General features: G+C 39.1%; 3 protein-coding genes and 1 pseudogene across 3 annotated transcripts; 3 read left to right on the forward strand and 1 right to left on the reverse strand.

Annotated features, from left to right (window-relative positions):
* Positions 1-9,889: 9,889 nt before the first annotated feature.
* On the reverse strand, positions 9,890-10,849 carry LOC100731534 (olfactory receptor 5A2). Its single transcript, XM_013146416.2, has one exon. The coding sequence runs from the start codon at positions 10,847-10,849 to the stop codon at positions 9,890-9,892; it is 960 nt and encodes a 319-aa protein (XP_013001870.2).
* A 17,487-nt stretch (positions 10,850-28,336) lies between these two features.
* Positions 28,337-30,346, forward strand: LOC100719108 (olfactory receptor 5A1). The gene is made up of 2 exons (XM_023562650.2): positions 28,337-29,269; positions 30,314-30,346. Exons 1-2 carry the CDS (start codon positions 28,337-28,339, stop codon positions 30,344-30,346), a joined length of 966 nt encoding a protein of 321 aa, XP_023418418.2.
* A 25,049-nt stretch (positions 30,347-55,395) lies between these two features.
* On the forward strand, positions 55,396-56,241 carry LOC100718834 (olfactory receptor 4D6). The gene has a single exon (XM_003464270.2). The coding sequence runs from the start codon at positions 55,396-55,398 to the stop codon at positions 56,239-56,241; it is 846 nt and encodes a 281-aa protein (XP_003464318.2).
* Positions 56,242-62,815: 6,574 nt separating this feature from the next.
* LOC100718563 (olfactory receptor 4D9-like) lies at positions 62,816-63,495 on the forward strand (annotated as a pseudogene).
* The last annotated feature ends 8,594 nt before the right edge of the window (positions 63,496-72,089 follow it).

The raw sequence follows: 72,089 nt of genomic DNA on the forward strand, positions 1-72,089 counted from the left end.
AAATGTGTAATTGCTATTGTAAAAAAGAGAGAAAAAGAAAGTTCTCTAAAGTATATAACTGCATGTATGTGTAGGATTGATAATCATATTATTAAGTTTCTGTTGGATCATTGAACAGAACTGTTTGCAGTCTCACTGTTTGAATGTCTACTTTGTATGCTTTAATTTTTTAACTTGAACAACTATTTCTAAGAAGACCATATGTACTTTATCAACTAGTGATTTCTTACTGTTTATTTTTTTTTTGGAATCATGTATTATGTCTACCCTTTTTAATGTTTTGCTTTAAATAAAAAACAAAAACAAAAACAAAAACAACACCAAAAAAAAAAAAAGAAGCAATTAACCGTGCAAGCTGTAAACGACTTCTCTTCATATAGGGGAGAGACCAGCTCTAGAAATTAGTCTCCTGCTCAAGCCCCAAGATCTCCCTGGCGGATTTCTCCCTTTGGGGAAATATTGATATCAAGGATCTTTTCTTTTACCCTGGAAGCATTGTGGGCCGACATGGTGATCTCTTCCAAGCCAGTTGTCAATGACATGAGCTGTGTCATAGGAAAGATTATGACAGACCTCTGTCCAGGAATAGACACTGGAAAGGAGGCAGCCCTCACATTCGGAGCCAGTTTTTGACTCTCTATCTATTGTGAACTAATTATTTTTTCATTTTATTTGTTTTTTTTCACTTTTAAATGACACTCCATGGATAGGTGACATTCAGAAACACATCACAGAGATTTGTATAAGAAACAAAAACTTAACAAGTCCCCTCTTCTGTGCTCTCACTTAGCAAAAGATTTAGTATACTCCTCAGAGAGAAAATGATTATGGATACTCAGCAACAACAACAAAAAATAAATATATGAGTCACTAATGTCTTGTAAATTATCAGTGTAGTAAATATCAATTACATAGAACATTAAAAGTTGAGTCATTTAATCAACCCATATTTTCCTTACATAGCACCTGTTTGATTATCTTCAATTTAAAATTAATTTAATACCTAATTTCAAATTATATTACTTTTGGAAGTTTTTTGCACATTCATGTGCTCCCATCATTGGCTTTTTGTTTTTGGAGGTTCTCTTCTTTCCCTGTATTTTTTAGGACCTCTCTCTGGTAATTCTTGCTTGTGATTTCACACTGCAAAATGAGATGTTAAAAGAATCTGATATTGGGGCTTGATCACATAATCCTACTGACATCCCTGTAATAACAAAGTACAACAGAAGAGCAGTATGCAACTCTTAGGAACTCTGCTCTTCTTAGGAACATATTCTGTTACTAAAACTATTCTACAATATACCCTAAATGCAATCATTTTATAAGTTATAATGATGCTAGCCCACATTGCACATAAACAGGCAGAAGTTACCCACCTTGCATATTCATCAAAAAGTTTTAATAAGAAAAGGAAGATAAATATAATATTAAAATTTTTATATAAACTAGATATGCAGGATACAAAATGAATATTTTAAAATACCTTTTCTATATAGCCAATAATGATCTAACTGACAAAGAAATCAGGAAAACAATTCTATTCACAGCAACTTCATTAAAAAATACACAAGGATCAACCTAACCAGGGAAGTAAAACATCTCTGCAATGAAAATTAAAAAAAATTTTTTTCAATTGAAAAAGACATTAGAAGATAGAACTTCATATGTCAGCAGAATTATCATTTTTTAAGTGGTCATACCACTGAAAGCAGTCTATATATTCCATCCATCAGAATTTCAGTGTCATTCTTTAGAAGTATCAAAACAAAAATGCTAAAGTTCATATGGAAATACAAAAGATCTAGAATAGCCAAAGCAAACTTAGGCCAAAATAACAGAGCTAGAGGCATCACAATATCCAATTTCAAGGTAAACTAAAAGTTATAGCAACAAAAACAGCGTGATACTGGCATAAAAATAGACACATAGACCAACGGTGCAGGAGCAGGAATCCACAAACACAGCCTTGCACCTATCGCCATCTGAGTTGTCACAAAACTTACGTTGAGGGAAGACAGCCTCTTCAACAATGGTGCCAGCGAAATTGGACATTGCTTGTGTGAAACTGAAACTAGATGTTGATCTCTCCCAGTGTACAAAAGAACCCATTCATGAAGAATCAGAGACCCAGGTATAAATTCTGAAACTCTGAAAATGCTACCAGAAAGCACAGTGGAAATGTGTGGAGCCACTGGCACTCCAACTGCAAAGGAAACACAGGCAGGAATCTGCAAATGGTTAGATCACATTTAAACCTTTTTGCACCACAAGGGAAACAGCTTATAAACACAGTCTACATAGTGGCAGAAATCTTTGCTGACTGCTCTTCTGACAGAGGATTGATATCTAGACAAAACAAAGGGGATCCGGGAGAGAAAATGAATATGACAGTAATGATCAAAATATATGCATGGATGAAAATATCACACTGAAACATAACATTTTATAAAACTGTTAGCCAAAAATACTTCAGAATAAATCACATAGACTAAGTGAAAAATCGAAGCTGAACAGGCTATGTCCGATATGATTCCAGCTATGCTACATTCTGAATAAGGCAGAACTATGGCGGCATTACAAAGACCACTGGCTTCCATGAATTGAAGGAAGAAAGGGACAGATACAGCATGGAGGATTTTCAGGCTCATGAGACTATTTGGTATGATACTGTGATGCTGGATGCTTGTCCTAGATTTGTCAGAGTCAGAAGAATGGCCATCACCAGTGTACCCTAGTGTGAACTATGAACTTTCAGTGATAATCGTGTTCTGATGCAGATTTATCACTTGTAACAAAAAACAAATCTTAATGTGGAGGAGACTGATAATAGGAGGGCTCTGCATGTGGGAGGTGAGAGTGATTGGGAAATCTCTCTACCTTCCCCTTGGTTTTTTGAGGCTTATATCTGCTTCTATAAATAATGTCTGTTTTTTAAAAAGAAAATCTGAATCTTGGTCGGGATCTGTCCTCTGATGGGTTTCAACTAGGTGGTCTGGGCAGAACATCACCGTAGCTCTGACTGACCTCTGCTGTGAGCATCACTAGTTATTTCCTATTAGGAAGGGTTTTCTTTACACAGAAATGGGCTGTCCAGTCTCCTGCTTAGGATACATCAAGCCAGCGAGGAGTGTTCTAAGAATGAGTGAAGAGGTTGTGTGGAGAAGGGAGAAGCTCAAGCACTTCACTGTGTGGCTATGAACTCATCCCTCTATGTTCAGCTCTCTCTCTCTCTCTCTCTCTCTCTCTCTCTCTCTCTCTCTCTCGCTCTCTCTTTCTCTCTCTCTCTCCTCTCTCTCTCTCTCTCTCTCTCTCTCTCTCTCTCTCTCTCTCTCTCTCTCTCTTAAAGGTATCTGGTGTCCCCTAGCCCAGTGTCCCAGGTCCTCATTCCTAGAGAATAAATCTCTCAAATGGGGGAAGTTTGACAGCAGAGGTTCCGCTGTCCTTCTCTGAACCCCACTGGGTGATGCAAAAAGGGGAACAGGCTGGTAGGAATTTAGTGTTTCTTAATAAACTAAGCCACCAACTCTTCAATCCTGATCCTCTTTGGGGTGCTCTGATCAGGACCGCCTTGCTCCTTCCTGGCTTTTCCTCTCTGTACCCTCTCCAGGGTAGCTTTCTGATTTACTGGCATTGACTGGTGACTTCATAGCATTTGATTTTCAGCTTCCAACGTTGGATGTCATTTCTCTTGTTCTCCACAGCTTGATGGCTTTCTTTTTCAGTGCTTATTAGTTATACAGAATGATAGTTTTCACTGTGATATTTTTATGCACACATGAATCATATCTACCCCATTGTCCTCCCCCATCTTCCCTTACCAGTGTCCTTTGGAGTTTTTCTACTTTCCCATCATATTCATTATTCAGCCATAATTGGATGGAACTGGAGATCATCATTCAGCCAGAACTACACAGACAAGGATCCCATATTATTTTTAACTTTTATTGTCATTTTAGGTGGGTTTTAGAAGTCACAACAACTATGGGGCTTCAGCTCTACACACACTACCTAAATGGTGCAACAATATTTTGAAAGTTTTAAGCCATTTCATACGTTTGCTAAAAATAAGTGACTATGTATTGTTCATTGTATAAGCCCTAAAACTCAGATCAGGTAATTTTTAAATTATTTTGACAACTGCTTTCACGAATATTTGGTTCCCTTGAAAAATTCTTTGGATTTCCCCTTTTTTACTATTGAAATGGAACTTTTTGTGTGTTTATATACTCAATTTTCTAATGAAATTCATTTCATCCTGGTTTTCTATTTATCATCTCACTTCATAAAAATTAGGTTGCACTTTCTATCTTACTAATTTTTGTAGACTACCATTTATGCACAAACACATTTTAATGTCCTTCAGGCCTTATTCCTGAATACTAAATATATATAGACTTGCATGAATATTTAAAATCACATTTTACTTTCATGCTAAAATTATAATGAAAGTTAAAAAAACTTAAATTGCAGTCTGTCAGAGTTGACTCAAAAGCTGAGAAATTCTGTATCCTAAACACACAAGTAGGGGCCGGTGATGTGGCTCAGTGGGAGTGATCCTGCCTTGCTGCAAAAACCCTGGGTTCAACTCCAAGCATCACAAAAAAAAAATCAAAAATAACTTTATTTGTATACTTTAATTGCTTTGAAAAACAAGCCAACAGATACACAATTTGATCAACTTCTCCATTAAAAATGCAACTGTTTTTAAAATAAGAAAGGATATATATTGCAATTTATCATGACCTAAAAATTTGTCATGATAACCATATTTCCATTACAACTCTACTGAAAATTTAACCTCCACATGAATTATTCATTTTATCTTTGTTAAGCATGCCAAGGAACTTCACTGAGCATAAGTAGCATGATAATTTGGATTTGATATGAACCAAAATATTATATTTGCATTAAAACACTAAGGTCAATTCATTCACTCAACAAATGCTGACTAAACACCTAGGATGTGCCTGGCACAACCAGTGCCAGGACACTGAGTATCCAGTTGCCTGTGGTAGAAACCAGGCTGATAGAGAGTGTGCTTTGAAACCATCTTCCCTTCCCTCTTTGGAAACCAAATGGGCAAGTAGATAGCATCATGAAAATGACTTTAATGTAAACAAGACTTCTTCCCATCCTACTCCAAAATTCACTAAGAATTCCTGCAAGAGAAAAGTTTCCTTCGAGAGTAGAGGAAGGATTTATCAAACTCAGCTTTAAGGGCACAAGCTGTATTTGTCTTCATTTGGTTGCTACACTGAAATGCCTAAAGTGTTTACATTTACAAAGAGAAGGCTGCTTTTTGGCTTATGGTCCTGGGAACTCTATTCCAGGCACGGACAGCGCCTAACATTGGGCATCTTTGGAAGCACAGATTGCAGTGTCTGGAGTGTGTAGTGGAGCAAATTAGCATCGAGCCAAGAAATAGAGACTAGGAGATGGAAATACCACAGTTCCCTTCCAAGGCATATCCTCAGTGACCTCAGGACCTTCAGGTTGACTCATTCTCTCAAAAATTTCACTGCCTACCAGTATTATCATGCCCTCTTGGGACCGAGCCTAGTCCCACTGAATATTATACATAAACATTCAGGTATACTCATTTAAAACATAGGATGTACTGAGTCCCAAAAGAAAGAAAGAAGGATATACATGGACATGCTGATCCATTTGATTCATCATTCCACTTTATATGCATATATCAAACATCACACTGCAACCCGTACATATTGTATTGGTCAGTTTTTCTAGTTTCTAGGGGAAAATACTTATATCCCCCTTGTAGGGGAGAAGTTTATTTGGGCTCACAATTTCAGAGGGGTCAGTCCATGGACAACTGAGTGCAAGCCAGGAACAACATGGCAGAAGGGCATGATGCAGCAAGCCACTCATGTCATGGTGACAAGAAAGCAGAGCAGAGAGAAGAGCTCCAGAGAGCAAAGGACTAGTGACCAGACAGAGTCCTTAAAGTCACTCCCTATGACCTATCCGTACATACCTGAAAGTATGCTTTGCTGATCTGTGCATTACTCAAGCCAAGCAAATTGACAATTAAGCTTAACACATTTGAGTTTATACATGTATGTATAATTATTATCTATTCATTATGAAATCAATTATAACATAATAGTGAGCTACAGCAAATTATAATTGCCAAACTGAACTCTTTATAAAGGTGAGTAGCTGGCTAAGTAGAAAAATTACATGCCTGATTTTCTGTTTGAAACGTACCAAGAACAGTAAGTGTGATGAAAAATGATTTCAGAACCTACCGAAAACTGAAAGCTAGCAACACCAGAAGTTTTATACAGAAAAGAAATAAGTACCTGATTTGCCTTTTGGTAAAAATATGTACTAAAAAAAGTGGCATTTGTACAGGTATCACAGACCACATAGCAAATTATCAATAGCATCTGCCACAGGACGCAGGAAATAAGGAGAGATGAGGCTGGAGCAGGACTTCTGTGAATCTGCCTGTTCTTGACTAGGCCCACAGCACACTGCTCAGTGAAAACTCAGCCCCGATGAGGTCTTGCTACCAACCACACAAGTCAAGGTGAGGGCTGCAGCATTTCTGCCAAGCTACTTCCTTGGCTCACAGTTGGTAGAAAATAAACTAGAATTCAATGTATGTCTGCTTCATGGTTGTCTTTTTAAATATAGATCATGTTTACTTCCTGAGGATTTCTTAAGATGAGAAAACACAGCCTCTTTTTTCATAAAAAAGAGGTTTTATTAGAACAACACAAAACATGCCACATGAAATTAAAATGATATTCTATACATGCCAAATATTCACATATGCTCATAGTGAAGACTTATCTGACATCAGAATTCTATTTCAAAACCTGGCTGCCCACTTATTTATAGAATGTGGTCTCACCAAAGGGTGTAATCTGTCTCTCTTTTAACTACACCGCACCAACCATTTGGTCTGGCAGCTCTGATGGGAGATGCTGACACATTTGGTTTGTAGAAGTTCCAAGCCACAATTGCAAAGGCACGCTTTGGCTCCCTTTGCTTGTATTAAACAGTGGTTCATATGCAGCACTGCACCTAGTGGGTTTGGCCTGCATTAGAATAGAGTGAGGAGCATGAGAAAAAGGAGGATGAGATAAATGCAGCAAAGTTCACATATACAGTTGGTTTATCACCAGGGAAAGTAGACACCAAGATTCAGAAAAATGGTCAGTTGATCTGATGGGAAATGCTACAGCACTCGGCATGTCTCCTTTTGTGCAAGACACTCATGTCTTCCATGCTCAGTTTTAGGGCAGGGTGATCTGATCAATTATCTGATCACAGGTTAAGTGAAATACAAATGATTCTTTATCTGTATGGATGATCACAGAATAAGTAAACTCTGATTTTGTCCAGTTCTGGAAGCGAGGAGAATAAAAGTTTCAGAATAAAAGGGCGCTGAGGGTGGAGTTCAGTGGTAGAGCAGCTGCTTAGCACACTTGAGTCTTAGGCTCAATCTCTAGTACAACCCAAATAGATTGGAAAGTTAAGACTATTAGCCTTTAGAAAACTGTTCAAAATCACATCGGATCCTGTTTAATACACCAGAAACTACTTCACGCATGCTTATTTTGTTATGAGTGTTTCTGATCATACAAAAAATGGAAGAATGTTGGTCATACATAGGGACCAAAGTCAGGGGTCTGAAAAACTCTAAAATCAAACCATGAAGTCAGTCTATAATTATAAATAAAATGTATGAGAAAGGCAATTTAGAAGAACACTGATCAAAAGAAGGGAACAGTGTCAACTCATCAATTTATAAATAGAATATTTATTAGAAGGGAGGAAGGTCAATTTGGAAGACACTGAAAGGAAAACTTGGAGTGGAAAATTAATAGTGCTGGAGCCCAGAGATTCAGGCTGTGTCTACCCTGAAAAGGACCCGCTGGAGCTGATACGTGTCTCCCACGCTGCTTGGATTTCTGTCTCCACAAATAGACTTTGTGTTGCTATTTGTCTTTATGTGTGGTTTCCTCAACAGATGGGGAACTGTGTCCCTGGCACAAGTACAATCTTGGCAGCTTTGTTCTTCTTGGGAAGCTGAAAATGGTATCTGGCTTATGCAGCAAGCTATTCTGAACTTGGATAACTCCCATCCATCTGGAGATTTGTGGAGGTTTCAGAAATGAATGCCACACCCTGGATTGTGGCTGTTTACTAAACTGTCTCGTCCACTCCAGCTCTCCCTGGAGACAGTTGTGCCTTGTCCTAATTTAAATAACTATGAAATGTCAGATTCCTTCAGTGCCCAAAATACGCTGTTTAATGTGTATCCATTTATATGCCTCATAATAAATACACTTCTTTGGGAAGTCTTATTTAACATGTGGCTTACTATAAACCCTTTATCTTGATACAGCCCAGTTGGAGAGGACATTCCAAGGTTACTGCTTCTTCTTAGCACATTACATTGGATTGTTGATTCATACAGAACTGACTAATTAACCAGTAATATATGATAACATTTCTTAAGTTTTACCATATTCCAGGCACTGAGCTAAGTAAGCACTTCTCATATTTATTTTCACTTCATTATTTTATTGGTTCCGTGAAGTAGAAATAATTATTACTTTCATTTTACAGGTGAAACATCTAGAACCTATAAGAAACTTGCATAAGGCCCCATACCTAAAAGACAACAGAGGTTGGATTAATAATCACAAGTCAGATGTCTTAAGAAGCAATACTCAATACTCCTAACCACTCCACTGCTCTCTCCCTGAGCACTCTCTCCAGTGCACCAAAAAAGCTGCTAACAAAGGCTACATTTTTTACCAAACTAAGAAGATGATTTCTATTTCTTCACCTTGGATAGTGGTAAATTATTATGAAGTAATAATAGCACTTTTTTAAATTTACAAAAAGGCATGTTCTAAGTGGTTCTGTGTACCATTTAATTCATCACATTAAGGCTGAGAGAACTGATGTACAGTTCTAATTAACTTATTAATCAGTTAATTAATTAATGGGTCTAATTAACTTATCTCAGGGCACATGGGTAGATGTTATTTACTTGCTTATATCAAGGGAGAGCACAGTTGCAAAGCTTTGCTCCTGTTCTCTGTGGTCAGCTCAAGGATACAATGGGCAAAATTTTAGCAAATCTGAGAGAAAAACCATTCTTTTTGATTCCTCCCCTAGAACTTATGAGAAACCTGATAAAAACAGATCCTTTCATCCTAAATGAGTGTGTGTTCCTCCTTAGGCTTCTAAGAAACTTTGAAGTCAATATGAAAAGTGATACTGGGGCTTAACCAAGAACTTTCTTGGCTTATTCAAATAAATAATAGCGATCACTTTCTGTGTACTTCATTGAATCAACCAAGAAGTGGCCCCATTTGTTCAATCTGGCTCAAATCAGCATACTTTCTTGATCATCTACAGAGCATTAACACACTACCATCAGTCACAGTGACTTGCTCTAGTCATGATTCTCAAACAACAGTGGGTGCCTTCCCTCTGGTCTTCACGTAATCTAAAGAAAGCATCTGAGAATCTCAAAGAGAAAAAGGTTCAAATTACTATCCTCTAAAGTACTACAAGACTCCCCACCATTAATTCTGGGCTAGCATAGTTTCAGACTTCCCACTGCAGATACAAACTCTCTTTTGATGTTCCAGGATCTTTTTTGTCATGGAAAAGTTTTCTGATAAATGGTAATTTTGAAATCAGTATCTGTATAACGTTGTTTAGTCTAGAAATCAATAATGACCAAATTGTTTTCAAAGTCAAGAGATAAACTGGATAGCAGAGTCAGAAGGGAGACACACACAAATCACCATGCAGATCAGCTGGTCCAAGAATGCAAATACATCAGCACCATTGACCTACTCCATGAGTTCACATAAATGTGAGCTCAGTGAGTTCACATAAATGTGTGCCCATGAGAACGCGCATGGTCCCTTTCCACAGCTTTCCTCAAAGCATTTTTAATCTCCTTATTCCTGAGGCTGTAGATGATGGGGTTCGCCATGGGGATCACCACTGCATAGAACACGGACACCACCTTGTCCCGGCTAAGGGAGTAGCTGGAGCTGGGTCGCATGTACATGAAAAGACCTGAACCATAGAACAGAGTCACAGCAGTCAGGTGAGAGGCACAAGTGCCAAAGGCCTTGGTCCTACCTTTCGCTGAGCTGATCCTCAGGACGGCAGCAACAATGAACCCATAAGAGATGAGGACCACAAGGACAGAAACTACGCCAACAACAACCCCCACAATGAAGGTTACCACCTGGCTGGCGAAGGTGTCAGAGCAGGACAGAGCCAGGATGGGAGGAAGGTCACAGAAGAAGTGGTTAATCACGTTAGGCCCACAGAAATCATGCTGGTAGACAGAGTATGTTTCAATCAGAGAACTAAGAAAGCCACCCACGTAGGCCCCAGTCACCATCTCTAAGCAAAGCGTGTGGGACATAAGGGCCGTGTAGAGAAGTAGGGTGCAGATGGCCGCAAACCGGTCATAGGCCATGGCTGCCAGGAGAAGGCACTCGGTGAGCCCCAGCCCACAGAAGACGAAATATTGCACGGCACAGCCAGTGAAGGAAATGGTCCTCTGCTTGGCGATCATGTCATGGAGCATCCTGGGGGCTGTGGAGGACACATAGCAGATGTCCAGGAAGGACAAGTTACTGAGGAAGAAGTACATGGGTGTGTGGAGGTGGGCGTCCATCCTGATAAGCACGATGAGACTCAGGTTCCAGAGGAAGGTCAGCAGGTAGATTCCCAGAAATAATGCAAAAAGGAAAATCTTTATTTGAGGATGATCTGAAAAGCCCAGGAGGATAAATTTTGTCACCACTGTGTTGTTCCTCACCATGGCCATGGGCTTGTTTCCTATCTAAAAGAAAATAGCACCATGGTCAATTAGATGGTATAATTAGATGGTATGTGTTATTCTAAGAACAGAATCTTCCTGGAGGTTCAGTTAATACCCATCTGCAATTCCAGCCACCTTCTAGGCAGCATCTCTGAGAAAGTCGCCCTAAAGTGATCTCTTGGCACCCTTTTAAATCTGCATGTTATATATATTGTTGACTAAATGACATCTCTTTGATCCCAGGACTTGGGAGGCTGAGGTAGGAGAATCTCTATGGCTTCAGGCCCAGGCTGGGTTAAACAGTGAGTTCAAGGCCAGCCTGGGGTACATAGCAAGACCCTGTCTCAGAGAGAGAGGAGAGGAAGGGAGGCAGGAAGGGAAGGAGGGAGGGAGGGAGGGAGGGAGGGAGAGAGAGAGAGAGAGAGAGAGAGAGAGAGAGAGAGAGAGAGATCTTTAATGGTGTCTGGAGTGACTGAGAACTGGGAAACAGTGCCTACAGTTTCATTCTGCCCTGAAAAGCAATGTTGAAAGCCACTTCTCACTTCTCAAATGGGAAGAGAGGGGCTTGAATCAGATCGGTTACAAAGTCCTCTTGGAATTGGATTCATTATGAATGTTTTAGACATTCTGAATTAAAAATAGAAGTCATAAGGGTTGGGGTTATAGCTCAGTAGTATAAGTGCTGCCTGGCAAGCACAAGGTCATGAGTTTGATCCCAGGTATCCAAAAAATAAAAAAAAATAGAAGTCATAGTAAGATAAAAAATAAAACTTGGTCATTGTTATGCTTCATAAATCTTTAATGTAAGGACTTAGGTAAAGGAATGAAGTGTAATGGGCTATCATTTTTGATATATTTCAATTTGGGGAAAGAAAGCCAAACAGCCTACCAATGCATTGTGCTGAATTGTGAAACTGAGAAAAAGTGTACATATTGTATTTATATTTATATACATGCTTAAGACTAGAAAAAAATTGTAAGTTTTTGTGCAAGGCATCCAGAAAGGTGAGATTTTAGCCACACCCAATCCATACCACTTTGGAATAGAAGGGCTATGAAGAAGAGTTTCAAAGTGGATTGAAACTAGCTGAACCGTGATGATCAAGAGCTAATAGAAATTAAAATTCCCTGGACAATAAAAACTAGGGAAGAGCTGTCACGTACAAAGCCAGTGATTCACAAACAACAACTTTGATGTCACTGAACCAGATCAGATCATTCTGAACACAGTAGTTAAGCCTATATACAGTTAGCAATTAAGAAAGACAGACCTGGCTCAAAAATATTATCAAAATAAAGAAAGATAAATGGGCATAAACAGGAAGAAGTGCCTAGGAAAGATTCTTTGCTGAGATTAAAATGTGGTACCTTATCATTTGCATGGCATTTGACTGGCCCAGTAATCTTATAACCAATTGTAATTGTCCAGGTGGGTCCTCCAGTCACTCACCATATTAAAAGCTAAACCATTTCACATCTCTCCAAAGTTTCTGATTGGGCATCAAAATCATGAAGAGCCAAGACTGCTCATTGACATAAATATATTGCTATAAGGTACATTTCCTATTAAGATTTCTTAATGAAATCCTCCTGACAGAGTGTGTACCTTGCCAAGGCAGAACGGGGGCTCTGTTTATGGATCTATCTGAACACCTACAATAGTCCTGGAGATGTGGACATCCAAGAAATACTGATTGAATGAATGTTATGCTCACAGTGGAGTATAATGTTTGGCTTAGCAGGTATTCCAGTATTTGCTTATTATTATAATAATAAAATATATAATCCCTAGTAATATTAATAATGCAATCACAAACAGTTATTTAGTACTTACTATGTAACAGGCACTATTTGAAGGATACTATTTACACAAACACATTGATTCATTCCAGACAGACAAGAGTTGACACTGGCTGAAATTTTACAGTTGTCCTTTTCCGGATAAATGAGGCAGAGGAATCAGTTGGACTTACTTATTTTAGGCTGAAGTGTCCTGGGATCTTATGCCACAAAAGAAAAATTACTGGCTGCTTTGTGCCTATAACGTCTTCTGAAAGCTTCTGTTTGTCAATCTTTTCTTCTGCTCTATGGCTGGTTCTTGGTTCCATCAATTGCTTTTTATACACTAGTCTCAGGTAAATAGTAACCCCTGCCTCTGGAATCCCTGCCCCTTTGTTAGCCAGTCTGTCAAGCGATCTGTAAGGGTTCCTTAGGATAATGGACAGAGGCTGCCACTTCTCCCTCATAAAGATCTGTCTCATCTCCTCTCTTCTCCTCGCCACGTCTTTCCTCCCCTCTCCTCACCTCTCCCCTCTCCTCCCCTTCCATCCCCTCCCTTCTCCTCCCCTTCTATCCTCTGCTCTATTCTCTGCTCCTCTCCCCATCTCTGTCTCTGTCTCTCTCTCCAGGTTTAATGTAAAAGCCCAGCAATTATCACAGCTACACATTCGGAGCACTGTTTGTTCCCTGGAGTAATAGTGGAAAGGGGCCAACTGCCCAACCTCAGAGCCACCTTTCCAGGCTCCTCCCTGGGGACCTCAAAAGGTTTGGATCATTAAATAAGAGGTGAAAAATAAAGCCTTCGCCCAGTGCCTGATGAACAGAAATCCTTCAATAAATGCAAACTGATAGCATTGATAACTCTGTCTCTTGGGTCAGGACCACGGAGCATCTCTCCTTTCTACCTGACTGGTCTTGTGATTCATCTTTATGGTGCTGCAAATGATTCATTTTCCCTTTATGGTCTAGCTGCCACTCATAGCACTGTCCCTTCCTAGAAGTGTCACTGTGAGCAACGCAGTCAATGCCTGTGGGCCCGGGCACTTTGGGCTTGCTTCCCAAGGGTCTCTGGTGCTCTGGAAGTCTACGATGTTAATATTTTGATTTTCAGGTTCTTGAAGTGTTTTCTTGACAAAGTTTACAGAGAGAGAGAGAGAGAGAGACAGAGAACCTAACTCATGGAAATAAAGTTAGCAGTCTTAATCAATTTGAATCCATTTGATTTCAAGGGGAAAAGGAAAAGGAAAAGGGAAAAAGAAAGGAAAGAAAAGTTAGCAGTCTTAGTCTGAAAATAAATAAATAAGTGACAGCAGTATCTTGAGTATGAAGGAAAACAATTGCTGAGATCCTTGCTGTAAACGGTAATGTGCTTAATTTAGGGAAAGAAATTTAATAACTGGGACCACAGAAAGAAAAAGAGGTCAGCGACTCCCAGAATCAACTGTGACCATAAAACAGTTGCAAATATTTAAGTCAAGAGAAACATAAAGCCGCCCAGGAAACACTGGACTGAGAGAGTTGAGCCAACCAACTATAAAAGAATTTTGACATCTGGTTCAAATAATATCTGGGGAATACAAGATTTAACTCATAATTATGAGCTACCAACAGCTCATTTGTCAATTTTGATTACAGTGATAATGACTATAGAAAACAAGATGGGGCTTTTTAAAAGTATATTTTTATTAGTGGAGATATCTTAAGGATGAAGAACAAACTACAAATTAGCAATGTCTGCATCAGAAAGGAAAAAGGAGAGTTCAAAATGCAACATATTTGTCACACCATCTTACAAGAAATTTAAGAATGAGATAAGAAGTCACTCTATTATATCTACCTGGGTAGCTGTACTTTCTAAATACGTTTACTTTAAAACCTCAAGTTTGAAAATCAAATGTGGTGATGCATGCCTATAATTCCAGCACTCAGGAGGCTGAGGCAGGAAGATGATGAGTTCATCACATCCAATCTGACCAATACAGTGAGTGAAAGGACAACATGGACTACAAAGCAAGGCCCTGTCTCAAATTAAAAGAAAAAACTATGGGATTAAAGTGAATATCAAAAAGCATCAAAGCAGACATGTCACACAACAATGTGAATGTACTTACCATTGTTTAAATGTGACCTGCAATTTTTTAAGAGGTTGTTACAGTTAATTTAGGTGTCACTCAGAGTGGCTTAAAGACTATCTCCACATCTAGGTAGGCTGGTCAGGACGCCTCTGCTAGATTCAGGACTGGAATCTGGGACTCAGTCAGAAAAACCTCTCCCCCTCCCAAGTAGGCAGTCAGCATCCAGCCTGCACAATACCCCAGGTGGAACAAAAAGGCAGAAGACAGACCAGTCAGTCTCCCGGGAGCTGGGACATCCATCTCCCCTGCCCTTGGGCATCAGAGCTCTGGGGTCCCATCCTCCAGACTCTTGAGCCCCCAGAGTCTTGGGTGGTCCTCTCAGACAGAGTCCAGTCCACCATGGAACCCTGATTCCCAGGTCATCATGCCTGGGCCGAGCTGGGCTACACCTGCCTGGTGTTCCAGTCAGCACAGGCTCACAAGCCAATCCCATAGTCAGCTCTCTTGTCTGTGGACACACGCCTCTTACTGGTTTATCTTTCTAGAGCATCTTGACTAATAAACGTAATAGTTAAATGTTAGCAAAGAAAACAGCACACATGGTGACTAAATTCTATGGAGAATTCAGTGTTTAGAAGTAAAGTCAACATTTGGACACAGAAAGTTTATCTGGCTAGAATCTTGTGCACTTTAGAGTGTGCTCTCTGACAGATTCTCCTAAAACTGAGCTTGTTTTTAAAGTGAACATTATTTATTCGTTTAACATTTGAGCACAGCTATTTTAATGAGTATATTTGAATTGTCTTTGAAGTAAAACCCAAAAGAAAGTCCAAAAGTGCTTAGCAGTAAAATATTACCTTGATCTCAACTGGAGTTTGAAAAGTCATCTCAGTCTGTGTTTCCTCCACTAGCAACTAGTAAAAATTTCAGCCTGATATATCTCTAAAGTCTTTTACCAGATGGCCCTAATAGATCCAAGATAAAGCTGCATTTAAAAGTTTCAGGGATCTTTTAAAATATATACAAGAGGAAAAGCACATAGAAAGAGGACCAGATTTCTACTCCCACTTTGGGAAATCGGGCTATTGGTCTCAGTGCGTTCATTCATTTACTCTGACACTGAAGAACTAAAGTAAAAAATGTCTAAAAACTCAAGCATGATTGTATTTAAGATAAGCACATTAGCAAACCGTTCTCTCTGCAGGAGCTCGCTGGCTCAGACCCCCCGTGGGACGTTGCTGCCACCTACCGGAAGTGATTGTGCATTGCAAGCAGACCTTTCAGGGCCAGGACTTGCAGGGGACCCTGGCTGCTGAGCATCAGCCACCAAATGACCTCAAGCCCTCCACGTGCTCCTTCAGCACCTGGACCAAATACTGCTGTGGAGCTGTTTTCTAAAAAAGATGCCAGACCGAGGTGATAGGCAGCTTACTGAGCACAACTCAAACAGAATAGCAAGAATGGGGTAAAAGTGATGCTGGGAGCAGGAGAGCCAGGAATTCACACTCAGTACATCACTGTAAGCAAATCAGAGTTTATTTTATTTTATTTTATTTTATTTTAAAGATAATAAGACCCAACAAAATGAAACAGAATGAATCCAATCAAAACAAAGCGGTGAAATTGTTGCAGAACTTTGAAGCAGGACAATAGGAAAACAGCAATGGCTACTGCAATATATCTTGTTATCCTAACAATAGTTGTCCATTCCATCAAGTATATCAAAATCAAACCAAACAAAACAGAATAAAACTAATCAAAACAAGACCTTGAATAAAGCAAAAACAAGACAGTGAGAACAATATTGGGTTTCAAAAACAAAGTAGAAGGAAATCCCCACATTTGCTCTATTGCATACGGTCATCCTCCCAACAGATGCTTACACCACTGGCCCCAGGCATGCAAAGTCAATCAAACAACAAGAGCATTCAGATGCTTTTCATGCCTCAGTTGCTGTCAACTCAGCATGTTCTCTGAACCAGTCAGTTGCTTGCGGGGTTTGGGGGTCCTAGATTCCCAGGCCATGGGCTCTTAGGCTCACGGGAGGTGCTATCTGACTTTTCAGACTTGGCTTGCATGGCTTACCAGAAAGACTGGCTGACTGGCTTGCAAATCAGATTTTAAATCTTTTGTAAGAATCATGGTGGTATAATGAAGGAAGGGTCCAGAAGAATGGACAACGCAAGTATAACTGACCATGATGCAGTGTGGCACAGGCTGGGTCCCCACTTTCCCTACCTTGTGAGCCCGTGTGTGGTTCCTCTGTCTTCGAATTTACACCAAGTGCATCCACTCTATGTTGTGTGGAACAACAGGCAACCAATGTGAGCACTGATAGGACAGGTCACCATCTAATTTCTGAATTTCCCATTTTTCTCAGAATAAACACCCCAGCTATAATAGACTGATACCAGTTTATTATGCATAGCATAGTGATATATATTACTGTTGTGCCTAAAGATCACCATGGGTTTTAATTAATACCAGCTAACTATCCACTTTCATTACAATGCTGTCTGATTTGAAGGCGTTTTTAAAGGTGCTCCTTCCAACAAATCATATATTTTATAAGTAATCCCCTTTGGTCTCCTGGTAGTTTTTATTCAATTTTTGGCATTGTTAGGAACACAAATTATTTGTGAAAATTGTAAATGTTGGGCTTCTAAAAACATTTGAAAATGTTAGCTTTTTTTGGAAATTTCAGACAAGATTTGTGCTGAAGCTGAACTATTAAGAAATGTTGCCTAAATCCAAAGAAAAGATCATCAACTACTCATAGAGTAAAAGTTGCTATATGAAGACTTAAGATAATCTTAATGTAAAAAAGCTATTTTTCCAGTATGTCAAGCCTTTGGAAGGCCTATAGGAATTAACACCAACTTCAGTATAAATTTTCTGAGATGGTTTGGATGTGTCCTAAGTGTCCATTTATCTGCATTTCCCTTGGAGACTTTCAAAGGGAACATCCTGCAGAAGGAGAAGCCAGATGCACTCGTCTAGTTTCAGGAGAAATGAGATTTACAGACTTGTACACACTGTCTTTCCTGCCTCATGTGTGTGCAGAACAAGTCTAATAAAGTCAATATTTTTATTTCTCTAAAACTTTTGAATTGTTCTTCTGAATTGTGGCAGAGAAGATAGACCACCTTGAACAAACGAACATAGTTACTGTGTAATCCAGGAAACATGTTATAGCAACTCCCAAATGATTAGTTTAAAAAAGTATACCTGAACTTCAGAATATAGGAATACAGTCTAACAAAGCTAGTGTCATAGAATTTTCTTTTTGCTAGTTCTTTTTTTCTCCTTACGTGATAAATATTTATTAGCCCCTTGAGAAGCAATGCCCTTATAAGAAGTGTGTTACCTCGAGGTCCGTGGAACCAGCCCTGACTGTTGACAGACTAATAAGAGTCAAATATCAGTGTGTACCAGGAGGACCTGAAAAAAGTGAAACCTTTAAGAAGGGACATTATTTTCCCAAGCTTGAAAGATATTGCAGAATTATTTAGGAATATCCTGGGAATAACTATAGATAGATGAGAGAGAGAGACACAGACAGAGACAGACAGACAGACACACAAGCAGAGATAGAGAGAGACAGAGAGAGAGAGAGAGGGATAGAGAGAAAGAGAGACAGAGACCGAGAGAGCCAAAAAATGTATACTCAGCTTTAAGAGAAATAGTATGATATTTTTTACCCTCATATGGAGATCCTGAAGGATGTTGTTTATTATTAGAAAACCCACTAGACTGATGGCCCTTAGAGAAGAAATTGGCAATCCACATGCAACAATCTCAACAAACAAGGTTATCCAAGCCGCAGGTCACCACACTAATAAATGTCTGGAAGCTAACAGGACTGCTCTGAGCACCTCTTGTACTGTAAAGGTCAAAGGTAACGTGTTAATCTTGAGATGTTTCAATAAATTTAATACTAAAAATATTCTACAGATTTTTCTTTTCCTGAAGTGTGTATACATTTTTAATATGATATAAAAGATGATTCAACACATACAGTAATAAAATAAAGACAAAAGTTACATGGTCATTTCAATAGATTTTAAAAGGGCATTTGACTTTATTTAACATCCTTTCATGATAATGAAAATTAGGTATAGAAGGAATGTACCTCAACACAATAAAAGCCACACAACAGGAGTCCACACCTGATAATAACTCGATGAGTAGTTAAAAGCCATACCATCATAAACAGAAATAAGACCAGGGTGCTCTCTGTCACTACTTCCGTCCACCTTAGTAGTTGATACCCCAGCCAGGGCACTTAGCCAAGAAAAAGACATCTGAGACAGAAAAAAAGAAGTTGTCTGTTTGCAAATGACACAAACTTTTATTCAGGAAATGCTAAAATATTCCACCAAAACACAGTTAGAATTACTATACAAATTTGGGATCTTCTGGAACGCAAAATCAACACAAAAAGTAAGCACTATTTCTTTACCCTAAAATCAACAGCTCAAATGACTTGTTCAATGAATTTCTACTAAAAAAAATCTCATTAAAACTGAACCAAAAATAAATAAATAAATTTAACAAAGAAAATGAAAAAGAATCTATACAGGAAAAACTAAAAAGTTTGATCAACAATATTGAAAAAGACACAACTAAGTGGAAATATGTCCATGTTTGTGAAATGCAAGAATTAATGTTGTAAAACTATCCGTGCCTCCCCCAGAGGGACATGAAGATTCCATATAATTCTTATAAAGATCTCAATATTCTTTTTCACAGAAATAAATAGTCCTGAAATTCCATAAGACCCCAAAAATGGCCAAAATAACTTAAACTGAACAAAGAGGGAGGTTTGTTGAGTGTTCCCCCAGATGTCTGCATGGCAAAACCCAATCCCAGGGGGTGCTGCTGTGGTGTGTGCGGTAGAGCCCCATTGGAAGGTGGGGTCTAATGGCCAAGTGCTTAGGTGCTTAAGAAAAGATAAGTAGGGGCACTTATATTGATTTAATCATTCTCCTTTTAAAAATATTCTTCTAAGTAAGCTTGTATCAAAATACCACATTGTAAACTATTAATATGTATAGTTTGTCATTAGTCAGTGAAAATAAACAACTGAATTAAGAGAACTAGTTTCCAGTAAATACATAAATATTTGTACACTGGATGAATCAGTGATTTCTCTCCTTCCTTTAAAAAGTCAAATGAATCAGATCCTGTTTTTCCCCCACCATTCACAACTATGGAGATTTTTCATAGAATGAAAGTCCTACATTTTGATATTTACTTCACTGTGCCATATGAGAATAAGTATTTTTCAGTCTCACAAGAGGAAAATACCTAATATTCAATTTTTTCTCTGGGAATAAAAGAGTAGGTTCCTATAGAAAGAAGTTGGCTAATGAATTGAAAGTTCCCACTGGACACGTCAGTGCATGGACGTATAACTGAGGATAAGCGCATGTGCTATACATTCAAGTGCAGCTATGGTATCAAACAGGGCAAAAGTAGTACATCTGACAGGAGAAACTTATATGCAAAATACACAAGAGATTACATGGTCATTTAACTGATTAGGCACAGAGTTTGGTACAAAGGAATCACTTAGAGAAAGAGTTGGATCAATCCCTAATATTATCTGTCAATTTTTGAAAAATTTATCTAGTCTGAATTTGTTTCCTCCTCTGCAAGGCAAATTATGAAGGATTTGATAAGTAGACATGCAGACATACGTACATGCACATATACATATGCATGTATGAGTATAGTGCTTAGTACATAGTAGGGGCTCTATAACCTGCTGTCAATTCAATGTATTTCTGGCTAAAGAGGTTCAATGAGGGGATGGGAGAGGGTTAGTAGCGCTTCCCGATCCTATGCTCCACTGCTGCGCTGAGCTTCTTCATCAAGAGCTACCAGAAAACATTTTGATTAACCTTAGGATATTGGAGGAGCTGGCCATCAAGATGAAATTTAATAAGCATTGTCTTTGGAGCATTTATGTGAGTTTGAGATCTAGATAACCCCAGAGAGCAATTAGCTACAGAGCTGCGAAGCTTGGGAAATTCATTTGTTTCTCTTTCATAAAGACCCTCCTGGGCAAATGTGATAAAACATCTCCAAGGGGCCAGTGGGAGTGATCTCTCCCATGTTCCTCCCCAATCTGTCTTGGAGCCTCTTCCTAGACTGACCTCGAAGTAGATGCTAGCAGATACCAGAAGAGCTTCTTAAAGAGTACAACTTCTCCTTTATTTCATATTTTTCCTTCACTACTCTGTCCATAAACACACTTTCTATTCACCAAGCAATTATCTTGACCCATGACAAACTAGCCTCAAATTCCCTCACTGAGCTCATTAGCACCTTAGCAGCCACTGAAATCTCATTAAATTCACCCCAAAGAAGGAAGACTAAAGGCCACTGTCAGCTAAAGGCAGCCAGAACCAGGAGACGGAGTGTGCAGTCGCTCATCATCAACTCTTGCTCTTTTTCTTGGTGCCTGGATCCTCCCAGCTGACAGACCACCCGACCTCTACACGCCTCTTGAGCTGCTAGGTGAGCTGGTTCCTCATTTTGCCCCTTGTAACTCTCAGTTCTCTCTTTCCTCCAATTCAGTCCATGTTTCAGGGGGGTTTATACTTGCCTAACAAGTAGACTTTGTTTTGAGAGCATTTTTAGGTTCACACAGCCCTGCAGCAGCCTCTAGCAGACTGCACAGAAATTTCCCCTGTATATCCCATGCATATCCTTCCTGGTACCAGCACCCTCCACTTCAGTCACCACTGATGAGCTACATGGAGGTAAGGCCAGCATCCACAGTTCACATGAGGGTTTGCACTCGGCATCAGACACTGTTTGGATGAGGGTATAATGGTATCCGCCACTCACTGCACTATACAGAACACTTTCACCACCCTGCAGGTCCTGTGTGTTCTGCCATTCAGCTCCTCATCCACAAGCCCTAATGGTCACCAGTGACTTTCTGTTTTCAAAACATTGTATCTTTCCGATTAGGTGGTATGTACTGTTTTCTGATAGGTTTACTTCGCTTAGCAATGTGAATATAAGGTTCATTCATCTTTTCTCTTTCCTTGATAATGCATTTCTTTTAAAATAATGTGACTTCGTGGTTTACAAGTGTTCCTCATTGGCATCTTAAGTACAATTTAGCAAAACAGAATTTACCGATTGAATACTTTGCAAAACCTTCTTAAAAACTTAGCCTATTCTTATGTTTTTAATGTTTGAGCTTTCCTTAATTCATCTCAAAATTGAAATTCAAAATAATATACAGAAATGTAAAGTCTACATTAAATCCTGTTGTCTGTCTCAGCTAATTCTATGCTTTGTTTACCAGTTCCATAGCTGAATTAATAAAAATTAGTTGATATATAACTGATATAATTATTTTATTGATTGACATATTAATAAAATATGTTTTGTTAATTGATAGTCACAAAAATATAGTTTCATATCAGCTGAAACCATTTCATAATATCCTCTAAATAAGCCTTTGATGTAAAGGAAACATACGTTTTCCTCAACTTGTGGCTAATATTCACCAGCATTTTTTAAAGTTTTCAGAAATGAATTGAATTATTAGTTTTATAAATACGTTGTTCATTAAAAGTTCTAGGAAAAGCCAAGACAGGATGCTGTTGAATGCCAAGTTGAAATAAATCTGAAAACAATTCTTTTTTAAAAAACAAGTTTTCTCTAAGGAGAAACAGTTTCTCATTATGATAGTCTGAGAAAGACAGCAAAGTAAAAGATTTAAGAGCTTGGTTCTAGAATCACAGCCCAATTTCAGTTCTGCTTTATTGATCTTTTGATGGGCTTCAGAAACAGATTTGAGCCCTGTAATTAGAAGACAAATAAGATGGAATTTTTTTGCCCTTGAACACAGCCTCCATGATTAGTAAGCAATCCAAAAAGTAATGTGGAGGGGCTGTAATCCACACAGATTTCCTCTAGCAGATTTTCCAAACACTGCAGAGCTTCTACCCCTTCCCCAAGCCTGTTTCTCTCTTCTGACTGTTGCTTTGAAATTTTCCAACTGAATCTTAATTCTTGGATCACAGTATTGGCACCTTTGCACTGTCTCCTGACTGAGAGGGCCTCTCTGTTTCATTTACTGTCATACACTGAGGTGAAAGAGAGACTGAGTGTGAGACCTCGAGGCCACCTGCCATGGTATGAGGAGTGCATGTGACGAAGATCCAGAGAGGACTGCCTGGCAAACCACAGAATATGACCAGCTCCAGGTCTGGCCAAGGTTTACCTCCTTCTCATCCCATTTTGCTCCATTACCAACTGTGTCTGTTAAGATCAAAGTGACTAAAGGTGGTTACAAAGCTTCATACTGGCCTACAGATAACTTGAAATTGAATAATAAATTAACTCTTCCCACTCACACCATTACTGGGCATTTGCTGTATGCAAGGTGCTATGCTGGGTGCTTACTGCATTCTTAAATCTCCACATGGCCTCCAGGCTTAGTGTTAGTCACAAAGATACAGATCAAAGTGGTCACTAGGCTTCTCCAAGTCTCCCTCTTCAGCTTTTCAAAATGGGCCTGGTGTTGATTTTCCCTATACTACTGGGTTCTTCATAGTCCATTTTTTTTGTGTGCTATCACTCTGCACCTGAGACTGAATAATTTATAACAAAAAGAAATTAACTTATCTTACAGTTCTAGGAGCTAACTAAAAGTTTGGGCAGCCATATTAGCCAGAGACTTATGCTACATTGTAACATGGCAGAAAAAGTGAAACCAAGCAGAAATGTGTGGATGAGAGAGGGAACAGAGACAGGCTCACTTTATAATCATCTCCTTTTGCTAAAGCTAATCCATTCCTATGAGAACTAATTCAGTTTTACAAAAAAGACATTAATCTTCTGTAAAACCTCACCTCCCAACACCATCATCTTTTCAACTAAACCACATGCAATCTATAGCATTCTGAACCTGCCCAAATCCAGGTACTTGTCAAATGCAAAATATACTCGTGTCTCCCTCCTGAGCCAAGTCCCAAAGTCTTAAATCATCCAGCTTTAGCTCAAGTATCCAAAATTCAACGTCTCCTCTGAGATTCTAGGCAAATGCCTAACTGGGAGTCTGTAAAATCAACCTGTCTGTTTCCAATATACAGTGTGGAACAGCCACAGATTAAGCATTCCCATTACTAGAAGTAACTGGTCCAAAATGAGTCCAAAACTCAGCTGGGTATAAATTAACCAACCAAACTCCAGAGCAATCTTTGCTCTATGTGTTGGCTCCTGGACAGGTACAGGCAGGTGCTGGGCCATGTGGCTGCTCTCTCAGCTTGGAGTGCAGAGTCTACAGCTCTCCCAGCTGGAGTTGCCACCCACTCTACAGCTCAGGGCTCCTGAGCCCAACAATCACATTCCCATGGCTCCCCTGGGAATTACCCTGTTGCGATTCGCGGCGGCAAAGACAACTCGACTCCAACAGCACATTTCTGCCTGCTCCATTCACTCTGTGAAAGTCCCATGCCTTTGTCGCTGAAACAAAATAGTAACCATGGGCATCCCCCAGGCTCACTGACTGTGGCTGCCAGAGCTGTGGTCCAGGTGTCACCTGGAGCCATTTGAGTCTTGGCTGAGTGGCAAAGGAGGAGACTGACCAGCATGTATGGAGCAGAGTTCCCTGCTGGCATGGGGCAACAAGCCCAGGGAGGGTATCCCCAGGCCAATCATCTGAAACCACTCTGTTTGTCCAGAGCTCTGGGCTGTGATAAGAGGGGCAACTCCCAAGACCTCTGAAAGGTCTCTAGAACTTCTCTGTCCATCCTCCACAACTGTCTTGATAATTAATCACTGGCTCCTTTGTATGCATGCTGATTCCTAATTAACATCTGGCTACACCCTTGTGTGCTTCCACATTCCTTATGTGATCAGGTTGCTAATTTTTCAAATAATTGTATAGTCCTTTTAATTGTAAATTGCATCATTACAGTATTCCTTTGTTTCAAAATCTCAGCATAATCATTTACAGTAACCAGGAAACCCCTTCTACCTTTTGCTGAGAATTTTTTTCTGTTGGATGTACTGGTTCATCACTCTTGAGTTCCAACTTTCATTAAGCCCTAGGTCATGGATGAAATGCACTCAAGTTCTCTGCAGTGGTAAAATAAGAGTATCTTTACTCCAGTGTTGAATAACATATTCTTCATTTGCATCTGAGATTTCATCAGAATGGCTTTTGCTGTTTATATTTCTGCCAGTATTCTGTTCATGGCCACTTAAGCAATTTTGAAGAGGTTCCAGGAGTTCCCTGATCCTGTCTTCTGGATCCTCACCAGAATTACTCTTAACACATTGTTTATATTATTCTAGACTTTTTATAGTATGCTCCTCAAAAGCCTTCCAACCTCTGTTCATTCCATGGTTCCAGAGCTACTTCCATACATTTAGTTAATGTTACTGCAACTCATCAATTCTCAGGATCAATTAATTTTCTTAGTCCACTTTCTGTTGCAATAACAGAATATCAAATACTGAAAATTGTACAACAAGAAGAGGTTTCTTTAGGTCACAGTTTGAGAGGCTGGGAATCCAAGGTCCTGTGGTCACACCTAGAAAGGACCTCAAACTGCATCATGACATGGGAGAAAAAATGAAAAGGCAAACAGGTGTTTGCAGAAGAGAGCAAACAGACAAAGCCACTGCCCCTCTTTATAGCCACCCACTTGCTACATGTCTGCCTTGTTGGATTCCAGTCTTGCTTTGATTTGATTCTTTTTTTTTTTTATCCCTCTCTTCCTTCCTTTTGGAATAGAAATGTTTATTCAGTTCCATTAAAACCTACCTAACTCTTTTTTTAACAGAGGTTCACAGTTCAGAATTTGCCTGAGTCTCCAAAGTGACTTGGACTTGGACTTTTGAAAAATGCTGGAACTTTTGAGACGTTGAGTAAGGACTTATGTGCTCTTAGTTGTACACAGGGTAGTTGTAACATGTTAGGTGGAATTATGAAGTTTTAACTCTGTTTATTTGGAGATTAAGTGTGGTTTAAAGAGATTATTTGGGTGTCAGGTTGACAATGAGTGGAATGTAGTGATTAAGCTTATTGTTGTCAAATTGATTTGCTTTGGGATCTGCCTGGGAGATTGGTGGAGCACACATCTGAGCATGTCTGGATAGGTTATAGAGATTTGACTTTAGACACTATATTTGGTCCCCAGCCCCTTCCTCTGGTATATTGTTCCATGCTCTGCTTCCTGGTTGCCATGAAGTGAGCAGATTTGCTTCACCAGGCCTTTGTACCATGATGCTTCTATGTTGGATCCATCTACCATGGACTGAATCCCCTGAAACCATGAGCCAAATTGAACCTCTCCTTGTGAGTTTCAGGTATTATATCTCAGCAATAGAAAACCTAATATTCCATTCTCATGAGAACTAATTCATTACCTTGGAAACATCTAATCTTATAAAAAAAAGCAATAATTTCCCTGTAAGTTACAATCTCCCAACACCACTGCCTTGACAATAAAGTTTTAGTATGAATTTTTGTGAGGATAAACCCCAGTGGGACTGGGGGATAGCCTGAAATAAACCAAACAGACCCTCCACACAGTCACTGCAGGAGTGAAGAGGTTTTCTTTCTCCCTCAATGGGCATGTGAGCATAATTCTGCAACATGAAGCATTTCACACAGCCTTTAAAATACTTCTCTTTATTGATCCAGAATAAGACTTGGGACATCCATATTCAGAGATAAATCCTAGATTTTGTTTCAAGTTGTCCTTTTTTACTTTCTGTTCTGAGACTGAGAAATCTCATCCTTTATTGTGAAAATTCTTTCTCCTGATGGTAACATTAAAAACAGACTTAGATAATCCATCAACCTGCAAGTCATTAAATTCCTCAACTCACTCTAAAGGCTTCTTAAAAGTTGAATTCTTAAAAACTTGAAAGAATTAGTGAACTTCTTTTTATAAGAGAAGAGCACTCTAACCTAGTACGGAAAAAGGAAATGTATTCAGAATGAGACACTTCTATAAATAGTTCTTTAGAAATAATCACCATTAATAATAGCCACACTCCCAATTTATTGTTTAATAAATTTCTTGTTTATCATCCTATCTCAGCACCCATGAGCTAAATCCTCAAACTCCGTGAAGTCATCAGTTACCACTGTTTGACAAATGGGGAATGGAATAGGCTAAATGAGCTACCCAACATCCCATCCTGCCAAGTGCCAGTCAGGATTAGGACTAGGATTGTCCTGAAGGCTCCACAGAATCACAGTATCTGGTCCCAGTCTTCTGTCTGCTAAGCTGTAGGTATCCCAATGGCCTTGATGTCAGGGGTCTTAAGTGGCACTGAATCGTAATTCAGGCAGCTGCTCTCTGCTCTGCAAATGGCTGACCCTCCCTCCCCAGGTGGGTAAGGGTTTTAGGAGAGCTGTATCTTTTTTAACCCCCAATTTCTCTGTGTGATTCTCCATCTGCCACAGTATGCTGCAGGACTATCTAACCTCCTCACCTCTAGCAATTCCACAAATCTTTTCAAGACCAGCACATAATCTCGGCACATAGGATAGAGCCTACATCACTGTGACAGGCTTGCAGCTACTCTGAAGACTGCATAAATACTGACCTCATGATTACTGAAAGGAGCTTCAAATTCCCTCACTATTCAAATTTGAAGGAGTCAGCACTGAAAATATATCACAGCACTTATTGACGAGAGAGAATAGGCCTCAATTTCATCTCCCTGTGCAAGTTCCAGGAAAATCATTAAAAGGCAAGTGTTAATTTCCTGGCTATAAGGATACAGACTGATTTGTGAGAACTGGAAATTTAAAATGAAACAACTATCTCGAATTTAGAAAAATGAACCCAGAAAATATTACTTCCCAAACTATGACCATATCTGACCCAGAATGATTATAACTGTGGTGAGGCTGGGAATTAAACTGGGAGAGTTTAGATCCAGAGCCCACACTTTTGCTCTGGAGGCTCAGATTGATGCAAATTTGAAATTGGAGCAATGTTAATATATTCATACGCAGGCATTTGATAATTAAGATCATTTCTATACATGGCCATTCTGACCCTTTGCATTGACAGTGCTCTGTGTATCTGACCAAAAATTTTATAACCACACTTCTACACAAACTTCCATTTCTTTTTCCATTCTATTGTGGAAACCCGCAAAAATCAGAGGACTAGTTATTTACAGGCATGACCTGACTCATCTGGAATACACAGAAACTTCATGCTAATAACTCACTGGTCACTATGATGGTATCAAGCATTTAACATATTTTGACGTATATAATTCTTAAAACAGATATGTGAAATAGTCACTGTCACTCAGTTCTATAAATAAAGAAATTGAAGCAAAACTGGCCAGTTTCTCACCCAAATAATGGAATCAGGAGGAGTTAACTCTGGGGCTCAGGAATGAATCAAAAGCCTGAAATCATGTCAGTGGCACTGTTTTGTTCAAATATATAAGATAATGACACCACTAGGCTTCTGAGAGAGAAAGAAACGATCCCTGTGTCAATTTTAACCTGGTAATCACCTACCCTTGGTAAGCTCCTGCACTTGCAGTCACTTCTTGACACCATCTGTGTCATGAATGATCATTTCTAACCCAGGTCTGCATCTCGTACTTGTGGTCCATGGGAACCATGGCCATAGTCAAAGCCTGGAACCACTCATCAGTGACCACATTCATCCTCTTGGGACTTGCAGATCATCTGGAACTCCAAGCCTTCCTCTTTGTGACTTTCCTGGGCATCTATCTTGTTACCCTAGTGTGGAACCTTGTACTCATCTTTCTGATCAGAGGTGACTTCCATCTGCACACCCCAATGTACTTCTTCCTTGGCAACTTGTCCTTCATTGACATCTGCTACTCTTCCACTGTGGCCCCTAAGATGCTCACAGACTTTTTCCAAGAGCAGAAGACTATATCATTCTTAGGATGTGCTGCTCAGTTTTTTTTCTTTGTTGGCATGGGTCTCACTGAGTGCTTTCTCCTGACTGCCATGGCATATGACCGGTATGCAGCCATTTCCATGCCCCTTCTCTACAGCACTGTCATGTCCCAGGGCCTCTGCAGACGCCTGGTGGCCGGAGCTTATGTCGGAGGCTTCCTGAGCTCCCTGATCCAGGCCAGCTCCTTATTTACACTCCACTTCTGTGGACCCAATGTCATCAACCACTTCTTCTGTGACCTTCCACCCATCCTAGCTCTTTCATGTTCTGACCCCTTCCTCAGTGAAGTGATGAACTACCTCGTGGTGGTAGCTGTTGGAGGAACATCATTCCTCATCCTCCTGGTCTCCTACAGTTACATAGTGTCTGCTGTCTTGAAGATCTGCTCGGTGGAAGGCAGGTGGAAAGCCTTCAGCACCTGTGCCTCGCACCTGATGGTGGTGACTCTGCTGTTTGGTTCAGCTCTTTTCATGTACCTGCGACCAAGCTCCAGCTACTCACTCAGCAGGGATAAGGCAGTGTCTGTGTTCTATTCTCTAGTGATCCCCATGCTGAACCCTCTCATTTACAGTTTACGGAACAAAGAGATCAAAGATGCATTATGGAAGGTGATGGGGAAGAAAGTGCTTGCCTAGCTCGTAAGCAGAAAAGATTCTCAAGCTGCTGCAGATTTACACAACAGGCATCAGAAACATTTGGTGTTTATTTATTAAAAAGGAGACTCCACCCACCAAATTTTCTCTCTGTTTTTTTGTTTTGTTGTTTTAGTTTGTTTGTTTTGTGGTCACTTGTCTATTGACCATTCATGGCCAAAAAGAGGAAGGAATTTCTTCAGCCAAAAGAAAACAACCGGTTGTTATAATAATCCTAACATCTAGCCTTTATGGTGCACTTAGTATATGCTAAATTATCTAATCAAATTTTCATTACACAGCTTTGGTATTTATTGCACTATCACTATGTCACCAATGAGAAGAGAAAGACTTGGAGGGATACTAACTTACTGAGCATCACACTGGAAGTAAAAATGTGGACTCTGATTCAGCTCCAGCATCTTCCTCACACCAGAGCCGTACTCTGCCCCACTGCAGCACTGTACATTCAACAACTCACAATGATAATATTCTACAGCATATAACACCCATTACTGGCATATGGGGGAATTCTTAAAGTTCCATTTTGTATAATAGAGGTAAAAATACAAGAACAAGATGTCCACCTGCTAGACTGGTCTCCTTGTTGTATTTGCCCTTTTCTGCCATTTCTCTTTTCTTTAGCTATGTGGGGGCCTAGCAAATGTCAGTCCAGTAGTATCAGACTAATACTCTTCTCTTTCTAGTCTCAGTGAGTAATCAATCAGTCTTTCCCTTATTTTAGCTATACTCTTTCTGTGGTAGTCTGGCACCAAGGATAGGCTCCCTCTCACAATTTAGTATCATTTCTGATCACCACACCTTCAATTGACTCTCACTGTCATCTATCTGAACACATCACTCATGTGAATCCCATCTCTTTGCCATAGTGGATGGACACTTGCAGTCCCAACCCTGGGAATTACTTCCCATCATCTCTGAGAGGTGCATCCCTGGCTGCTTTCAACACACTTTTCCATTACTGTAGATCTATTGGCTGTGCAGAATTTGATTTGATCTCATTGCTTAGATCAGAGAATTTTTTCCTCCTTATCTGGAAGAGCATAGACAATGCATGGAGATGGAAAGAACTCCATCTCAATTTTGTTAATTCTTCAGTGCTCTACATTCATGATCCATTCAAGGCCAAGAAAACAGAACAAACTCTACAAACCATATGAAGTTGTCTTTTAGCGTCTAGAGGAGATTGGTTCCAGGACCAAAACATACCCAAAATTTGTAGATGTTCAAGTCTCTTCTATTAAACAGCATATTATTTGTATCTGACTTACACATATCTCCTCATATATTTTAAGTAATCATAACAATGAAAATGTCATGTGAATTGTTGTTGTACTCTATTGACTGGAGAATGATAACAGAAAAAACATTGTGCATGGTGAGGAAAGAAACGTGTTTTTTCTGATTATTTCCAAACCATCTTTTACTGGCTGTGTGGATATGGAACTCAGATACTGAAGGATAACCCAAGTGATATATGCACAGAGAACATCGACATTCACATGCTGTATTGCAAGCCTATTTTATTTTTATTTTTATTTTTTTTATTTTAAAAAGTGTAGAGAGGCCACACTGACTCCATTTTGTCCCAGACCCATCCAGTCGATAATTTTATGGGAAAAGTGCAGGCCTTGAAACATCATCCCCACCCCAAAGTAAAAACATGAGGTCCTGTAAGGTCAAGAAACAAGTTATATAATCTGAGCATGCACAATTTGAGTTTCTTTGGTTTTTATCTCAATAAAAGCTACTTGCTTAGGCTGGCTAGGTGGCAGCCATTTTGCTGACCTTTAGTGTGTGCGACACTTTATTTTCCCTTTGCTTGCAGAACCCCAACAAAAAAGAAAAAAGAAGTCAGAAAGAAAAACCAAAAGCAAAAGAGACAAACAGCAACAACAAATTCAAAAGAATAGCAATATAGGCTTTCAAAACAGAATGAAAGAAATTTAACAATTGTTGTTTTATTGCATATTGTTATTTTTTGCAAACCTATTTTAAACATTTTATGTATATTAACACCTGGGCTTCCCAATGAGGAAAAAGTTTGACTTCAAATTCAAACAACATGGCTCCCAAGACTGCAGTCTTCTGCGCTGGGTTATGTTTCTCCCCATGAGCCTGAAAGGAACTTGACAGTGTCTGTATTACAGCTGCAACCAAGTGTGCCAGGCAGGGAAACTACTAGAGAAATTCAGCTCTGGCCTCCTCTCCACCACCCTCCATATCCCTCTTGTCCATCCTTCTACTGTGGTAGTCCAGAGTCCTATATGCAGAGCCCTAGAAGGACAGGGGCCCTTGCAATCAAACTGGTGTGTGAGGCAGCAACCATGAGTGTTAGGACAGAAAAGCTGACAGCAATGCTGTGTGCTGGGATGCTTTCTAGAAATGTAACAAAGGAATTGAAAATGTGCAGGTACCTTAACATCATGAGGGAAATCTAGGGAAGAACATGGGAAGCAAAGTCTTTCTGATTTCAGAGTCAGCTGGTTTCCATTTATTCCACTGGTTGGATTCAGCACTGTTGGGTGTCATTTAGGTTCATGGCCAAACAGACTGTCATTTCCCAACCATCTGATTCTAGAAACTCAACACATCTAACCCAGCGATTATCAGAGCACTGGATGTGATGCTCAAAAGTGATTGTTCCCAGGTCCAGCACATGGTAAATGCTTAGTAAACAGTAGCTAATAAAAATTATGTTTACGGTAGAGGAAGCAGTAGTTAGCAGAAATATCATTAATTTGATCAATAGTTAATAAGCACTTAATACATACTGATCACTGCAAGGGACAGAAAGAAATGCAGACAAATCAGACTGCATCTGTACTGCAAAATTCATTAATCTTTAAAGGAGAATGTTTTATTTTTGTTTTTTAAAGGAGAATATTCTAAATTAAACTTTTTAGCCCAAATTTAAAACACAGCATTCTCAGCATGCTTCAACCTTTGTTGTCTGAACTGATCATGAGCAGCCCAGTCTGCCTCCTTCCATGCCCCAACTATGGCAAACAAACCATCCTTAAAATTTAGAGCTAGGTGTTTAGATCCTTATATAGTATGTTTTTGTTACCAGTTGATTTAATCATTTATTGTCAACTCTCACAGGTATCATAAGGGACTGAGTGTGTAAAGGACATCTTTGAGATTCAAGTCATTGCATAGCCCCTCTTCTTTAAATAGCCTGATACTGTTGCATATTTTTGATTGACACAGAATATGTGTACATATTTGTGAGGGGTGGTGTGATGTTTTGAGCAAGAAGATCAACTCAGTATAACTAATATAGCCATAACCCTGAAACATGTGTCATTTTTTTTTACCATGAGCACATTCAAATTGCTCTTTTATAAATATTGTGAGATATTTAAGGCATCACTGTTCATCATACTCACCTTGTTGTGCCATATTCCACCAAATGTGACCCTGCTGCTAAACACCAAAATTGCACCTGTTAATGAGCCTTTTTCTTGTTCTCCTCCTTGTGCCCCTATCTTACCCAGATTGTCACCATTCTTCCCTCAACTTCTATGACTTCATCTCTTTTAGATTCCATTTGCTTAGCATATTTCTTTTTTCAACACATGCATATTTAATTACTATACATTAATTTTTTAAAATATTGAGTTTTATTGTGACATTGTCACAATATATAGAGAATATCTGACCATATTTTCCCTCCTTATTGAGCTCCCTTCCACCTGTGCTCCTTTCCTCTCCCCTGTCTTTTTTATACTGTCATGTCTTTTTTTCTGGCTTCCACGTATTAGGGAGACAGCACATTTGTTTTTGTGCTTTTTGATATCTCCTTTCAGTTCATGAATTTAAAAAGGGGGTGAACCTTGACGTTGGCTGTCACCCTTTTTTTCCTGAATGCCCTAACTTCTCATAGTGCTTCATTTCCTCAGTTACAGCCCCAAAAAGGAAAGAAAAACAGAAATCAGTGAGACAGACACTATGAAATGAGAACCAGAATATGTTCTTTGAGCCTGCCCCTAAATATCTGGAGATATGTAGATAAAGCAGGAGAACCTCCCATGTCAATATCCTCTAAAAGCAGAGTGGATTCCAGTGGATGAATTCAAAATCACTATGCTCTTCCCAGCCTGCTTGCCGTGGCACTGCAGGCATCTGTACCTTTCATTAGACACTGTTTCCTGTAGTAAAGACAAACCACCCAGTACTTTGATTAATGCAGATTTCAAAAGATCCCACAACTGTGCCTCCAGCCTTGCTCTGTTTGTTGAGCTCATCTATATTCATTCAACTGGGATCTTAAGCCTAGAGCTCTTGTTATTCGTAGCCACACCAGTTCCTACTCAACACACTGCATCCATTGGCTTCCATAAGATAAAACCCAGTGCTCTCTCAACCTCCTTCACCATTAAGGATCCCAGGAAACTCCTCCCACTGAGTATTTTTGCCCCTCTACTCATTCTCCTGTTTCTTCTGTGCACCTGAGAACACTGCCATTTTTATTCCAGTATCATAGCTCTTCTCCTTTAGATTAATACAATGATTTAAGTATCAACTGAATTATTTCATGAGCTACTTGGACTTGTTTTTTTATTTTATTTAAGAGGAAAAAGAGAAAAACACAAAACAAAACAAAGCGGTGTAAGGGTACACGTAATACGTAACTACAAAAAAAAATAACAGTAGGAAATCACCTGTTAATAGATTACATATTATCATCTTGGAAATAGTTGCTCAAATCACAGAATCAAAGAATACAAAGTGGACATTCAAACAGGGAGACTGCAAACAGCTGTGTTCAATGATTCAAAAACATTGATATAGTCAGCTATTTAACACCCCTAAACACACTTGCTGTTATATCCGTTATAGCTATTTTTCCCCTCTATTTTTTACAACAAAATTTACACATTTTGGATTTTATTACTCCTTAGTTCTTATTACTTTTTTTTGGCAGGGGGAGAATAAAGTCAAATATGGCAAAACAAAGCTGTAAGTCAAAACCAAGGATAGACATAGCACATGATGTAGAACAGAGTACAAGGTTATTAACAATGGTTATCAACGTTGTCTCTTGTTTCCTTAAAAAGAATTGTCTATCTCATTAGATATTATAAAGTTGAGCAAAACAGTAGAGAACAAGACCAATAAAACTTAGGCATTGTAAACATTACAGGACTTCCAAAGGAGACAATAGTCAAACCAGAATGGGCATCTTAGTGAATCCTTATTGCCTTCAAAGTAGTTGCCTATACCCTCAAACTTGATACTATCATACAGAATGGAACAGAGTCTCATCAGTCAAAACAAGATTGTGGGAGTATTACAGGACTTCAAAACAAGTTAATAGGAAATCAAAAATAGTTACTATTATATATCCTAATTTTTAAAATTTTCCTCCTTATTTAAGACAAACATAAGAAATAACTAAATAATTTTTTTTAAAGAATAAGGGGGAGATTGAGATAAAACAGGACATAACAATATAACAATAGAGGTCACAGCATGACTGTTTCAATAACCTAGTACTTCACCACCATATAACCTGACTTAATAGTAGATACCATAGTGTCTGTCTTTTTCCTTGAAATATGTGGATAAAACTTCATATACTATAGCTTCAAATATTTCCATATCAAGAAGCCCAGAATAAAGCCTTTCTAATTAATGAGTGAAAACTTTATAAGGCTTCAAGGCCACATAATGGGGAATCATGATTACCACATATTTTTATATACTTGAATCATTACTTACATTAGGGAAACTATTCGGTATTCACACATGCGAGATTGACTAATTTCACTTATGAGTATGGTCTCAAGCTGCGCCCATTTATTGATAAATATCTCAATGTGATCCTTATTTATAGCTGAATAATACTCCATTGTATAGAAATACCCAACTTTTTTATCCATTCCTCAGTTGATGGACACTTGGGTTGTTTCCAAGATCTGGCGATTACAAATTGTGCTGCTGTAAACATAGGTGCACATATGTCACTGTGGTATGATGCTTTCAGTTCTTCTGGGAATATGCCTAGAAGTGGAATAGCTGGAGTAAATGGGATTTCCAATTCCAACTTTTTGAGAAATCTCCAGACAGATCTCCACAAAGGCTGTACCAGTCTACACTCCCACCAACAGTGCAGGAGAGTTCCTTTTTCCCCACAGCTTCTCCAGCATTTGTTGTTGGTTTAGTTGCCATTCTTTCAGATGGTGTCTCAGTGTGGTTTTAATTTGCATTTCTCTAATGACCAATGATGATGAGCATTTTTTCATGTATTTATTTGCAATTTGCATTTCTTCATCTGAGAATTGCGTATTCATCTCAGATGCCCATTTTTGGATTGGATCTTTGAATTTTTGGAGGTCTGAGTTTTTTTAATTCTTTATATGTTTTAGACAAGAGTCCCTTGTCTGAGAGACAGTTCACTAAAATCTTTTCCCAGTTTGTGGGTTTTCATTTTACTATGCTGGAGATTTCTTTTGACATGCAGAAACTTTTTAATAAGAAGTAGTCCCAGTTATTGATTCTGGGAAGTATTTCCTGTGCGGTTTGAGTCCTAATCATGAATTCTTTACCTACTCCTATGTCTCCAAGGTTTCTACCTAATTTATCTTTCAAATAGATTTAGTGTTTCTGTTTTAATATTCAGATCTTTGACCCATTTAGATTTTAACTTAGTACATGGTGATAGACATGGGTCTAGCTTTAGTTTTCGGCAAATGGAGAGCCAGTTTTTCCAGCACCATTTATTAAAGACACTGTCGTTCTTCCAGTGAACCTGCTTGGCTCCTTTATCAAAGATAAGGTGGTTGAGTGTGTTTGTAGTTGTGGTTGTATCTTCTAATCTATTCCATTGATCTTCGGCTCTTTTGATTCCAATACCATATTGATTTTACTACTGTTGCTTTGTAGTATAATTTCAAGTCAGGGATTGTGATGCCTCCTGCTTTCTCTTTGCTGCTTAGAATTGCCTTTGCAATTCTAGGTCTCTTCTGGTTCCAGAAGAAATTTAGGAGTGATTTCTCTAGATCTATAAGGTATGTTGATGGTATTTCTATTGGGATTGCATTGAATCTGTATAAGAGTTTTGGGATAATGGCCATTTTCACAATGTTTGTTCTTCCTATCCATGATCAAGGGATGTCTTTCCATTTTCTGAGATCATCTTCAATTTCCTTTTTCAGTGTATTATAATTTTCACTGTATAAGTCTTTCACTTCTTTCGTAAGAGTAATTCCTAAATATTTCATTTTTTTGCTAGCTAATGTGAATAGTCCAATTTCACTTATTTCCCTCTCTGTGATTTTGTTGTTCATGTATAGGAATGCTATTGATTTCTGAGTATTGATTTTGTATCCAGCCACATTACTGAATTTATTATCTAAGAGTCTTTCAATAGAGTTTAGGGTGTCTTCTATGTAGAGTATCATGTCACCTGCAAACAATGATAATTTAACTTCTTCTTTTCGTATCTTTACCCCTTTTATTTCTCTTTCTTGCCTAATTGCTCTGGCTAGTACTTCCAGTACTATATTAAATAGGAGTGGTGATAAAGGACATCCTTGTCTTGTGCCTGATTTTAAATTAAAGGCTTTCAATTTTTGGCCATTTAGTATGATGCTGGCTGTTGGTTTGTCATAAATGGCCTTTATTATATTTAGGTAAAGACCATTTATTCCAATTTTCTGTAAAGTTCTTATCATGAATAAATGTTGGACCTTATTGAAGGCTTTTTCTGAATCTATAGAAATGATCATGTGATTCTTATTTTTGGCTTTACTGATATGGTGGATTACATTTATTGATTTGCGTATGTTGAACCATCCTTGCATTCCTGGGATGAATCCCACTTGGTCATGGTGTATAATCTTCTTGATGATTTGCTGGATCCTATTTGCCAATATTTTATTGAGGATTTTTGCATCTGTGTTCATTAAGGAGATCGGTCTATAGTTCTCTTTTATAGTTGGGTCTTTCTCAGGTTTTGGTACTAGAGTAATTTTTGCTTCCAGGAATGACTTAGGAAGGATTGCTTCCCTTTCAATTTCATTGAATAGTTTGAGGAGTGTCGGCATTAGGTCTTCTTTGTATTTCTTGTAGAATTCTGCAGTGAATCCATCTGGGCCTGGGCTCTTCTTGGTGGGTAAGGACTTAATTACATGTTCAACTTCATTGGTAGAGATTGGGTTGTTCAGCAGTTTTACATCCTCTTGATCTAGCTTTGGTACTTCATATGCTTCTACAAATCTGTCTATTTCTTCTGTGTTATCAAACTTTTGAGAGTAGAGGTTTTCAAAATAGGTGTTGATGATCTTCTGTATTTCTATCGGGTCTGTAGTGATTTCTCCTTTTTCATTTCTTATTGCATGAATTTGAGCTTTTTCTTCCCTTTTTAAAATAAGGTTGGCTAGGGGCTTATCGATTTTATTTATTCTTTCAAAGAACCAACTCTTTGATTCGTTGATTCTTTGGATTGTTTTCTTAGTCTCTATTGCATTGATTTCTGCTCTGATTTTTATAATTTCCTCTCTTCTTTTGGCTTTGGGCTTGACTTGCTCTTCTTTTTCTAACTGTTTGAGGTATATCATCAAGTTATTTATTTGTATTCGTTCTGTTTTCCTGATGTGGGAACTCAGTGCAATGATTTTTCCTCTCAGGACGGCTTTCATTGCATTACACAATTTCCGGTAAGTTGTATCTGCATTTTCTTTTTCTTTTAGGTATTGTTTAATTTCTTCTTTAATTTCTTCTGTGACCCACTGATTACGCAAGAGTGTGTTATTCAGTTTCCATGTGTTTGTGGGATTTTTGCAGTATCTTTTATCATTAATTTCTAATTTCAGAGCGCTATGATCCGATAACATGCAAAGGATGATTTCAACTCTTTAGCATTTGTTTAAATATGTTCTGTGAGCTAATATCTGGTCTATTTCAGAAAATGATCCATGTACTGCTGAGAAGAATGTGTATTCTGATGTTGTTGGGTGGAACATTCTGTATATGTCTATCAAACCCATTTGTTCACAGGCATGATTCAGTTCTGTTATTTTCTGTCTGGTTGATCTGTCCCTTGGTGTCAATGGCATATTAAGGTCTCCTGTTACAATTGTGTTACTGATAATTTGAGTTTTCATTTCTGTTAATAATTGTTTTATACAACTGGGTGCTCTGGAGTTTGGTGCGTATATATTTAAGATAGTTATCTCTTCCTCTTGGAGTTTTCTCCTTAGGAGTATGTAGTGACCTTCTTTGTCCTTTATGGTCATTGTTGGTTTAACGTTCACGTTGTCTGCAAACAGAATGGCTACTCCTGCCTTTTTGTTTTGATTCCTGTTGCATGAAGAATTGTTTTGCATCCTTTGACTTTCAGTCTGTGAGTATCCTTCTGGGTTAGATGGGTTTCCCGTAAACAACATATGGTTGGATTTTGTTTCTTGATCCATTCTGCTAGTCTGTTTGTTTTGATTGGTGCATTGAGACCATTTACATTAATGGTTATTACTGTTAAATGCTGGTTAATTGTAGGAATGTTATCTCTCTGCTGTTGCATCTTTATCTTTCTGTTCTGTTTAATTATTTGCTTTGCTTAGTGGTTTTTTCCTTTGTGTATCTAAACTGTCTTTCAATAATTTTTGCAGGGTTGGTTTGGTGTTCATGAAGTTCTTCAGCTGTTCTTTGTCATGGAAGTATCTTATTTCACCATCTATTTTGAATGATAGTTTTGCAGGATATATCAGTCTAGGTTGGAAATCATTTTGCTTTAGGATCTGGAATACTTCACTCCATGCTCTTCTTGACTTAATCGTTTGTGCTGAGAAGTCTGCTGTGATTGTGATAGGTTTTCCTTTATAAGTGATCTGTCTTTTCTCTCTGACAGCTTTTAATAATCTATTCTTGTGTTGGATTTCTGGGATGGTGATTATTATATGACTGGGTGTAGTTTTATTTTGGTTATGACTATTTGGAGTTCTATATGCTTCACTGATCCTGATGTCAGTTTCTGATCTCATGCTTGGGAAATTTTCAGCTATTACTTCTCTAAATATCCTCCTGACATCCTTCATGTTGTCTCCCTCTCTTTCATTAATCCCTATCATTCTTATGTTATTCTTCTTTGCATCATCTTGCAGTTGTTGAATTGTTTCCTGATTCCTTGTTATTTTCAAAAGATCTTTCCTTTCCTGTTCACTAGCTGCAATCCTGTCTTCAAGGTCTGAAATTCTATCTTCACTTTCATTAAGGCGGTTTTTACAACTTTCAGTTGAGTTTTTTATTTCCTGTATATCTGTGCATCTGCATTATGTATTCTGTTTGTTTCTGATATTGCTCGTCTAGGGATTCTATCTTTTTGTTTAGTTCCTCCAAATTTTTATCTGTCTTTTCTTTAGACATATTTAGAATCTCTTTCATTTCTTTTATCATTTCTTCTTTTATCTAGGAGATTATTTCGAGTTTGAATTTCTTTAAAGCTTCCTGGAGTTGCTTGTCAATTTCAGTAGCTATTGTGTCCGATATATGAGGTGAATGGGATATATTTTCTTCTATATACATCGCTCCTAGGGTTTCTTGATATGGGCTGGAGGTTTGAGGTTGTAATTTGGTCTTTCATTTTGTCATTTTCCTATATTTCTGTGTTTCAAGTGTTATTTGAAAGCTTCCTCAGGACCTGTTGAAAATCCCCTTCTATGTTTGCAGCTACTGAGACTCTGGCACCACGCTACCCCAAGCCATTGGGCCTGCAGAACCAGTGGCCCTCCTCTGCCTGCTCAGATCTCCGCAGTTCCAGACAAGCTGGGCCTCAGGGTCACTGTGTGCCCCCCTGCCCCTTGGAAGCTCCACAGTTCTTCAATCGCAGCCGGGTTTTTGTACTCACCACAGGCTGCAGTGCCTCCGGAAGCTGTGATCCCTCCCTGCTTGCAGAGATATCCACAGTCCTCCAGACACACAGAGAGGCCGATGAAGGCACCCCAGATCCACCCAGCTCCTCCTCTGCACACCGATGGCCAGGCGCGGCAGCGCAACAGGCTGGGCTCGGGTGATAGTGTGGGCCCGCCCACTCATTGGGAGCTCAGCAGTTCTCCAAGTGCACAGGAATGGGGAGGCAGATGTAGAAGCCTCAAACACACCTCTCCCCTTAACTGCACCTGGAAGCATGGAGGGACTCCAACAGTCTGGGCAGAGATATCCACAGTCCTCCAGACACACAGAGAGGCCGATGAAGGCACCCCAGATCTGCCCAGCTCCTCCTGTGCACACTGATGGCCAGGTGCAGCAGCACAAAAGACTGGGCTCGGGTGTTGGACTTGTTTTGAATTGGAAGGTTTTAGTTTTTTAGTGGATGGTAGAATGTTTCAAATGGCCTTTTTTGAAAATGTATTCTACTGGGAAAGTAGCAATCATCAAGATGACTGTGAACTATTATATCAATTCCAAAAAAAACCTAATAGGTAAGTTTTTCTGAAATTACTCTAATGAATTATTTTTATAAATGGTTTCATAAAACCTGTGAACAAATTCCTCTCAATTGTGCTGGCCTAGTACACCTCTGTTTTCACATGTGCTCTTCTGACTGTTTGTCACATGTGGAGGACTTACGATGATTGTGATGTGAAATCTGGTGGCAGGACCACATAAATACAGTCAGTGGACCTTGAGCAAAACAGTGAAAATAATTCAGTGGAGAGAGAGTAATTTTATAAATTAGTGGTATTAAAGCCATTGGACATTCATACACATTTATATGATACAAACTTCACCCTCATCACAAATTTGAACTCAAATAAGATATGAAGCTTAAATCTAAATCACAAAACTGTAAAAATCCTAGAAGGAAACATAAAAGCAAATGTAGATAATCTTGTGCCTGGTGATGAGTTTTAGGTAAAGTGCTGAAAATAATTCATGAAAAAGAACTAAGCTAAATTCTGCAAAAATTAAAACAAATATAAAAATCATTTTTCAGAGACTAAAACTACAAGTTACAGTGTAGGATAAAAACATTCATAAAACATTGACTTGATTAAAGGATTTGTATCTAAAATACAAAGTCTTAAAATTTAACAAGAAAAAACTCAGTTTAAAAACTGACCAAAAATCTGGAAAAATACCTCACAAAACAAGATATACAGGTGATAAATAAGCATATGAAGTACTTAATGAAATAAAGCAAGAAATAAGAATAGTTAGAGAAATGCTAAGCACTGCCCAAGAAAAAACAGATGGTGGAATGGAAGAACAGAAAAAAGGAGAGAATTGTTTGATGGAGAAAATAGAGAAAACATAGAATATGTGAAGCAGGTTCAAAGAGATTACCAGGAAACTAAAAACTCTATTGAAAGCTGGCATAACAGCTTGAAGGAAACTAAGGATGGATTATCTGAACTGGAGGACAGATTTGTAAGGTGGGAGCATGAAATGAAAAGCTTCTTAAAAACAACAAGAAAACAATCAGCAATAATACAAAGGCTAGAAGATGATAAGAGGATCTATAACTTAAGAATTAAGAACATAAAAGAAGAAGTAGGGACACAAACAAATGAACTACAAAAGCTATTCAGAGAAATAATCCAGGAGAATTTCCCTAATTAGCAAAAGGCAAAGATACTCAGATATATGAGGCATACAGGACCCCAGCCACCTACAACATAAACAGAGCTACAACCAGGCATATAATAATCAAAATTCCAGAAATCCAATATAAGAACAGAATATTAAAAGCCATCAGAGACAAGAAACAGGTCACTTACAAGGGAACACCCATTAGAATTACAGAAGACTTCTTGGTACAAACAATCAAATCACGAAGAGTGTGGGGGGAAATAATTCAAGCTTTGAAAGATAATAACCTCCAGCCAAGATTGATATATCCTGCACAACTGTCCCTAGACATTGATGTAAAAACAAGGTGCCAGGATAAAGAGGAACTAGGGGAATTTGCAACCACCAATTCAACTCTACTGAGAATACTGCAGGATATTCTAAAGAAGAAAAATGCCAAGATTCCAGAAACAGTGGCAGAGAGGCCACAATGAATGGAGCAGAAAGCTAAATGAAGAAGACAAACTGGCAACTAATGACAGAAAAAGAGCTCAACAGAAATGAGGCAGAAAAGGTTAGATGGTAGGAGCAGCTATTTTGGAGAAAACAGGACATCATAATAGCTAGTGCTGATTTAATATCATCTTGTTTTGAAGTCCCATCAAGCTTTTGTTCTTCTGTCTCCATCGGTCTTAACATGTTGTATCTTATTAGATTTTATTATACGGGATAATATAAACAAAAGCTTTTATAGACAAGGAGATTATACAGAAACCATTGTTCATTTTCTGTTAGTTGATTCTAAATTCCCTGTAATGCTGTCGTTCTCTTGAATGGTTTTACATTGTCTTAATATGTTTGATACTACAGTACACAAAGTTATACTCAAAGATTTCAAGAAAAGAGACACTGTGGTAACTAATTTTATGTCGGGATTATCTTGTGGGGAAACACTATTTTGTTTAAATGGTTATGTTTTGACCTGCAATGTTTTGTGGTTATGCCCTCTTTTATCTCAATCTTCTTTTTTATTATTTGATTTTTCATTTTTACCCTTTTAATTAAGGGATAAATAAAAATAGCAGGATATATTATAGTAACCTACTTTGATTTCCTATGAACTTGATTTGAAACCCTATATTGCTTTCACCATCTTGTTTTGACTGACTTTCCTCTACTCTGTTTTGCTTGATAGTACCAAATTCGAAAGTATAGGCAACAACTGAGAAGACAATACGATTCATTATGACACCCATTCTGGTTGACTATTATCTTCTTCTGAAGTCCTCTAATGTCTCCAATGTTTTGGTTTTATTGGTTTTGTTCTTTACTGCTTTGTTCAATTTTATTATAACTGATGATATAGGCAATTCTTTTTCAGATAGCAAGAGGCATTATAGTAACCATTGTTGATCACCTTGTATTCTGTTTTTACATTATTTACTATGTCCATCCTTTTGATTTGACTGACTCTGTTTTGTTATGTCACATTTGGTTTTATTCTCTTCAAAAAAAGTAATAAGAACTCTGGGAGTAATAAAATCCAAAATGTGTAATTGTCATTGTGCAAAACAGAGGAAAAGAAAGTGCTCTAAAGGACATAACTGCATGTATATTTAAGTGTATAAGATAGGTAACCATATTACTGAGTTTTATTGGATCATTGATCAGAACTTGCAGTCTCACTGTTTGAATATCCACTCTTTAAGCTTTAGTTTTGTAACTGGAACAACTATTTCTAAGATGAAAATATTTATTAACTAGTGATTTTCCACTGTTTATTTTTTCTGAAATTCTGTATAACTTGTACCCTTTTTCTGTTTTTTTTCCTCCTTAAATAATTTTTTTAAAAAATCCTCAAAAAAATCACAAAAACACTAGAAATAAGCAAGATGTCTTTCAATGAGTGGATGGAAAAACTGTGGTATATCCATACAATAGAATATTATTCAGTGATGAAAAGAAATGGACTATCAAGCCACAAAGCACACATAAGTTATTGAAAAAAATATTGCTATCTGAAAGAAGTAAATCATATAAGGTTATGTACTACACAATTCTAGCCTTATCTTGTGAAAGACAAAACTGTGGAGACATAAAAAATCAATATTGGATGGGGTTGACAGGTGGAACTTGGATCTCTTTTGCCCTTTTCAGCTAACTGCTCCTATGGCTTTTCCACAACCTGTCTCCTAAGATACAGAACAGCACAATTTCTACCTGATACTTCCGAATGCACTTATGTAATATGTAATATTTGTATTGTGATAGTATCAATACTTTATTTCGTGCTTAAAATTTTTCAGTGTTATCTATTTAACCATCATTTCAGCAAAACACAGGAAACAGCAGGTAGCAAAATGAGTAATGTAGAAAAATGATTTATAAGATTAGGTTTCAATTGATATTGTGTTTATGCTCCTATTTAACTAGAGAGAGCAGAGGTGATAGCAGGATGTGACCCTGAAGAAATGACAAGAAGTCACCACCAAGGGCCTACACCTGCCTGCGCTCCACCTCAGGAGCCCACAGTGCATGCAGCTATTTCCATCCCATGGGGAAGCCTTAGCACCTCTCTGCGAGATTAGTAGGGTCCCACCCAGCAGCTCTCATTACCACCAGATCCACAGGAAGGTCCTTCTGGGTCTATTTAGGTCCCACCCAGTGAACGTCGAGTGTCCCACAGTTGCCTGTGCTCCACCTCATGAGCCCAAAGTGCACAGTGATTTCCATCCCATGGGAATCAATGGCACATCACTGAGAGACTGTTATTTTGCTGCCCAGCTATCTCAAGTGGCTGGGAGCCACCTGGTAAGGCCTAACAATATCCATTCAACTGGGGAAACTTCTTGCAACAGATATTCTCAATCCAAGAAGCACCTGAGTCCTTGCCTCCAGCTTCCTTAAAGGACTATGCAAAAATGACAAAACAGAAGAGCAAAATGTGACCTCAAACCTCCAGCCGTTCCCAGGTAAGACTAGGAGACATGGACATAGAAGAAAATATAAGCTACAAACATTAAACTCCTGAAATGATAGCAACTGAAGTGAAGAATCAATTCTGGGGGTATATTAAAAGAAATAATCTGCCAGACAAATGAAGAAATGATAAATATAATGAAAGAAATGCTGAACACATCTAAAGAGACATAGTTAAAAAATTAGAGGAACAATGCAAAAAGTTGGAAACCTTGAATGCACAATATAAGAAACAAACAGAAGGCATGAAAGAGATTCAAAGAGATACACAGGATATCAAAATTCCATCAAAAGTTGAAAAGACCACCTCAATGAAAGCGAAGATAGGCTTTCACACCTCTAAGACAAGACTGTAGCTAGTGAACAGGAAAGGAAAGCTCTTTTAAAAATAACAAGGAAGACCATCTGGGTACAGTGGAATGGCCAGGCGGGTCTGGGGCACCTGCATCTGCCTCCCCATGTGTCTGAAAGACTGTGGATTTTTAAGCAAGCAGGCAAACATCACCAGTTCCAGAGGCTCGGCGTCCTGGGGTAAGTGACTCGTGCACTCTCCCCTGAGGCTAGCTTTTTGGTACCCTCGCACCGTCTGGGTGCAGTGGAATGGCTAGACGGGTCTGGGGTGCTTGCATCCGCCTCCCCTTTCTGGCTGTACTCATAGAACTATGGAGTTTTAAGAAAACAGGCAGGCACCCTATGTCCATGGAGCCCAGCTTGTTTGGGACTATGGAGTTCTAAGTAAGCAGGTGAGTGTCACAGGATGCAGAGGCCTGGTGTCCTGGGGGAACTGGATGCCAGAGTCCCAGGAGCTGTGAGCATAGAAGTGGATTTCCAACAGACCCTGAGGAAGCTTTTGAATAACACTTGAAACACAGAAATATAGGAAAATGACAAAACAAAAGACCAAATTACCACCTCAAACCTACAGCCCATCTCAAGAAACCCTAGGAGCAATGTATATAGAAGAAAATATATAATATATGCCATACAGCTCAAATATTGGACATCATAGTGCTTGAAATAAACAAACAACTCCAGGAAGCTTTAAAGGAATTCAAACTTGAAATAATCTCCCAGGTAAAAGAAGAAATGATAAAAGAAAATGAAAGAGATGCTGAATATACCTAAAGAAAGCACAATTAAAAATATGACAAAACAAAGCTGTCAGTCAAAACCAAGGACAGACATAACACATGATGTAAAAACAGAGTACAAGGTTATCAACAATGGTTACCAAAATGCCTCCTGTTTCCTCAAAAAGAATTGCCTATATCATTAGGTATAATAAAGTTGAACAAAACAATACAAAACAAAACCAATAAAACCTAAACATTGTAAACATTACAAGACTTCAAAATAAGATTCCATCTCACACCAGAAAAAATTGCCAGGATAAAGAAAGCTATGAACAACAAATGCTAGAGATGCTGCAGGGAAAAAGTAACTCTTTCTGCACTCTTGATGGAAGTGTAGACTGGTGTAGCCACTATGGAAATCAGTGTTAGTTTCCTCAGAAAGCTGGGATTGGAAGTACTATTTGACCCTGCTGTTCTCTTTCTGGGCATATTCCCAGAAGAATAGAAAACATACATCACAGTGATATATGTGCACCCATATGTATAGCAATACAATTTGCAATAGCCATATCTTGGAAACACCCTAAATACCCATCAACTGAGGAATAGATAAAAATGATATGGTACTTTTATACAATGGAGTACTACTCAGCTATAAAGAACACTCACATTGAGATATTTATTTATAAGTAAATGGATGCAACTTGAAACCATACTCATAAGTGACATAAAACACACTCACATGTGTAAATACCATATTGTCTCCCTAGTGTAACAAATGGTAAAAGTATACAAGATACAAAATCCTCAGTAAATACAGTGAAAAGGGTATCAAATGGATCAAATGGAAAAATAATATCTCAAGAAAAATAGGGGAAAAAAGGAATGGAAAAGAAAAAACATCTAAATTTGTATACACACATTTAGAACAGCTAAGACGATTGTGATATAATTCTATAAGTTCATAGAACAACACAACTAACATTCAATTTTGGATCAATTTTGCATGCTTGTGTCTGGTGATCTGAGATACTCTTTAAGATCTCTATGTTATATAACAACCTTAGTTATGTTCCTATCACCTTGTTTTGAAAGTCTGTATCATCATTGTTTTGGGCTCTTTGCTATTGTCATTTGTCTTTTTTGTTTCTTATTTTTCTAGTAATCTGTTTTGTTTTGTGTTTTTCTTCAAAGTTAGAAAGGATAGATGTACATGTAGAGGCATACACATGCATAGAACTCTTAAACAATTTACAAGAATCAATTGTATTATGTGTGATGAAATGAACAGCTATTTTGAAGAAAAAGACATTATGATATCATCCATTGCTGATTCTGTATTGTCATACTGTGAATTCCAGTAATGATTTTATTCTTTGTTCAGAGTGGTTTTAGTCTGTTTCAACATACATGAAAATATGGACAACTATTTTGAAGAGAACAAGAGACGTGATGGTAGCCACTGTAGATCTCTTTTTCTTCTGATCTGCTTTGTGATTTTTTTACCCTCTTTAAAATAAAAAAAAATCACCACCTATATGGATGAGGGTTCTCTCCTCATTTCAACCAAACAATTTACCTGTATTCATTGAGGATCCTGTCTTAATTACTTTTTCTCATTGCTGAGTCAAAATATCCAACACTCAAAGTTAAAAGAGGACAGGTTTATTTATTATGTGGAGGTTTCAGTCTACATTAGCTGTCTCCAAGGCAAGGTGACACATGGTTAAGCAGCAACTGTTCATGGCAGCAGAAAACAGCAAAAGCAACAAGAGCAAGCAATGGGAAGTCAACCTTTTTTCATCCCTTACATTGTAAGTAGTCTACCCACCCTAGATCAAGGGTAGCACTCACAGCATCTCTGTGTCCTCTTTTTTTTTTTTTTTTTTAAGACTCAGAGACTTTATTGGTGAAGAGGAACAGTAACGGGGGAATGAGAAATAGGAATAGCTTCTGAGAGACAGGAGGAGTCCCAGATGGGTTGCCCCATGGCCTCCTCTTGCACAGACTGAAGATGTTTACAAATTAAGGTTCTCGGCCCCCTGTGAGTAATTTGATTAAACTACTGACCTTCTCAAATTGACACAATGTATCAACCATTACAACATCCTATGGCATAAGCAGCCACCCTAGGGCATGTCCTCTACACCCTAGGATGTAAAACTGCTGAGTCACTTAAGCTTCTAAACTTTTCAAGTCAATACAATGCATCAAGCATCACAAATCACTAGGACTATCAGTGTGATGTGGCCCTTGCCACTGGGGATTTGATCTAGTGGCAATGACAAACATGCACAAAGATAATGTGATGCCAAATGAGATTTGTGAACTTTGTGTGAGCTTGTACATATCCTCTTGTGCTCTAACAAAGCTTGGAAACTTGAGCAAACAACAGGAGACAATGAGACAAAAGTTGAAAGACCAACTTAGTTACTGACAATGTCCTATTGGAGGATAGGGCTTTGATCCAGATCAATGGCTGCCTCAAATCATATGCCAGGATTAGTCAGGCTAGCCAGCAAGACTAGTTCACCTTGCTGTGCTTACTGTGTGGCTGAAGAAAAGATTTTCAGCAGAGACACAGATCCACCCCTACATCAAAAAAAAAAAAAAAAAAGAAAGAAAAAAGAAAAACTAAAGATAACAACATGCACTATATTAACTGTTATTCTCCTATTATTTTGTTGTTTTACATTTTTAAAAAAACCCTGAATTGAATTTAAAAAAAAAAAACACAGGGGCCGAGGATTTAGCTCAGTGGCATAAGTGCCTGCCTTGCAAATGCAAGGTCATGAGTTTGATTCCTAGTACAAAAAACAAAACAAAACAAAACAACAACAACAACAAAAAAAACACTCTCACACAGAAGAAAGATCAGGGAGCCAAGCTAAGTTGTATAATTTAATTCCCAAGCTCACCAGTCCTCTAAATCATGCCCACATTCCTAACAGTGGTTATGTGAAGGGAGGACATAAAGCCAGGAGTTTCATTATAGAGTAACTTCCTCTCCTTGGAGGGAAGCTAATAGAGTCCATGCATGTTCAGATGTCTGGGGTTCTTCCTCTTCTCCAGAAAGACCTGAAATGAAATTCTATGCATGACTCGAGGCCCCTCCTGGCCAGGTCCAAGCTCCTGGACCACACAACTTGCCAGTCTTTCCAAGTCTTAGTGTAGACACTGGTGTTATGAAGACTGACATTTCAGTGCCTGGATCTTTCAGGACCATTGCAGCCAGAAAGAAGAAATTGGATTAGTTAAAATCTTTTAGAAACAATTTTTAAAAGTAATGTCAGGAATCATTATTGTCAAACATCATTCAGCATTCGCAGGTGCACTGGATGAGGTTAAACTCCTATGCTGTTCTCTCCCAGTTTTTATGATGCTACACAGTTACAGTCACATGTGATATAATTCATGTATGATCTCCCCCATCAGACAGCAAACTTCACAAGGGTGGGAATCATATTAGTCTCTTCCTTTGGTATATAGAAAGCACTATATATATATATATATATATATATATATATATATTCACTATTATTCCTTAGAATTTTTAATTAGTTCAGATAATTATTGCTTGTACAGATTAATGAATTAATTTGGCAGATTTTTACATGCACATAATACTAGTTACATATCTGGTTGATTTTTATAATGGATTACTTTGAAGGTAATCAATTATATGACCAAATTGTTGCCACTGTCACATTTTTCATATAAATTTAACTCTTAAACATTATGAGTAAAATTGTTGCCCTAGGTATGAATGTAAGGACTGTGTGTTAAATTCAGTGTTAGTACAGCCTAGGGAAATGGCCTTTGGGGAATTTCTAAGGCTGTCCAGTACAAGTTCATCCTCTCCTCATTAGATGTTTTATTATAATGGATGAGCAAAATTGGAGGGGGAGGCTATATACATGTTACTTAGTAACTTTATGATGACTCCCATTTCATCTGTAACTGCAAATTTCCCCATGGAAAAATAGCATTTCTGACAAATATTTGGTACAATTCCCTATGCTGATTATTATGTTATATTAGACCTCTAACCCAGCATCTTTGGGAACATTGAAGACTGCATGTATTCAGATGAAGGGGGCAGAGCAGTGACTATAGGGACTCTGGCAGGATCACCTTCCTAACACACAGGTGGGTGAGGGCACCCTGAAGACACAATCGCATGATCTCCTGCAGGCAGCACTGGCACCATAGAGTTTGATGATTTTAATAGTGTTTGGCCTATTTGTCCCTGATATAAAATATCACTTGCAGTATTTTAATTATATCTCATTTTGAACTCACAGCTTCAGTCTGATTAAAATCTACCTCTAACAAAATCCTAGGCTTCTTAAGACACATTTAAGTTGAAAGGTGATTTTTACATTACACCTGCACCCATAAAGATGGGTTGGGCACCGATAATATGTAAGAAAATAACTAACATGGTCCCTTTCTGAAAAGATTAAAAGCTGATTTGGAACAGTGTGAGAAACACAAGAATATAATGATACTCTCATTGTGATGCTTTATTTCCTATACTTGTAGGATATTTTGAAGTTTACAGTCTGTGCTTATATGCATTAAAAAAACTTAATTGCACAGCACTACAAATGAGTATGAGATGTGGGGCAAAGTTAAAACAGATACAAGCTGTTGGGGAACCACCGCCTATCAAGCATTAACATCCATTCGGTCATCTATAAACACTCTTGCTGAGTAAAGGATATGTGCCAGATAAAAGCTGAAAATTCTATAGTGAAAAAAAGAAATTTCTGCATTTGGCAAATTTACCTTTGTAGGAAAAGGCAGAGTGAACTGGTACCTGAAATGCTAGGCTCTGACTGTCAAATCCCTGGTGCAGTGAGCCCTGTGCTCATCATTTCATGGGGAACAAAAAGCTGAAGTTCAGGTCACACAGTCAAAATTTAAAACCCTCCAAAGTGCTTCAAAAGCTACTGTGTTCAGAGTAAGCTATCTCTAGGTTTAATAATACAACTCCAAGATTAAAAGGTAGTCAGAAGTCACCTGTTATTGAGCCTGGTAGCCTAGAACTTTCTAAGGTCGCTTGCCAGAAAACCAAATATTACTAACTCAAAAGAGAAGCCATCAGTACATAAATTTGACCTCAGTTCCCAAAAACTCAAGATGACCAACCCCAGGATTTCTAGTAGATACTTCCAACTGGTGCCTGCAAGGAGTCATCACGTATGGAAAGAAAAACTACAGCTGTCCTCCTGTATAGCTCTTTCCTCTTGAATCAACTTTCTTAGAATAATTTTGCAGATACATAAAGGAAAAGTACATAATATGAAAGCCTATATTCATGGAGAAAATCTTTTACCTCAAATTGTAAACAGGTACATGCAGTTTGGTGATTTGCAAAATCAAAAGCCTTTTAAAGTCATTTAAAAACTGGATACAATACAATATCCTTTTACAATTACTCAGAGATGACAACTGCTATTAATATGATATATATCCAGAATTCTAGACATGTAAGTTTTCTTTCCAATAGGTGTGTGCTACCACCCCTAGCTTCTTTCAAAAAAATATAATTGTAGGATATATTGGGTGTTTTAACCTGTCACTAAAAGGGAAAATCTTGTCATGCCTACAGATACAATTCTATATTATCAATCTGAAGAGCTACAAATGCTAACTTATGCTATTGTACCATACATGCTAAACCAATTTTGTATCTGAGATGTTAAATTCTAATTTCTTCCAGGTTAAATTATCCTTTGGTAGATTTTCTTATATATAAGCATTTGGTTAATGAACTTTATAGTATAAATTGTTAAATTTCTGCCAAGATTTTAAGCTTGAATGTACATTTTCAGAATGACCAAATTTTTTTCCTCTGTTTTTACTATCAACCAGTTATGAAGGTGTATCTTTTTTTATTTAAGAGGAAAAGGAGAAAAACACAAAACAAAACAAAGCAGTGTAAGGTTACACATAATACAGAACTACAAAAAAAAAGTAACAGTAAGAAATCACCTGTTAATAGATTACATGTTATCATCTTGGAAATAGTTGCTCAAATCACAGTATCAAAGAATACAAAGTAGACATTCAAACAGAGAGACTGCAAACTGTGTTCAATGATCCAAAAACATTAATATAGTCAGCTATTTAACACCCCTAAACACACTTGCTGTTATATCCGTTAGAGCTCTTTTTTTTTTCCTCCCTCACTTTTTTACAACAAAATTTACACATTTTGGATTTTATTACTCCTTAGTTCTTATTACTTTTTTTGGGGGGAGAGAATAAAGTCAAATATGGCAAAACAAAGCTGTCAGTCAAAACCAAGGATAGACATAGCACATGATGTAGAACAGAGTACAAGGTTATCAACAATGGTTATCAACGTTGTCTCTTGTTTCCTTAAAAAGAATTGTCTATCTCATTAGATATTATAAAGTTGGACAAAACAGTAGAGAACAAGACCAATAAAACTTAGGCATTGTAAACATTACAGGACTTCCAAAGGAGACAATAGTCAAACCAGAATGGGCATCTTAGTGAATCTTATTGCCTTCAAAGTAGTTGCCTATACCCTCAAACTTGATACTATCATACAGAATGGAACAGAGTCTAATCAGTCAAAACAAGATCATGGGAGTATTACAGGACTTCAAAACAAGTTAATAGGAAATCAAAAAGAGTTACTATTATATATCCTAATTTTTTTTAATTTTTCCCTTAATTAAAATAAACATAAGAAATAACTAAATAATTTTTTTAAAGAATAGTAGTTACCATAGTGTCTGTCTTTTTCCTTGAAATATTTGGATAAAACTTCATATACTATAGCTTCAAATATTTCCATATCAAGAAGCCCAGAATAAAGCCTTTCTAATTAATAAGTGAAAATTTTATAAGGATGAAGGTGTATCTTTATCCACATTCATGCCAATGATAGGCCTTTTCGGCATCAGCCAATATTGTAGATGAAAATTTTATTTCACTGAAATTTTAATTGGTATTTCTTTAATAAAATCTGATTGCTTTTTCCATGAGTGGGGGAAGAGAAAAAGAAATCAACAAGAAGCAAGCTCCCTCCTGTGAACAAGCACCATGTGCAGGCCAATGCAACAGGAGGCTGCCAGACCCCAGCCCCTTCCTATGTGTGGGCTGGGAAACAAGAAGAGCCAATACACACAAACACACACACACACACACACACACACACACACACACACCATAAGCAAACTGCTGATCAAGAGAAACAGGCTGTAACGATAGCTATTTAGGTGAAATGAAATTTGATGCTTGTGGTGTTTGGTTTTTCACTGACTTTGCAAGTCTACTCAGAGGATCATGGTATGCAGTGTAGCATCTATGGGGGATCTCTTTCTGAAGGTGGTAGCCATTGTTAATTCCCTATTACCTTGTTTTGAAGCCCTGTATCATTTTCATTGTTTTGTTGGGTTGAGTGTTATTCTGTTTTGTTTTGATTTTGTTATATTTGATTGCATGGCAGCTATTTCAAAGACTGCAAGATATATTATGGTAGCCATTTGGTATTTATTATTGTCTTGTTTTGGAGTCCATTATTGCAATCAATATTTTGGTTTTATGGGTTCTACTTTGCTCTGTTTTGTTTGATTTCTACTGTCTGAAGGTATCTACAGCTGTTTTGAAGACAACAAGAGGTATTATGGTAGCCGTTGTTGATTTCATACTGTTTTAAAGTCCTGTGTTGCTTACTTTGGATTTTTATTATTGGCTTTTTCTGTTTTATTTTGTTTTTTATTCTCTTTAAAATAAAAAAATAAGAGTCTTGTTATCTTTTCACATGTGGGCTGACCTACTATAATTTTAATTTACATGTGATCTTTTTAATTTTAAAATATCAACTTATTATTTATAAGAGCTTTTAAATATCAAGGATAAGAAGCCCGTTTAGTGTTATGCCTTATTATGTATTTTCCCATTTTCACTTATATTTAGTTTTAACTTTTATAATGCTTTTGAAATATGAAAGTTTCATATTTTTAATTAGCCACATATAATAATTCCCCCATAATGTTCTTCTTCAAAATATTATATAAACATTTACTTAAATTTTATTCTAGTATTTATTCATTTTAATTTTTCATATTTATATTATTAAGATGGAAAAATCTTTAGTTTTCTCTTTCTATGAGAAATTAGAAGGTGTGCAAATTGTTTTAGCTGCAAGTCTCCATGAAAAGAAACCAGACACTCAAATATAATTAGAATTAGGCTCTTTCTTTACACTTCCTTAATCATCATTTAAAATTAGAAAACTAGGGCCAGGGATATAGCTTAGCAGCACAAGTGCCTTCCTGGCAAGTGTAAGGTTATGAGTTCAATCCCCAGTACTGAAAAAAAAATCTAGAGTATCATTTGACTCTGTAAATCCATTTATAGGAATTTGCCTTGAAAAAATAAAAAAAATCAACTGCTCCCCTTCTGTGGTCCCAATGTCCTAGATGCCTTCTACTGTGATGTGCCTCATGTGCAAAAATATACTTACAGTGTATAGCACAGCATTATTTGAAAGCACTAATTTGGGCTGAACCTGGCAGACAGAAGAGGATAGCTGAGGACTTCTGAGGTCTTTTGCTTCATGCACAGAAAGAAATCCTGACCCCATTACCAGCTACCCACCATGGTTTCCATACTTGCTGCTTACCTCTTGTCTCCCCTTGCAGATGTGCTGCCTGCCTGCCTCCTTCCACCACCACCTTTACCACCACCACTGATCTGCACCCACTGGATTCCCATGGACCCAGAAAAGTTAGGCTCTACCCACATAAGCAATGTCCTGCAAACCACATTCCACCAAAGGCTGTGGGAATTTTACAGCAGAAACAATAAAATACATGTGGCAAAACAATAAAATGTAAATGAGATCCATGAATAGACCATGCACAAAAAAAAAAACCAGACAGTAGGAAATTAACCTATACACGTATGTTATTTAGTGTAAAGAAGTCAAAACAAGGCTGTGTGGTTAGTTAAAAAGTCCTTGTTTCCTAAGAATATATGAGTCATACTCATGTTCTAAAGGTACGTGAATCTAGCATAAATGTGTCCTTAGGAGCCTTGTATAGAGAAAATTGAAGGGTTCCCACCCTCAGGACAGTTGTGGAGTAGATGGCCTTCCTTGTAGACAGACCTCCTAGACAAAAAGCAGTAACATGATTGTCAATATCTTATTCCATTTTCAGAGCTCTTTGATAGATGCCAATAAGAAAAATCAAGTACCAGTTTTAGATCATGTGTTATTGGATGCCAGTACAGTAAAGTTGGATTTCCACTGAATTGTATACCTTAGCAATATACAAAAAATTGTTAAATTTTTACTTAAAAATAAAATGGCAACTCAATTTTCCAAGGAATGAAATTATTCTAAGAATGTGTAGGAATATTTACCATAGTTTTTTTTTATTATGCTTCATATGATAAATGATGTTCCCAGCTCCCAGTGCTGTACTCCTCATCCCAACTTATCTTCTCTCCAGGTTGATTTGGAAGAGGGATCTCCTTGCCATGAACCACACCAACTTTACCAAAGTGAAAGAGTTTGTCTTCTTGGAACTGACTCACTTCCGGGAGCTGGAGGTCTTCTTGTTCATGGTCTTCCTGGCTATGTATGTGACGACTCTCCTGGGAAATGCTCTCATTGTGGTCACCATCACCTGTGAGTCCAGCCTCCACACCCCCATGTACTTTCTCCTGAGGAACAAATCAGTACTGGACATTGTCTTTTCCTCTGTAACAGTTCCCAAGTTCCTGGTGGATCTTTTGTCAAAGAGGAAAGCCATCTCCTACAATGGCTGCATGTCACAGATCTTTTTCTTCCACTTTGCTGGTGGGGCAGATATTTTTTTCCTCTCTGTGATGGCCTTTGACAGATACCTTGCAATTGCCAAACCCCTGCACTATGTGACCATTATGAGGAGAGAGTCATGGGTGGCCTTGGTGGTGGCTTCTTGGGTGGGTGGTGGATTGCATTCAATTGTCCAGATCATTCTTTTGCTTCTACTCCCCTTCTGTGGTCCCAATGTCCTAGATGCCTTCTACTGTGATGTGCCTCAGCTGGTAAAATTGGCCTGCACGGACACTTCTGCTTTGGAGCTTCTCATGATCTCCAACAATGGACTGGTGAGCTTGCTGTGGTTCTTCCTGCTGCTGAGTTCCTACACCATTATTCTAGTGATGCTAAGATCTCACTCCAGAGAAGGACGGAGCAAAACTCTGTCCACCTGCACCTCCCACATGCTGGTGGTGACTCTCCACTTTGTGCCTTGTGTTTACATCTACTGCCAACCCTTCACCACCCTCCCTGCAGACACAGCTGTGTCCATCAACAACATGTCATCACCCCCATGCTGAACCCCTTAATCTACACACTGAGGAATCAAGAAATGAAGTCAGCCATGCAGAGACTGAGGAGGAGGCTCAGACCTGCTGAGAGCACTGAAGTGGGCTGCACAGCCACGTGGAGATGGAGCAGCTAAGGCTGGATGAGCCTTCTCAAACTGCCAGGGTAGGAATGGAAAGTGGCCTACTTGACTCTACCAGCCGGGTGACAGGAACAAGAGGAAGAATTGAGATTGAACAACATGCATGATGTGGTGTGTGGACTGCATAGGAGAGTGGGCAATGACAGTAAATGACAATGACAGTGGCCAACAACCTCACTGCTGCTTTGGTTTCATCTCTTTCTGGTCCGCCCACACTTTTACCACCTGTGAAAAAGCACTGCCTGACATAGGAATGAAACAGGGCCCATGCTGTGATGATGTTAGCTGTGCAGATCAGCAGCGTACCTGGCATTAATCAGCTGATCATGCTCCTGACTGTCTTTCCTCCTGTTCCTGTATGCACACACGAACAAGAGATCTATTTCATACATACTCTCTACTGTGTGTTAGTTCCAGTCTATTATAAAAACCACTTGTTCATTTTACATATTTTAGTCAATTGTAGACATTTTGGTGAAAGGCTTTTTATTTTCAACCCTTCTTGTTTATCTCAGTGTATGACCACAGTGTATAATAGGTACCTTCACTGTGAGGAGTTGGTGAATGGATGTTACACATCCAGTACTTTCTACTCGCTCTTCTTCTCCCCTCCTTCCCCTCCTTGCATTTCTCAGTATACTTCCTTTCCCAAAAGATCTGTCTCCCTGTTTCCTATTGTTCATCTTTTATTTTACTTTTTAACTTACTTATTCTTTGGTTTTCTCATATGATATGATATTTAACTGTGTGTGTCTGATTCATTTCACTTGACATTAGGGATTCAAGGGACATCCACTTTCATACAACAGATTTGGATTTATTCTTCTTTATAGAAGAGGAGTTATAGTATACAAAAATTTCACAAATTTGTGAAAACAGGGAATATTTGCAAAGTACTAAATTAGAAGCAAAATGTGTAAATTAGATTAGATGAATAAATCTATGCATGGATGAATTTATTTCTTGTTCTTAGATCCATTTTATTGCCTTAGACACTGAAATTAACCTCAAAGTTGCTTGTATAATTTGGGAAAATGCTGGTATAAAATCCACAAGGACAGTTGCTTCTGTGTTAACCTAAACTTTCTTTAACTTCTGTCTCTTCTTTCAGTTTCACCCCAAGACTCATAAATGAAGTAAATTTATAACTTTTGACTATGTATGAATAAGCAATCCAAGATAAGTCATCTTAATTTTTAAAAATCTACCTGAGATATACCTTCTGCTTTAAGGACCTATTTTTCATACCAGAAGAGAAAAAGAACACATTATATTTAGCCTCCTTTAGGACCAGCCAGTTGGCCTGTAATGGAACCTGCTCTCTGTCAAGGGAAATATCTCAGGAGAGCAGACATAGAGAAACCATGAATGTCCCTTCTCTTTCAGTATTTGCTTCCAATACCATTCTTTATCCTTCAATATTCATGTAAAAATAGGCCAAGAGAAGTAAAGAAACTCAAAAAATTGCACCCCATTGGGCATATCTTCTGCAAAATATCAGATTTCTGTAACATTTGACTCAGAAGGCATTAGAAATTGACACATGACACACATTTGTGATCCACTCTGTGTCTTACAAGACAGAGTGTAATTGTGACAATGCACCCATTATTTCCCCAAGATGCTTTATGGAATATTTTTCCTAATTGCTCTCCACAAGGAAACCTAATACCAAAGACATACTGCATGTCCTTTATGTACTGAGGACTTTTGAAGGGCCACACATCACCAGAATCGCTAGCAGGCATTTGCTTCCTTCAGAACTCTTCGTCGTCCCTTGGGGCACATCACACTGAGAATGAATGGGCATCTAACATTAGATATTTCCAGAGATCAGTTGTTCCAAAACTCAGAGAATCACAGATTAAATTTCTGTCTTTTGAGGTCTTGCAAAAACTTGGAAAGCAGAAGTGGGCATGTGTGTGTGTGTGTGTGTGTGTGTGTGTGTGTGTGTGTGTTTGTATATGTATACTTGCTTGTGTTCCACTGGAATCCTTGACAATCAGCATTGTCCTGTTTCCATGTTCATACACAAATTCCCTTTGCTAATTCTCACAGGAGATTTGGACCTGAGAGACTAGTGCTTTTGATAGAGACACATTTAAACAGGCAAAGGAATCACAATGGTCTGCCCTTCCAAGATGAAGGCCAAAGATGTGACACTGAAGTCTGGAGTAATAATCCAAAGGACATCACCTTCACACACAATGCTTCTCCTCTATCACATACACTGAAGCCAAGCTGCCAGTCTTCGGGGGTTTAAATTTATCCCTGGATATGAGAGGATTTCGGTAAAGATACTCAAAAGTCATACTGTTAGATGTTATGGATTATATATGAGTATAATGACAACAAAACAGTGTGCCAGGGATCTAACAAAATGCAGAAATATTTAAAAATTCTAATAACTGGAAATAAAGAAGTGGATATTATGCATTGGGAAGTAAACCACGCTCTCAGAAGAAGAGTCACAGAATTTGAGTCAGAGTAAGGGAAGGAAGTTTCTGAATGAAAAACAATGAGTTGGATATAGTACCGATTTTGTTTCAGTTTAGAATTTATCCATGGGGATCTAAACTTCTCTCTACCAAATACAGGTTTCCTGTAAACAACCAAACTCTCTTACAAACTGTGGGACCTTCAAAGGAAGCTCTAGAGGAATCCTGACTCTGGTTCTCTGGGCATCCTCTCCTCTGATTCAGAGATATCTTCATTTCCAAAGCCACAGACCCAGGGCTGAATCCTTTACTCCATTCATCTAGTTCACCCAACTTCATTCAAACAAAAATAATTGAGCTGGTCCAAAGAAACCCAGAAGTAGTCTGGGAAGATTTTGTTCACTTTAAAAGTTTTCTTTTCAATTATTCTAGGTTCTAACAGAATTCTGTTTGAACTTAAAATCAGTTCAGTGATTGCTACCAAAGCAACTGCTCAAATTTTGTTTGGATTGAGTTGAATTTTCGACTCAGTGGGACAGCACAGTGTATTTTGCAAATGTCTTCATAAGGAACATTTCACTATCCAAGGAAGATATATTTTTTATCAGAAAGGAGAGAACAAAACAACAGAATCCTTCCAGAGAGTTTAGTAACATTATCATATTTACTTCATCTGTGGAGAAGCAAATGGTGATTCACAGGTAAGAGCAAAATAGTCTCTCAGCTTGTATCTGAATATCTGTCTCACACAGACACCTGCGTTGATGGTTATCTGTCTAGAGGGACACACCTAGTTCAAGTTATTCATTGATTTAGAGACTTTCTTGGGCACCTATCCTATACCCCACACAAGATAAGGCTCCCATCTTAGGGTAGAAAAAGCACTGGAGAAACAGGATGAACTTGAGGGTTATAGGGAAATTATATGAATTAAGGAGATGGACAATAAATTAGTTCAAGACACCGATATAGGCTCTGGAAGATGTCAGTTCTGAGAATGAGGGAGACCTGCAATAGGGAAGCAGAGGGAGAGATAGAGACAGGAGAGGGAGGTCCTGCCGATACTTTGCAGGACTTGATATTTCCAAGATGAAAATTCTTCTCAAATTTGTCTATAAATTCAACTCAATCCAAACAAAATTTGAGCAGTTGCTTTGGTAGGAATCACTGAACTGATTTTAAGTTCATACAGAATTCTATTAGAACCTAGAATAGTTGAAAAGAAAACTTTTAAAGTGGACAAAATCCTCCCAGAAGAAGTCCTCACCGAGGAAGATAATTTGAACATGAATGTTGAAGATCTGCATTTGCCAAGGAGGATGGGCCTGAGACTGTTAGAGTGGGGAGGAAATGAGAGCAGGAGGAAGAAAGGAATCAGATCCTAAAGAGTGACTTTCCTTTAATTTGTATGACATTTGATCCATTGAAACAGAGCCTCCAAGGAAATGGGGTCCTGGGTGATGTCCCAGATAAAGGAAAGTCTCAGATGCTGTTATAAGAGAAGCATAATCTTTTTTCTGCTGGTACTAGAAAACCAATTGAAGAGTTTCACAGGCAAGGTTAACCGATCTTGTTGCTGGCACAGTGACATCTCTGGAAACAACAGCGAGAATGAGTGACAGAAGTACAGAATGAGCAGAAGCAAGCCATTGAGGGAACTCTGGCAGTAATCTGAGGGGAGATGATGCAATGGAGGACTGAGAAGACAGAGCATGTTGAGACAAGTGAAGTGAAAGAAACAGAGGACATGAGATGTGGCTAATGTTTTGCCATATCCTGGTTGTTTGCAGTGAGGGTAGTTCCCAGGCAGTGAGCCTGGGGAGTGGCTGCACCATCATGGTCAGAATGACCCAAGGAACAAACTAGGAGACACAGCTTCCTTATCACTATGATGCCTGGGTTTCTGTCTGCATGCTTCTCAGGCCAATGCTCCTCAACGAGGTGCTGATTCTGGAGCCATCTGCCTGTGCACCAAGAAAGATGGATGCTTAGACTTTGGAAAACTCTTCCTCTGCATCATGGCCACCATCCTAAGTCTCCTCAGAAAGCACTGAGGTCACAGGGCTGAAAGAGATTTTGGGCTGAAAGACAAACATTAGCCCAACCTAAGGGTGCCTTTCAGGTTTCTCTGGATCACTTAAACACCTCAGGAACAGGGTTTCTCATGACTTCATTTTCAAGCAACAAGAGATTATTCACCCCCAATAAAACAAGAAAAAGCACATTGCAGTGAAAATTCTGTCTGTTAGATCTGCATCTTTCTCTTCATCTGGGCAAAGGAAACTACAAACTCCAAGAGAAGAGAAATCAGTCAGTTTTTCCATCTTGTGCCAAGGTGAGTCAGGGTCTGAATTGTGAAAGGAAATGCAGCTCCCAAGCTAAAGGGTCACTGCTGAACATTTTCCCTTTTTTGTTACCATATATTTGCAACACAAATTAATGCATTTGTCATGGGGAATTATAGATCTAATCACACACACACACACACACACACACACACACACACACACATATAATACATGTATATATATCACATCGTGATGTCTTTACTTCCCTTTCCTCTTTCCTCCATGCTATTGACCTCATCTCCAGATTCCCTTCCCAGCTAAACAAAGTCAACTTCTCTGTTCCTTCTCATCTATTCCTCATTTTTCTCTTTAAATTATTCATATTGTGGGTTTCTCATGTAATACAAATCATGCATTATATAACTTTTTATGTCTCACTTATGTCACTTAGCATTATTATCTCAAGGTGAATCTATTTTCTTATAAATGACTCAAATTTATTCTTCTATATGGCTGAGTAGTATCCCAATGAGCCACTAATAAATTTTTATAAGAAAAGAAAGAAAAAAATCTGTTTTTAGGTGACTTCCTGGGTCACTGGGGTGGCCTCCCTTCCCATCTCCTTTCTCCTGCATTCAAGCCTGCATGAAGAAGTCCTCATGAATACTGCCATTTCTCACTATCTTCCTATCTTCATTCTGTTAAGCTCCATCAATATCCTGGCACCTAAGTATTCATGAAGTGAAATTTACACACGGAGAAGAGGAAGAGTCACCACTCATGTGACATAGAATGTGAAGGTTCACAGAACATCAATGGCCTAAAAGTCTACAGTAGTTGAGAGAGGAATTGAAAGGGATAATGGGATCTAGCAATGAAGATTTTGTCAAATTTTGTGAAGAGTTCCTTATGCCAGTCGTTGTTGGATTTATGAGTCCTGCAATTGATAGGCATGGGATTATGATATTTATCCTAGAAAGAGAAGCCAGAAGAAGTTCACTTCTCTGCCATTGATGTTCTTTATGTCTTTGGAAAATCATCTTGCTCCTCTCATGTTCAATTTTTGTATTACTAATGCAAGAATAATAATCTCTTCCTGTTGAATCTCAGAAGGATGCTGTGAGAACTTACTGTATTTAAGGCTGCAGTTGCTTTTAAGGCTCCAATGTGCTGTTTAAATGGATTCCTGTCATGTTGTAAATGTCAATTCAGCCCAATGTCTTTTAAGCCATACAAAGAACATGGAAAGAGAATAAAACAGAACCTCTCTAATTAGTGAAAGTTTAGATACCCCAGAGATACTCATACAAAGACCTTTCTAATATTTTCTTTCTTGACATCATCTACTGGTGGATTTAACAGAATCCATGGGCACTCAACAAGTACAGTAAGAATTAGGAATGTAAATGATCTAGTCCAACCCACAGTTGGCCTTGAGGAAGGAACTGAGGCACGTAGAACTCAGAAATTTTTCCCAAGGACCTCCTCAAACACTGGCAAAACATATTTTTATGCATCATCCATATCTGCAGAACAGAAGACCCCTGCTCGATTTCACTGTCTCGGTAACCGGAAAAAGTATTTCCTTCAAAGGTGTGTGTAGAGAAGAAATAGCATCCAGTGGTCCTCAGAAATCATATCACAGTAATGGAATTTATTTTTTGTGGACTTACCCAGTCTCCAGAGGAGATCTTACTCTTATTTTTTTTATTTATCTATGGTTTATGTGGTAACAGTGTTAGCAAATGTGGCCATTGTGGTGACAGTGACCTGTGACTCCCACTTTCACAGCCTCATGTACTTCTTGCTCTGTAATCTCTCTGTCTTGGATATCTGCTTCTCCTCCATCACTGCAATCAAGGTTCTCATAGACCTTGTTGCAAGTAAAAAGACCATTTCCTTTCAAGGCTGCATCACCCAGATGTTCTTTTTCCAGTTCCAGTCGGGCAAACATTTTTTCTCTCTCAGTCATAGCCTTTGACTACTATGTAGCCATCTCTCAACCCTTGCATAAGGTGACCGTCATGAGCAGGGGCAGTGCACAGCACTCATTGCGGCCTCCTGGCTGGGCGGCTTTGTCTACCCAATCATACAGATCACACTCTTGCTCCTGCCTGCTTTCTGTGGGTCCAATGTTCTTGAAACTTTCTACTGTGATGTCCCACATGTCCTCAAATTGCCTGCATTTGACAGTGTAACTCTGGAGATACTCATGATTTTCAGTAATGGCCTGGTCACTACATTGTCGTTTATCTTCTTGCTCATGTCCTACACAATCATCCTGATGATACAAAGGCAACACACAGGTGAGGGCAGAAGATAGCCTTCTCCACCTGCACCCCCCACATAACAGTGGTGACACTGCAATTTGTGCCCTGCATTTATGTCTATACCTGAACTTTCATGGCCCTCCCCACGGATAAGCCCATTCATGTCATCTTCACATTCACCATCCCTGTCCTTAACCATGATCTACACCCTGCAGAACCAGGAGATGAAGTCAGCCATGTGAAGAAAAAGTTCATGCTTCCTCCAGTTGAATAACCTCATTTATTGATTACTGGTCAGATGGAAGCATAAAATGAAATTATTTTCCTATAAATAGGTTGTGAATTTTTGGGACTCAGCCATGTACAGACAATTTACTATAATAGGATAGGAAAGATACAAAGGGTCAGTGATTTGCAGCACTGTTTTTTTGTTTTGTTTTTAAAGAACATTAGCAGTGTGGTAAGCCAAAAGGATACAGTCCTCATGGAGTGTCTTAGTTACATTTAACTCATCACTGAGACAAAATACCTGAAGCCCAAAGTTGGGAAAGGAAAGGTTTATTTCTTACAGTTTTTGAAGGTTTCAGTGCACACTCAGTTGGCTCCAAGACAGGCGGGCATGGCTGGAACACAGCTCATGGCAGCCACCAATAGCAAGCTCGAACTAGCAAAGAGAAAGACATACCTTCTTCCCGCCATTACATCACATCCTGGCTCCACCCCTATATGGGTGGAGCACTGACACCATCAATCCAAGTACTAGGCAATGAACCAATCACAAATACACAATGCAAAATCATGAGGCCTGGGGGACATAGACATAAACCATGACATGGAGCAGCCAAGAACAAGCAGGAAACAAATCTGAAATATGAATGTACTTTTGGAGTAAAGTATAGTGCTGTGATGTTCACACATGCAGCAGGCAACAGGAACATCTTTCTCAGCATAGCAAGACTCCAGGAGGGGGGGGTATCATTTCATCTGTAGTTGTTGCTTGACTGTTGAGGACCTACTGTGCACTAATGAAGTTAGAAAACATTCCGTATCACTTCCATTTTATCCTCAGTTCTGGGTTTCCTTTCAAACTCAACTCACCTATACATGATAGTAGCACTACATGCCCCCCAACCATGTGGTATATGGAAAGCGACCTTGCTTTTAAGGACGTCCTATTGTCTTTCCCTTCTTGTGACTGTCAGAATCAAGCCTGATTGGGGACTTGTGCTGTCACACTTTGTGAAACTTCACTGTATAACCACAGAAATTGCAAGAACCTAGAACTTTCTATCCTTCTAGTCATAAAACCTCAGGTAAAAGCCCATTTGACTAGCTGAAAATCTTAAAAGCTCTGTTCAACCTAATAATTACTTCTGCTATTCCATTGTGAATTTTTTTGTCATTTCCTTTACCATAGTGTAATACTGTATCTCAAAAATGTCAAAGCATTGGGTCTAATTCTCCTATAGAGTCTCAATGCCTAGAACAGCAACAGGACTATGAGAGGCTACAAGTAAATGTCAGTTGAATCTGTAGAATAAAAGCAAATAAATGCATATAAAAGATATTACCAAATTCTAGTTATATGGCTTTTAGTTTTCAATCCAGACCTTATTTCTTGTGCAGTGTCTGACCACTGATTTGATAACAGAACTGCATTCTCTTATTTAATTTACATGGTCCAATAGATTCTGGAATTCAGAAAATCTTACATTTTAGAACTCTTACACAGAGTTTATATTGTAAGCGGCATTTTATCCACCTTGATAAGCAATAAATAGAAATCAATATTTCTACAGGAAGATATAGAAAATTTCCTAAGCACAATAAATAAAATCTCTATGGTGTCACATTAACACAAAACAAATACTGTCACAGAATTAGCCCAGGTTGGATCAAGTTTTATCAACAAATGATTTTCTAAAATTCTCTCTGCATTCAGAAATCTGATTGTGATGGACCAGAATGACTGCCCTCTCTGCAGAAACTAAAACAACTAGTGACAGGGAACTAATTGCTTTGCAAAGGCACTCAGCTTGTCTTCCCTACACCCTGTGAGTCAGCTGTCCAGCAAAGGGTTATAGGTGGGAATAAAATTACTAATGAGCCAACCTTCAAATTTGGGAAATTATCCTGATTTATGCAGCAAGGCCATTATGAATGGTATCCTTGAAGGCAGACCACCTGGAGAGAATAAATGGTCCAAGTAAGGCCATCATGAAGCACCTGATTGGGCACTGGCAGCTTTGATGACAGAAGGGGACAGACCTTCCATTAAGAAGTAGATCAAGACAACCTAGCAAGGAAAAGCAAGGTGATGAGTCCCTTTCAGGAGACCCTGGAGAGGAATGCAGTTGTCAACACCTTGACTTCAGCCCTGAGACCTCTCAGAATCCTGCCCTGCAGAACTGTAAGATGATCCAGGCATGCTGTTATGAGAATTATATACCATAGGATGGATAAGGTGGATACAGCAGCAATAGAAACCCATACGATGATGATAATTCAGGTGAAGGCTGAGAGGCTATAGGAGCTGAACAAGGAAAGGAAGAGAAGGGGAGATGAAAGCAGAAGGTGAAAGGGTTTTGGCCCAGACAGGACACTGTAGCCAGAAAAGCCTCAACCGAAAGCAGGAAGCCCTTATCTCCCCCACCCCTAGGAATTTACCTTTGACGCCATCTTCCTGTCCCTGGGAATTTACCTATGGTGCGAAACCTAGGACCAATGGGCTACCTGTACATCCCTAATGCCCACCTTAGGTTCTACCCCAAACCAAGGCTATTTACCTACCCCCACACCACGTGTCTGCTAGAGAGATCGCCGGTCGCCAGTGGTGGGGGGTGCTGGTCATCTCTCTTTGTGTTCTCAGAATAAAGGCCACCTTTTATTTTATACTTCTCATATTTTGGAAATATTTTTCATCTTTTGGAAATAATCCTATCATTTGGTGCCATGACTTGGTCGGCAGGCGATTGACTCCTGGGACACACCCAGTTGAGTCCCTTAGCCGATAACCAGATAACATCCTGGATTCCGAGCATTTTCCTCTGTCAAGACGTCCTTGTTGCCAGCCACCTGGGCTCCACTTGTAAATCTCTCAGTGTCCTGTCTGGGCCAAAACCCTTTCACCTTCTGCTCTCATCTCCCCTTCTCTTCCTTTCCTTGTTCAGTGACGACTGGAATATATGAGTTTTTTGAACCATAGCCACCATGTGGTGCCACAAATGAATGACAGCTTGTTCTGGACCACTGGCTTATTTCTTGCCTGAATCAGTCATGGGAAATGTATTTTCTAACTCCCAAAAGACACCTTTACAATGCCTAATTTCCAATTTATGTACTCTAAAAATTAAAAGTACCATAACAACTAAACAATTAACTTTTTACTGCCAGGAGGTCTGGCCAACCTACCCACTTATTGGCAAGCATTGGCCCAAGGAAGAAACATTTGACCCCTGCATTCTCAGGAATTTGTATGATTTCTGTCAGATTGGTGACAAGTTATTAGAACTCCCTTATGTTAAGGCCTTTCTTGTTCTGAGAACATGCCAGTCTCTCACTAAGTCTTGTTCTCCCACTGAGATACTTATAGCTAACTCTACCATGCTGCAAACTTTTCCATCCTGCCCTCAGGATGTTCCTCAGGTGTTTTCCCAGCTGCCGCTTGCCTACCCCCAAACTTGTTTCCTGCCGTTACCTCCCACCAGACTGCTCTCCTTTCCCCCATGCATGATTCTCTCAGCAGTCCTGGTCCCAATGTGTCACAAATACCTCCCACTGTGCGATCATCTCCCTCTCCACCTTCTGGGACCAATAACTCTCCCAGCAACTCTAATCACTCTGTTACGCTTCCTCAAAGTCTCTGATTTCTTGTTCTCCTGAGAATTCTCTATGCTCTACAGCATTCTCACTGCCCATCCACCATACTAGGTCTCGGTCGCTATGTCCTTCCAGCAGGCCACGTGATTGTTCCAGCTTGCCACAGAAACAGCCGCCATGTTGCAACCCTCTGCCACGGGCATGGCGCGTCATGTTCAGGAGGGTCACATGGCGACAGGGTGCCGCCATGCTTTGGGTCATGTGAAAGGGTGCTGCCATGTTTCCAGGACCCTCACTGTCAACGGGCGACCCCTTGTGGCTCCTCTTGTGAACTGCAACAGCTGCCCTGTCGCAGTACACATGATGTTTCATTGTGCTGCCGACAGCAATTCTCTCGCTGCATGGCACACAGTGAGACGCCATCTGCCTGTGTTTCCCAGGGTGACTGGCAGCAGCTCTATAGCTGCTCTACAGATGATTGCTTACACTGGCCTACCAGACGGATGGCTGCCCAATGGCCCTCTGCTCCAGAATCTTCTCCTCAGGCTCTGCTACCACTTCGGGAGCAAGCTGGCCCCAAGGGACTTGTTAACATCCATGTGTCTTTTTCCCTTTCTGATCTATCCCAGATTGCCCATAAATTAGGTAGCTTCTCTGTTGACCCAAATAATTATATCAGGCAATTTGAATTCATTACTAATTGTTATGATTTACATTTTAAGGATGTTTACATGATTTTAAATACCACCCTTAGGTCTCAAGAGAGAAATCAGCTGTGGCAGGCAGCTTGAGAAGAAGCTTATCACAGGCATAGGGTGAACACCACTGAAAATGACCCTGGGCCTGTAGCTGTGCCAAACCAAGAACCTGACTGGAACTATCAGAATGGACAAGGTTCAAAAAAATTACATAAGATGATTGAGTGTCTGATTGTGGGCTTTAATAAGATTGCTCACAAGCATACTAACTACAACAAGCTTTTAGAACAGGTCCAGGAGGCTAACAAAAACCCAGCTGTGTTTTTAAATCAGCTTCGGGAAAACTTAATCAAGTATACTAATATAAACCCAGACTCTGATGAAGGGATGATTGTTGTTAACTCTTATTTTATTTCATAGTCTGCTCCTGATATTTGTACAAATTTACAAAAGGTTGAACATGGCCCTCAAACTCCACAAGGGGATCTACTTTAATTAGCCTTCCATGTCTTCAACAATAGAGATAAGGTTCAAAAGGAGGAAAAGCAAGCTCAAAAATTAAAGTTTGCTAAATAGCAGTCTGAACTCTTAGCAGTGGCACTCAGAGCTCCCAAGACAAAATAATCCGCAACAAGGTGTGGCTGCCCGAGTCCTACCCAGACCATGCTTCAAGTGCAGCAAACAAGGACACTGGGCAAAAGATTGCCCTAACCCTGGCATTCTTCTAGGACCATGTCCATACTGCAACATTAAGGGGCATTGGAAGTACAACTGTCCTAGCCGCCAATGAGTGGGTAAGCCATCCTCTAATCTCTCACCCTCACAGGAGACTCCGTCAATGCCAGATTTGTCACTGACTGACATGCTCAGACTTGCTGCAGAAGATTGACAGGCCTTGGGGCTCACAGCCCCCACTCCGGTAACCTTGTCGGAGCCCCGAGTCTCACTGGAGGTCTCAGGTAAGGTAATATCTATGCTTGTGGATATGGGGGCGACTTATAGTGTACTTCCTGAATTTTCAGGACCTTGTAGTAAATCCTTGATTTCTGTTGTGGGCGTTGATGGCCAGCCAAATCAACCTTTGCAAAGTGGGGCTATCCTGTGTAGATTCCAGACTCTTTTTTTTTTTACCCATAGCTTCCTAGTAATCCCAACATGTCCCACACCCCTTTTAGGTAAAGACCATCTTCAAAAGCTTAATTTTTCCTTCACTTTCTCTCTCCCCACAGCCCTAATTCTCCAAACAGCTTCAAAATGCATCGCAAAGCCATTCCCTCCCCTTCCTCCTTTTCTGGTTGATCCCACAGTTTGGAACACATCCAACCCCACTCTGGCTACACATGCCACACCTGTTTTAATCTGTCTCAGTGATCCCTCAACTTTTCCCTGTGTTCCCCAATACCCCATAGCTCCCCAACATTTAAGGGGACTTAAACCCATAATTAAGCAACTTTTACACAATGGTTTTCTTAAACCTACCCATTCACCCCACAATACTCCCATTCTCCTGGTATTCAAGCCTGATGGGTCTTATCACCTGGTACAGGACCTTAGGGTAATTAACAGTGCTATTACCCTGAATCAGCCAGTGGTGCCAAATCCTTATACCATGCTCTCTCATATCCCTCCCTCCACCACTCACTTTACAATTATAGATCTTAAAGATGCCTTATTCACTATCCCCCTACATCCTGATTGCCAAAACTTCTTTGCATTTACATGGACTGACCCAGACACTCTCAGGTCTCAACAACTTACTTGGACAGTATTCCCCCAGGGGTTCAGGGATAGTCCCCACTTCTTTAGTCAGGCTTTCGCTACTGACCTGACAGAACTTGATCTCAAACTTAGTGTTCTTCAATATATAGATGACCTTCTATTATGTTCTCCATCCCATATGTTAGCCTTACACCACTCAGCCAGTCTTCTTAATTTCCTTGCTAGTCGTGGATACAGGTTCTCTTCTGTTAAAGCTCAGATAGCTTACCCAAAAGTCACATACCTAGGTCTCACTCTCACCCCTACTTCTCACTCCATCACCTCAGACCATAAGGCAATTCTTTGTGATCTCCAGGTACCCACAACTAAACAGCAGGTTACATCTTTCCTAGGTTTAGCTAATTTCTTTCATCTCTGGATTCCTAACTTTGCAGCCCTAGCTCAACCCCTCTACAAGGCCGCTAAGGGTCCCTTATCAGAACCCCTGGACCTTACTAGGCCCATACATGCCTCCTTTCATAAATTAAAAGAGGCTCTCCGAAAAGCTCCAGCTCTTACCCTTCCTGATCCCACCCAACCTTTCATCCTCTACACTACCTTTCAGGGCCACAATGCTATAGGTGTACTAGGACACAAAAAGGGACCTCCTTTTCAAGCAGTAGCTTACTTATCAAAGCAGTTAGATCACACAGTAAAAGGCTGGGCTCCTTGTCTCCGAGCTCTTGCAGCTGCAGCCCTCTTGCCACAGGAAGCTAAAAAGTTTACATTAGGGCAATCTATTACAGTACACTCACTTCATCACCTATGTGAGCTTAACTCACATAAGGTGCCCCCTGCCCTAATGACTGCTTCTCGCCTTCAAAAGTACACTTAGCTCTCTCAAGACCCTTCCATCTCTATTGAAACTAGTGGTCCTCTAAATATAGCCACCTTACTTCACACCTCAGAGGGCCATCCTCACCATGACTGTATTGAGTTTTTACAGATGACTCCCACCCCTTTCCCTCACATCAGTAGCACACCTCTCTCTTTGGCCTTTGACACATGGTTCATAGATGGCAGTTCAACAAACACAGACAACAAAAAAAGGCAGGATATGCAATAGTTAACCAGTCAAAAGTTATAGAGGCAAATCCACTGCCACCTGGGACTTCTTCCCAGGGGGCAGAACTTATTGCCCTTACAAGGGCTCTTATACTAGCAAAAGACAAGATTATAAATATATACACTGACTCAAAGTACACATTCAGCATTTTACACTCTCATGCCTCTATTTGGCAAGAACAGGGTTTTATTACCACTCAGGGAACCCCCATCATTAATGCTCCCCTTATCCTTAAACATCTAGAGGCAGCCCAACTTCCAAAGCAGACAGCAGTTATTTATTGTAGCAGACACCAAAATTCTACAGATCCTATTGCTCAAGGCAATGCCTTTGCAGATTCACAAGCCAAGCTAGCTGCACAAAGGCCCTGCCCTTCTCATCTTCTCCCATTAGTCCCAAACTGTCTACCTCAGCCTAATTACTCACCAGAGGAGTTACAGCTACTTCGTAAACCAGATTACACACAAAACACTCAGGGGTGGATTTTTCAGGGATCTAAACTTGTTCTCCCACATCAACAGACCTTAAACATCATTGCTGACCTACACAACTGTTTTCATATAGGATCACAGGCCCTATACAGACTCTTAGCCCCAGTAGTCACACACCCTTATCTAAAAGCTATCATTCTTAAGATTACTCACATCTGTGATCTCTATGCCAGGACCTCTCCTCAGGGACATATGGCACTGCCTTCCTTTCCTACCCATCAGTTTCGAGGACACACCCCTGGTCAGGACTGGCAGATAAATTTTACACACATGCCCCACCACAAAACTCTCAAATATCTTCTCACCTTTGTACTTTTTCAGGATGGATAGAAGCCTCTCCTACAACCAGGAAAACTGCTGATGTAGTTACCAAAGTCATATTACAAGTAATTGGTCCAAGGTTTGGTCTACCTTAGAGTATTCAGTCAGACAACAGTCCCACCTTTATTTCTCAGATCACTCAACAGGTATCCTCAAGCTTACACATCACCTGGCACCTATACATCCCATACCACCCACAATCCTCGGGAAAAATAAAAAAGGCAAATGGTCTCATAAAGACACACCTTACAAAACTCACTTTAGAACTACATCAACCTTGGCCTCAACTTTTTCCCTTAGCCTTAGCCAAACTTAGGGCACTTCCCCAGGCTCCTACTTTCTTAGGTCCTTTTGAACTTATGTATCACAGGCCATTCTTACTCCACAATCTTCCTACTCCCCAAAATCTCCCTCTCCTGGCTGATTATGTCGCAGTCCTCTCCTTCTTCCAATACCTGTTGCTACAACATGCTGATCTCTGCCTCCCACAACCCTCTGGAGAAAACAAACCAGATCCTCCCATATCCCCAGGAGATCTAATTTATCTCAAGTGTTCTAAATCCACAGG

Source organism: Cavia porcellus, unplaced genomic scaffold, assembly GCF_034190915.1.
Source record: "Cavia porcellus strain 051 isolate PalLab524CR breed Dunkin Hartley unplaced genomic scaffold, mCavPor4.1 scaffold_17, whole genome shotgun sequence".
NCBI classification, from domain to species: Eukaryota; Metazoa; Chordata; class Mammalia; order Rodentia; family Caviidae; genus Cavia; species Cavia porcellus.

Excerpts from the sequence above, each read along its gene's own strand:
- LOC100731534 (XM_013146416.2), bottom strand. The coding sequence starts at position 10,849 with ATGGCCATGGTGAGGAACAACACAGTGGTGACAAAATTTATCCTCCTG.
- LOC100719108 (XM_023562650.2), top strand. The coding sequence starts at position 28,337 with ATGGCCATAGTCAAAGCCTGGAACCACTCATCAGTGACCACATTCATC. Across the intron at positions 29,270-30,313 it reads GGAAGGTGATGGGGAAGAAA|AGAATTTTTTCCTCCTTATC; the intron begins GTGCTTGCCTAG and ends TGCTTAGATCAG.
- LOC100718834 (XM_003464270.2), top strand. The coding sequence starts at position 55,396 with ATGAACCACACCAACTTTACCAAAGTGAAAGAGTTTGTCTTCTTGGAA.